The following is a 60,948-nucleotide window of genomic DNA, read 5'->3' as shown; positions in this document are numbered from 1 at the left end:
AATGCCTCATTCCACAAACCTATCTTAGCACGAAGTTCATCGTAACTCCAATTCCTTAAACTGACTAACAACAGTCATAGGTGCTAAGATTGCTTTGTGGGCCTGTTTCACGAAGTGATCTTAGTGCAACGACTGTCAGAAGTCAGAGAGTTACGATCATCTTAGCGCTAAGATTGCTTTGTGGAGCAGGCACAGGGCCCTGTTTCATGAGGTGATCATAGTGCAACGACTGTCAGAAGTCTGTGAGTTACAATCATCTTAGCGCAATGACTGTCAGAAGTCTGCGAGTTACGATCATCTTAGCGCTAAGATCGCTTTTAGAAACAGGGCCCTTGTGTTTAACAACGTTCATTTTGACTTGATGTGTTTGATGTGATGAGGTTAAGTACTGAGGAGATACCTACATCGGAAATGTACAAGGTGTGGGTGCGCCTACCCTACATGCTTGTGTGTTTAAAGCATAGCTGGGAGTTATGTACAAGCAATGTAAGGAAGAGAACTTCCATGATAGCCAGCTGCCTTCACATGTCAAAGTCAGCTGATTCTGGGACGATGCAGCAAAACCCTACCCAGTGCACCAAATTAAGCATGAAAATCAACAGCCCTTGTCACAGCTCGAGGTTAGAAAGAAATATCTAGTGGGTCCTTGGATTCAAATACATCAAAAAGCCCAGTGACCTCCTTAATTTCCAATCACTGCTATCTCAGTAATGCCTTGAGGGTTCCAAATGAACATTATCTTTGTTTAAGTGAAGTTTAAGATTGTCTTGTTTGATTTTTACTTCCGTCAAACCTCGTCATATCAATGAGTTTGATGATCTTAACAGGCTTAGTTCAATTTAATCACAGCATGTCAACTTGATGTGGGAAAATGTCACCGACTTTGATGAAATGAAATGTACCGAGTCTCTTGATTTTAAGAAAAAACAACAACTGAATTCTCAAATTTGTGAGTCAGACCCAACTAAAAAGTAACTGTATGCATATAATCTATCACCTTTATCACAAACTGATCTCAAATTACAAAGACGTCTTTCCATATTAAGAATGTGTGTGTATAAAAATTTATTATCCTTCAATTCTTCTGACAATTTTAAACCTAGTTTCCTGCAGAGAAGGCGGTGGGGTAGCCTTGTGGTTATAGTGTTCACTCAACCAGGATTCTATTCTGCACATGGATTTGTTTAAACACATAATTACTCGACTCTGTCAGGACAATGCTGGAATATTGTCCAAAAGTGATGTCACTATATCCAATCTAATAATGCCTATTATTCTGAATGTTTGCATTTCCAAAACTTAATGATCAGTTTTATCAATATGACGAGGATTGACAGTGCATCCCCATTTGGCACCAAACAAAACCCTATTTCTCAGTTTCTTCTACAACACAGTTCTACCTGATGCTACAATTGGAAGCCCTCATTAAAATGCATTAAGCAACATCATAACATTTTCAAACGAACTTCGAGTTCAACTGAAAGTTACTGAAATTACCTCAGGTTGAATCGGAAATTCAAAGAAAAGTACATGTTTAAATGTTTACGGAAAGTTAAGGAGTTTCCTGTATGTATGACAGGTTACATGAATATATCGACAGGAATCCTCAATACAAAAACAAAGCGAGGTGCATTTAATGATGCAAACCTTCTGCCCGATTGGTCCAGCAACAGCCGACACATCAACTCCTGCTTGTATTGACTGACTACCACGAAATATGACTAAGATTTGAAGAACTAAGAACTTACATGACTGGCACACTGTAAAGATTCAATGTTTATTATAAATCTATAAAATTATTTTACCTTAACATAGTGATAATTTTATCTATCATTTGACAAATGTCTAACATAATTTTCTTCCAACAGACCTGTATTGATAATACCCCGTCCGTTCTGACAGGGTAGGGTTCCACTGCAATCGATAGCCAGCTTACAAGTTTCCTGATACATTAATCAAGGAACTAGATGTGGGGAAAGCCGTACAACGATTATTGGCACTTCATGTTTGGTCCCCCGTGGGGATTCTGGGAAAGCATAGGTCCCGAGTACCCCATGCTTGTCGTAAAGCTAAACAGGGGATTGGGTGGTCACAAAGATTCCTGAATGGGTGATGCCGGGAATGACCAGTTCGTGAGTCGTAACCTAGGCCCTGTTCCACAAAACAGCCGCAGCGCTACGGCAGTCGCAAGTCTGTGTTTCAGTATGGATACTACACTCACTATATTAAAATCAGATCCCAGTTCTCGCTACCGCTAAACAAAGATCTGAAGACATCCCATTAGGGGTCACGTCAGAACGACCTTTCATCCAACCAATCAGTGTTGCTTACCAGATTATGAAAGTGACTGTCGGAATGTGATTTCTAATCATGTAATCTCGAAAACTTTAACATGGGGTATTCCGAACGATAGTTATGGGTTTAACGACTGAATCCTTACTTTCTAGACCATCTATTAGTCATTCCAGAATGTTTTTTTTGTTCAGGTTTCAAATTTGTAATCGAGAATTTGTCAAAACATGTTTCGAAGCGTAGTCGCCAATTTTGATCTTTGCTTAGCAGTAGCGAGAACTAAGGTCTGATTTTAATGAGATTGTTGGAACAACGTCCCTGACAGATCCACAAAGCGATCTCAGCACTACAAACTGTCACAATTCTATGTAAAACCATAGGATTTACGATCGCCTCAGCGCAAAGACTATTTTGTGAAATGACGCCCTGGTTGACTGGTCACTGTAATTGAAGTGTGATTTGTGACGAGCAGGTTGAATGACATAACAGGCCATTGTCGTACTGTTGTAATATTGCTGACTACGGCATAACACCCCATTCACTTATTCAACTAAAATACTTGCTTCATGTTCGTGAAATAAGATTGTGACAGGGAAAAGTTGTTTGTAACACAATGTTATTCTTATTTCTCAACGGAATCTGCCATGAAAGCCACTTATTCTGTCATCTAGGAGACTGGGAAAGTAGTATTGATGGCATCAGAGTAACCCTTAACTAAATGACTACAGCCTACTGAGGTTATTACCTTAGACCAGACCAATTTTCACCTTGCATACAAGTTTATGAACAATATTAAGTAATTTGGCATTGGATCAACATACAGTTCATCTACTTTATTGAGGCAAGTAATAATTTCCATAACTGATCATTCCATTTTCTAAAATTAAAAATTATATTTTTTTAATTTGGCAAAATAAAGGTCTTCATGACACAGTGAAATGAGCTGCTTATATTTGAATCAAATTGATCTGGTCTTAGATTAAATCCAGGCAGATAGACAAAAAAACTATTTTTGCTTTCTAAAAGTCATCGGAGTAGAAACTTTAAGAAACATTTGTGACCATTCAACCCACCAAAATAAGACTCGAATAAACTATGCACAGTTTCCTTACAAGAAACCGTGAAGCAAACACAAGCTTCTTAAATCAGAAGTATCAACAACTGGATGTAGATTGTAACACGTCAACAATACAGCTGTAAGGCAAAATACACCCAGCCTCCCACGATTGGCTCAACCCACAGGGTCAGGGGTCATACTTGGGTCACTTCACAACCATCCCACTCATTGTCCGATTCCGTATCCGAGAGATCGTCGTCACTGAAGCCCCCAAGGGACACACCCTCCGTGCTCCCCGATACGGAGGCAGTATCGCTGCCCCCCTCACCGCCCCCCATCCTGTGATTGTATAAAGCGTTATCTGGCGGCACGAGGAGGACTCGGTTGGGTATAGAGTGTTCGCTGAGGCTCAGCTTGTTTACGGAACTAGACAGCGTGCTGCTGCTGCTGCAATCCATGGCTTGTGGCTGAGGTACCCACAGTTTGTCCGAGGTCTGAGACCGAGGCTGTGTGTACTCGTCTCCTCGCTTGCATGTCTTGCAGATCATATTGTCAGCACTTTTACTGCGTTCCAGGTTAGGATTAGGTTCTGCCTCCTTCATGGGGGAGAAGAAAACTTTAACCTGAAAAAGTAAAGCATAGACACAATGGACCAGGTTGATCATTTCATTTGAAAATGGGAAAAGAGGTGCTTACACTTATACAAAAAAATATTTAAAAATGTCCATACTACCAGAGATTTATCCAGGATTCCAAATTAAGTGTCCTTGGCAGGCAATTTGGGAAAAACCAAATCTCATTTGTTCAAGTTGGTCAGTGAAATACAAGCCTAACATTAGTCATTACTATATATCGACTTTAAGAATATTCACTGACATCTGCTGCTGAGGTTTCCCGCTGACTTTGGGCCAAATATGGGTATTTGAGCAGGCCTTCATAAATCCCTGACACTACACTTTTAGATCTGCTTTGTAGTCTTCTGCTGCAGTCAGCACTATCCAATGTACTAAACTAGGGCGGTTACGATTAACTCGCATATTCCATGAATCGAACCGTATCCATTCATGAATTGAATTCGTTATTCGTGTCCACTAGAATCGAATATTTATGAATATTCAAACATGTGCACTTACATACCCTGTACCTAAAAATATCCATAAGAACATGTTATATGCCTAGATTTCTTCAAAGACAACACTCTTATAATAATTAATTTAACAGTATTGTGGTCACTGGTCATTGTCACATTTGAGCAGATACTAGTACCTGGATAAGTCCAGTGTATAAATGTATACTGTATTAATAATTAACAAACCATGTCAGATTATTAATGTTGTTAATGTTTCACTGAATATAAAAAATAATATATTCACTGCTGACTTTTTATTGTATTCGTGAATTAATATTCGTATTCGTTACCCTATTTTCGTGATACGAATCGTATTCGCCTCATATTGATTTGTTGCAGCCCTATACTACACCCTGTCAATAATCAAGCCTGGACGAGGAAAACCAGTGGCTGAAAGCATCTCCAACATCCCACATTCTCTGGGTACATTGACTCACACTCAGCCACAAAAGAGAGTCAAGAAGTGATTGATAACAACAGCATCGATCCACGCAATTGGGTTACGAAAACATGCATCAACCAAGTCAGCGAGCCTGGCCACCTGATCCCATTAGCCGCCTCTTATGACAAGCATAGTCACTTTTTACGGCAAGCATGGGTTGCTGAAGATCTTCACAGGTCGATTATGAGAACAACCAATGAACTACAAGGAATAATGAAGTATCTGCCCCGAGTGAATGAATGGTGTTTAGACCGAGCCTTTGGCCTCATAGACGTTATTCTATATATTACTCAATGACATTTTAAGAGAGAAAATGAAAAATAACGTATGAAAGAGAAAGACAAACTTCACTGAACGCGGACATTCAGATGACATAATGTAATAAATTTGTGATGTCATGGATGAGATTGTTTCATATTTCCCATAAAATGAAGCACTGTGACATCATTTGGCTTCAACTGACCAATCAGCATTGAGAATCAACAAAATGCACAGTTGCAAATATCGAAAACTTTTTACCACAATAATTCTACCCTTATGGGTGATATTTGAGATTCAGTACTTACTTTAAAATTAGGGCTGAAATTTCTATGTGACTTGTCTTTGTTAGCCCTGTCGAGTTCGTTCTTGGGCAGGGTGAGTGTGAGGTAGCCTTGGTTGTACTCCTCCTGTGTGTGGTCCCCCTCGTCCCCCCTCAACGACCCCCCACTCAGCCTCTGCTTTGCCCCGTTCTGCTGGTCGCAGTCCTCCCACTCCTTGATGAAGAAAGTGTTGAACCAGAAGTGGAACATCTTCTCCTGAAAATATCCGTTTACCACATAGAGTAATCTATGTTCATAACGAACACGCTTATAACAAACTGATGGATGTATAACAAACTGTTTTTTGTCCCGTCTATTTGTTGTATATATGTTGCAGATATGCTTATAACGAACTACGGTTATAATAAACTAAAATTAGTGATTCCTTTAAGTTCGTTATAACTGTAGTTTACTGTATTATGAAACAAAGGGGAATGTCTGCCTCAATCTGATTTGATAATCTTGGGCTTTTTACCGAGTAAGAATAGCTTACCTGATATGGGTAATTTGTCTCTTAGTTCGAAACTTGAAAGCCCCGCCGCTCTCCCCCCCCCCCCCCCCCCAAAAAAACCCCAACAATTTCTGTTCTGATAGAAATACAATCAACGTTTTGAAAGTCAGATTTTCTGAACTCAATAAGAAGGTTTTATGTGAAAACAAGAGTCATCAGGGGATGACATATTGCCCATTTTAGAGGAAATTAAAATCGGAGTTTGGCTACTTATACCCAATTTTGCTTCAATGCCATTGGATACCTTCAGTTCAGAGAAGAAAACACTAAAACTTTTCAATTTTTTTCAATATCCTAACTCATGAGCGGCACCAGTTGACCACTAGGCTGATCTCCATAGCAGGTTCCATCGTGAAGTATTTAAGGGTTTTGGAGTTCTGCTCCGTAAATATGCTCTACCCTCATTTTCAGTATAGGTTTAACTTGTCGTCGTGGAAAAAAATAAACAAATAAAATCCCTAATAATCAATAGGCACCAGTACACATAGCAAGTTTGAAAAAGATGTACTTAATAATTTTGGAGTTCTGCTCCGATAATGAAAAACAAACAAACTAAAACGAAAAAAAGTCTCAAAGCATCAAACGGTACCAGTTGCCCACTAGACTGAACCACACAGATTGTTTCAACAATAAATATTTAACGGTTTTGGAATTCTGCTCAGGAGGGGCATGGTGATCGCTATATCCCAACCTTTTTCAAACAAGGGAGATAAACAAGTAAACAAGGTAAGAAAAATGTAAATCAGAAAAAGAAAGTAAATACAATAAAGATGGAAAACAGTAACAGAATAACACGAGGAGTGCATACCTTCTTCCCATATCTTGTTCTATGAAAGAACTCGATCTTGATGTCCCCGCACAGCGGAACCGGCTGTGTTATCGGCATAAGAAAGTATTCATCTTTCTTCTTGAAGCCATCAAAGTTCTTGGATGAGAATACTTTCACTTTAAGCTGGTAGACTTCAAAGCAAACAGCTGTAGAATGTAAACATAAAAAACAGGTGAACAAGCTTGAAGTACATCACCGACATGTGCTAAGATAGTGAGTGAGTGAGTTGGATTTAACGCCGCTTTTAACATTATTCCAGTTATATCACGGCGTGTCAGCTTAATGTGGGAGGAAAGCCCGAAGTGATGCAGGTCTCAGACGTTTACCACTTTGGTGAAACCCACGAGCACGGGTATGGTGCTGACAAACCTAGAAACATAATCGGGGCGAACCGGGATTTGAACCCACAATCATAAGTTTCTGGCATGTCCAAGGGACGCAACTCTGCACAGGAAATCGTGGCGCCTTAGACGACTGGGCCACCTGTGCCCCCTGTGCTAAGATAGTAGAATGTCAGCAAGGATGATCCTTCACACAAAGCTCGTCTGTTATCAGACTTTTCAGTATTCAAACATTACACTCTTTCCTACTATGCTTCATTAACATGAAGTACCGTTCTCTCCATATTAAGCGCTCTGCTCCAATATGCCCCCGACCACCTTCAAGACAAAGCTGTAAGTAATCTTTATAAGTGCACCTGTATAAGAGATGTCCATATAAGAACATATTTCCTTTGCCACAGAAAAAACACAAGTATATAATTGCCCCAAAGAACCATAATTGAAAATCTTTTCTTTGTTGACTACCGCTTGATCTCTGAAAAGAGTTTAACTTATGTATGATTTTAATAAGTGCCCCTTCTGTCAAGTCTCTACACGATAATTTCGGTGAATACGGAACCACAGATTTAATCCTCTGGGCTCTTATTAGAATATTATTTGGGTGGAAAAAAATTTGAGTTGAAAGATAAATTTCATGGTTTATGCTGATGGCCTGAACTGTTTATATACCACAGATATATTTTTCCAGAATTTAATTGCCCATAATTAAGGGTGCATATAACACACGAGTGCATATTATACACAAATATATAAGTCACGTGTACATTGATCAATCGGAAGGGGTGCTAATTGGGATTGTTCACTTGCCAATATATTAGCAAATATCGCCGTGGGTGCTTATTAGAGTGGGGCGCTTATTACGTCGAATACGGTAAGTGAAACATTTCAATATCGAAAACATATTTCTTGTCACAGAACCTTCGTACTTACAAATTGATCCAACATTGACCATGGGCACTGTTTCAAACATGATCTGTTTGAGGAGCAGACTGACAGGCTTGTAGTCCAGCTCACTCCGCAACAGCTCCCCGTAGTACCGGACATACCTCCGCTGGCTTGGTATTGTCACACCCTGCACACACAGACAGTCACATATCACCCATAAGGGAAGAAACATCTACTTTCCAATATTTGTACATGTGTATTCCAGGAATTACCAATGCTGATTGGATGGCCTGAACTTCAATGTCACATTGCTTCATTGTTGAGAATAAAATGGTATGAACATTCTTGACAAATTGATAAAACTAAGTCGTCTGGGGCAAGGTGAAATGGAGGTTTAACATCGTGGTCAAGACTTTTGCACTTCTAGAGTGACGTGTGTGTGACTGCTTGTACTAGTCCACACTAATCCTGTCTCTCCGAGGCAAGAGAGTTAACCGACTATAAAAGTCCAGTTTCCACCCTTGCCGAACTAGGCTGGTATTATGGAGTTACATTTTGGCTGGACTAACGAGTCTATGCATAGTCCAATCAAAATCGTGCAACGAAATCGAAATACGGTTTGTAAAGTGTGGTGCAGATTTCGGTTGATTGCATGTGCACCGCCAGCTCGTTGTTTTCCAAGTCTTACCCTCATGTTTTTTATGAAGGTGCTCACGTGATTTGATGCACTTCGCGATGTAAGACCCGTTTTATCACAATATAGATCTTGATTATCAATCAGATCGTCATGACTGGGCACTGCCATTTTGTTTAAAACAAATGCAAGTGATACGAGAGGTGGAATCTGATCGGTCCATAGGAGAGGCTTAGAAGGGACAAAACTCAAAATAACCACTGTTGGATCGAGCGCAGGAATTCCAGCCTAGTTCGGCAAGGGTGGAAACTGGACTTTTTGACTTGGATGAGCCTAATATTTTCAGCAGCTTGAAAGGACGCAGTAGGGAGCAGTGAAGTCGGTATATGTTTGCTTTATGTACTCAAACAATAATTTTCACCATAATACTTGATCCACTTCAATGAGACACAAGAAAATCATGAGTGAGTGAGTGAGTGAGTGAGTTGGGTTTAACACCGCTTTTAACAGTATTCCAGTTATATCGCGGCGTGTTAGCTTGATGTGGGAGGAAAGCCTGAAGTGATGCAGGTCTCAGACGGTTACCACTTCGGTGAAACCCACGAGCACGGGTATGGTGCTGACAAACCTAGAAACATAATTGGAGCGAACCGGGATTTGAACCCACAATCATAGGTTTCTGGCGTGCCCAAGGGACGCAACTCTGCACAGCAAATCACGGTGCCTTAGACGACTGGGCCACCCGTGCCCCCTAGAAAATCATGAAGGCAGATATCCTGTATCATTATTCCAACAGAAATAGAAACAAATTTTGAAATCTTTTGTTCTGAGGTTTGTTTGTTTGTTTGTTCTTTGACGCCGCGTTCAGCAATATTCCAGCTATCTGACAGTAGTTTGTAAATAACCGAGTCTGGACCAGACAATCCAGTGCTTGACTTCATGAGCATCAATCCATGCAGTTGGGATACGATGACATGCTTCAACCAAGTCAGCGAGCCTGACCACCCGATCCTGTTAGTCGCCTCTTACAACAAGCATAGTCGCTTTTTACAGCAAGCATGGGTTGCTATGGACTTGTTCTAAGGTACATGACGTCATAATGTTTACAGATGGGAAGTCTAAGCATTGTGATCTGGTAGACATGACGTAACAGTACGCGATAGATTTGTGCAAAAGTCAAGCTGTGATGATATTACTGAAATTTAAAATACACTCTATAGGTATTTGTTCAAGTTTTGTCTTAAAATAAATTTAATCAAGAAACCCTACCCTCACATGAACCTGAGTCAAATGTGTTGTCATGGAAACCAGGAAAACATTAACAATTTTGAAATTCCTAAATAGCATGATGCACCAGTTCATGGCTAGGCTGACATCTGGGCAAAGGCTGATCAAGAATTATTGAACCATTTCAGAGTTATGCTCTGGAAACAAATTTAGATGGGCAGACCACACCAATTCCTTAACCCCCATCCCACTTCATGGCATAATAAGCTATTTTCCCAGTGTGATAAAATATAAGTTTTGTTGTCTCTTACATCAAATACTGACACTTAATTTAGGTCCAAAACAAATAAGCAATCCAAACCTTGTGGACACAAATGGCCTCAAACCATAAAAAGCAGATGGAACTGTTTGTTCCCACTAACACCTAAACATCCACATCATCAACATTTTGACAACTCTGCAATCCCATTATTACATGAAGTACTTTTTTCTTACAAAAACATCAATTTATTTTTAAAGAAATCAATAATAAAAGAGGGTTGCTTCCATTGTCCTTGGCTGTACGAACCTTATAATCTCTGGTCCTTGTTTTCCCATAGTATTTGAGAGCCTCGTCTGCGTCTTGGAACCTCTTCCTGTGCAGCATGTAGGCACAGATCATCACTCCAGTCCGACCCTGGACACCAGAAACAAACATTGCAGATCAGGGCCAAGCAGTCAGCTTTGAACAACATACGACAGGTGATTGACATGAACCTCACATAGAAAGACTTGACCAAAATACATTAGAATGATTCATTTTTCAATTTAATCCCCCTCCCCTTTGGTTTACACTTTTGCCAGCGATGTTGAAAGGATTTTATCCTCGTTTCGTAGAAGTCCTTCTGATGGCTGTCGAAGAAGGTCTCCACTGCTGCTATGATGTCACCCTTCCAGTCGAAATGAGTTCCGGCTGGAGCCTTCTTCATGTATGGGAACAGATGAAAGTCTGACAGAGCCAGATAAGGCTAAAACAAATAATAGTCTTGGTTCTCAAGCACGGCCCGCATCATCATAAAGTCTTCCGCATGTTTCGTTTTTATTTCCATTTAAAAAAAATTCAAAAATTCTAATACTTAAAAACAATGTGGTCCAATATAGCACACAGTTATACTGCTTTATGTGCATCTTGTGTTATGGTCACGGCCGCAATAGGAGTTTGTAGTTTTGTTTATGTAGGGAGGCCCTTTCCCAGGATTCGAACCCACAGTCATAGGTTTCTGGCATGTCCACGGGACGCAACTCTGCACAGCGAATCGCGGTGCCTTAGACGACTGAGCCACCCGTGCCCCCTTGTCATGATGGAAGAGCCCCCCACCTTTTCTCAGCTTTCCATGGCCCACAGTCTTAATTTCACACTGCTATTGCATCAAAATATACTCTATTTAGTGGCCCTTTGGAAGATTGCCCATCATGATGAAACCCTCTGCACCCAGAACATAGGAAGGCCACAACTTTTTCCAACTGATGTGACAGTCTTTGCCTTCTTTGGTGGTGATGTCAAATGCTGCCACTGCTCTAATTGTTGTTTGGACCTGTTGCAAGAACCTTTCTGGATCAGCTTCAAGCATACCTGGTGTGCCTGCTGCAATGTCAGAAGCTTTGAAAACCAACAAGCTGATACTTATTTCATTGCCAAAGTTTCTGTGATAATCAAATGTCATTCTCCGGTCTGTCATCACTGTATCGTGTATTCTCTGGATCATTTCAGGTGTCGCTGACATCGTTCTCCCTGCCACTCTTAAACCCTGCTCCTGACATCTTTATGGTGGCATGGGAAGGAGGCATCTTTGCCTGAGTTGTACTCATATCTTCATGGATGGTGTTTGATGCTAAGCCCTTTTCCCGCAAGTACTTGATCACTGCATGCTTTCAGGTTTGTCCATTTTCCAAAGGTGACAGACCCCTGCTTGTTTTGTTGCCTTGTCATAGTGAAACACGTCTCTCCACTGACTCAAGATTTTGTGGGAATACCTCAATGACATCATCACACTCCGTCGCAGTGGTGACTCAGCATAACACCACTGCCACAGGCTAATTTGCATATCACGTGACCGGACTTTTCTCTTGTTTGTAAACAAACGCGCTTTTTCAGAAATCAGTATAGAACGGACTAATGTAAGTATTTGGGGGCGCTTTACATATTGTTTTGCATAACTATATAGATATGCTACTACAACTGCGACAGTGAGTTGCATGACAATATATATTTATGCATCAAAGTGACCGTGTCGCTAGCTCTCCATTGCGCTTCGATGACAGCACGTGGAGCCGTACAACCAATGTAAACATAGGATAACTACGCAAAAACAAGTAGATTTTTACGTATTTGCATACTTTCTCAATGAAAGTTAACCATTCTTTGACATTTGTTTATGAAAATGTGTAGACTTGTCAAACATGAAACGGATGAAAAGCATATGCAATTTCTTGAATGGACTGTGAAAGATGTGACGAATCGTCACATGGCGCTGGCCTGTGGCAGAGGTACTATGCTGGCTGGCTGCCGGCCGCATGGAACTCTGGGTAGGAGAGTGTGACATCATGTGATGTCCACAACAAAAGATTTTACTATTAGACAATACCTTCTAGGTGAGGATGAGAATGTATCAGACAACCCTTGTTCTTCATTAAATGTGGAATAGTGTTTCTATTTGCATTAGGAGATGAATCCTGGCCTTGAAATCTTGAAATATCTCCCCAAGGCAGTCAGGAAACTTAAAACTACTATATTCACCTACATCGCCCGCTTCATAGAAGAACAGCTACCATATTTACCTGTAGTTGCAGCAATTAAGTAGATACAACAGCTATATTCCCTACCTTGCCAGCTTTACAGTGAATAGCTGCTATATTCTCCGTGTCCTGCAACAGCCATTGGTCCAGATCAATACAGAATGGCTTAATCAGCTCCAGACGGGGCGGATTGTGATCATCAAATGGGAACCTGGCGACACGCTGGTGGAACTTGGAGGTATCATAGTCTCTCTCACAGCACCTGCAAATATTGGAGAGGCTTTACAAGAGTGGCAGCAATGGTCTACCTCCTGAGTGAGTGAGTGAGTGAGTGAGTGAATGTTGCTTTACATCATCATCTTGATTTATGTTAAACAAAAGTCATAACTTGACTGAATAGTCTGCACTGAAACAGGTTATAGAAAACTAAAGCAACCACACTCCCAAGTTACTAAATCATCACCATCACCATCATCATCATCATCATCATCATCATGTCCTGATCATCATCATCATCATGTCCTGATTATATGTTATACAAAAGTTATAGCTTGACTGCATAGTGAGGTGAAATGGGCAGACGCTCTACCACTAGACAACGGAGGCGGTCTTGACTGAATAGTCTGCACTGAAACGGGTTATAGAAATCTAAAGCAACCACACTCCCAAGTTCATGAAACTCCCCACTATACACTATCTAGACTGACATATAGGCCCCAAAATAAAGTTATGTATATTGTTAAGTAAATAAAATTATTCCATAATGGAAGCCTGGATTATTAAGGAACTCTAAAATGAGTTGGTGATGAGAACAGGCTGGCTGCGAGAGTTGAGAAAGGAATTGTTTTATTAAATATATGTTCTGGTTGTTATGACAAACTTTCCAACTTCCTACTGTACAGTTTCCACAGTGGCAACACAAGTAACACCTTACGGCACGGTGACTTTGTAAAATCATGTCAATGTTTCTTGAAGGTATGGATCATTGTTAATAATATCAATCACTGGTTTGTCTGGTTCAGACTTAATTAATTACATCATATAGCTGGAATATTGTTGAGTCTGGCATTAAACAACAAGCAAACCCTAAAAGCCTCTCACAAGATCCCAAGAAAAATGCTTTATGGGTAGGTCAACATATGACCAACTTACAGTCTGGTGTTTCAGGGCTGCAAGCACCTGCTCCAACAAGCCATTCAGAGGCTGAAACACTACCTGCTTCAGATACTCAGTCACACTGAGATTAACTCATGGAAACAGTTCCTATAAATGAGTGTGTGAGTGAGTGAGTTGGGTTTAACACCGCTTTTAACAGAATTCCAGTTATATCGTGGCGTGTCAGCTTAACGTGGGAGAAAAGCCCGAAGTGATGCAGGTCTCAGACATTTACCACTTCTTGGATGAGAATACTTTCACTTTAAGCCGGTAGACTTCAAAGCAAACAGCTGTAGAATGTAAACATAGAAAACAGGTGAACAAGCTTGAAGTACATCACCGACATGTGCTAAGATAGTGAGTGAGTGAGTTGTGTTTAACGCCGCTTTTAACAGTATTCCAGTTATATCACGGCGTGTCAGCTTAATGTGGGAGGAAAGCCCGAAGTGATGCAGGTCTCAGATGTTTACCACTTCGGTGAAACCCACGAGCACAGGTATGGTGCTGACAAACCTAGAAACATAATCGGGGCGAACCGGGATTCGAACCCACAATCATAGGTTTCTTGCGTGCCCAAGGGACGTAACTCTGCACAGCGAATCGCGGCGCCTTAGACGACTGGGCCACCTGTGCCCCCTGCTATAAATGAAGTATCTTTCTTTACCGTATACAGGTATAGCTAGAAATATATGGCTCTGTTGTGACATGACAGATCAAGTACAGTAATATGAAAGAAATGGACGGTCCACTTTCATTGAGTAGTACATGTGCCCAACTAGAGTTGCCCAATTAGAATGAGGCTGTTCCTGCATCACTAACTGCAAACAATAAACACACATATATATATACAAATATCTGCAAAAATATCACTGCATCTCTCTTCTACACACAGCCCACAACAGGTACAATACTTATAATTGAAAGGGACCCGTGAAGATCAGGGGTAGAATAGGTCTTCCGCAACCCATGCTTGCCGTAGAAGGCAACTTGACCCGTGTAGATCCGCGGTAGAATAGGTCTTCTGCAACCCATGCTTGCCGTAAAAGGCGCCAGACCCGTGAAGATCCGCGGTAGAATAGGTCTTCCGCAACCCATGCTTGCCGTAAAAGGCGACTAGACCCGTGAAGATCAGGGGTAGAATAGGTCTTCCGCAACCCATGCTTGCCGTAGAAGGCAACTTGACCCGTGAAGATCCGGGGTAGAATAGGTCTTCAGCAACCCATGGTTGCCGTAAAAGGTGACTATGCTTGTTTGTATAATCACTGACTTGGTTGATGCATGTCATCATATCCAAATGGCGTGGATCGATGCTCATGGTGTCAATCACTGGACTGTCTGGTCCAGACACGATTATTTACAAACCGCTGTCATACTATATAACTGGAATGCATTTTCAGTCTGACTTTGGATGTCACTATGCACTCATGCATTTGACTTTTAAACAGAAAGCACCATTAAGATATATTTGCTGAGACAACCATGTTGTGTCTCAAAGGAGAAATAGGAGATAGGTGGGTAGTATGAAAGTGATTTTAATGTGAGTTTTAAGCTAAAAAAGCTCATTTTCCATCTAAAACACAGTAACAAAATATTTTTCTAGTTTTTCAAGAATGAAAGCTATTTTCATATTTTCCATAAAATAAGTAAGAAATGTGTCTGGCCTAATATTGAGTTTGCATTTGTAAGAGAAATATGTGGATGAAACCACCAAATATTGAAATCAGCAATAGAAAGTAACATTTTTAGTCCACTAGTCCTCATTATAACATGAAGCAAGACCCTAATAAAAGGCAAAGTTCTACTAGTCCTTATGATACCTTTACTATCGAGCAGATTGGCACAGACTATAGGTGTAGTGTCAATTTCTATTGCTGGAAATAATACTACAGAAAAAAGGAGCATGTGTATTTGCGTAAAATACGCAAATCACTATTACCCAATTTTGAATTGCCTGCCTACAAAAATGTGAGATGAATTTCCAAAACCCAAGAGTATTAAAACACTGTAATTACCCAGTGTATCCTGTATAATGTACATGGATTTCCTTACCATCTTTATTTAAGAAATAAATGACGTGTGGGAATTATCTAACGCAGCCCCGAGTGGTCTATTCTCCCTGCAGTGTTTTATTGTATGATAAACCTAACCTCAAGTCGTTTATTACGTATACAAGATATCAACATTTTGTACAGCCTTCTTAGGATGTCAATAAACTGTACAAGCTTTAAAAACATTTACTCGTATTTAAATAATGATGACTCCACGAATATAATCCAACCTCGGCAATGTCGGACGACTCCATTTATGTACAAGGGGGATAATTTTGGTCTTCTCACATCGATTATCTGTATCTTTTCTCCCAATACTGATTGTCATATCTCTCCCGCTTCTGGATGGGATCGTTCGGCCATCACATTTATCTGCGTTACCTAGCTACATTTATGAGGAACAACTCACTAGACACTTCCCTCTCAAAATTTATGAAGTCATCAAGTTACGAGCGTATGTTAGAATTCAAGAAATGATGTCATGATAGAACATTGTTTTATCGAAAAAAAAAATATGCTTTGTTCTTCATTGTTCTTAGCGATTTATCATATAGCTATCTTATATTCACTCATCAAGTGCAGATAGCACACACATATGAACTCTAATGCAACAAAAAATACACAAGAAAGGTGTTGCGACTTGCTTACTGATAACTAGACGTGGGCGTCACCGCTCTTCAGAGATATCTCTTGAGATATGTAAGACACTTGGGGCAGCACACAAACAGAAAGAAATATATGTCTATTCATTGGGGTAAAAATACCCACAAGACTCAACCGAAGGGAGAAAAGAAATATTGAATACTAGGGCTGGGACGGGTAACTAGGTACTCGGGTCGGGTGGGTACTGAGTAAGACAGGGTTACCAATAGACCTACCCGGACATGTGGGCACTCCATCTTTACCTACAAGTCGCTAATGTAACTCAGGTACTTGGGTCGGGTGGGTACTGAGTAGGACATGGTTACCAATAGACCTACCCGGACACGTGGGCACTCCATCTTTACCTACAAGTCGCTAATGTAACTCAGGTACTCGGGTCGGGTGGGTACTGAGTAGGACATGGTTACCAATAGACCTACCCGGACACGTGGGTACTCCATCTTTACCTACAAGTCGCTAATGTAACTCAGGTACTCGGGTCGGGTGGGTACTGAGTAGGACATGGTTACCAATAGACCTACCCGGACACGTGGGTACTCCATCTTTACCTACAAGTCGCTAATGTAACTCAGGTACTCGGGTCGGGTGGGTACTGAGTAGGACATGGTTACCAATAGACCTACCCGGACACGAGGGGCACTCCATCTTTACCTACAAGTCGCTAATGTAACTCAGGTACTCGGGTCAGGTGGGTACTGAGTAGGACATGGTTACCAATAGACCTACCCGGACACGTGGGTACTCCATCTTTACCTACAAGTCGCTAATGTAACTCAGGTACTTGGGTCGGGTGGGTACTGAGTAGGACATGGTTACCAATAGACCTACCCGGACACGTGGGTACTCCATCTTTACCTACAAGTCGCTAATGTAACTCAGGTACTTGGGTCGGGTGGGTACTGAGTAGGACATGGTTACCAATAGACCTACCCGGACAGGTGGGTACTCCATCTTTACCTACAAGTCGCTAATGTAACTCAGGTACTTGGATCGGGTGGGTACTGAGTAGGACATGGTTACCAATAGACCTACCCGGACACGTGGGTACTCCATCTTTACCTACAAGTCGCTAATGTAACTCAGGTACTCGGGTCGGGTGGGTACTGAGTCGGACATGGTTACCAATAGACCTACCCGGACACGTGGGTACTCCATCTTTACCTACAAGTCGCTAATGTAACTCAGGTACTCGGGTCGGGTGGGTACTGAGTAAGACATGGTTACCAATAGACCTACACGGACACGTGGGTACTCCATCTTTACCTACAAGTCGCTAATGTAACTCAGGTACTCGGGTCGGGTGGGTACTGAGTAGGACAGGGTTACCAATAGACCTACCCGGACACGTGGGTACTCCATCTTTACCTACAAGTCGCTAATGTAACTCAGGTACTCGGGTCAAGTGGGTACTGAGTCGGACATGGTTACCAATAGACCTACCCGGACACGTGGGTACTCCATCTTTACCTACAAGTCGCTAATGTAACTCAGGTACTCGGGTCGGGTGGGTACTGAGTAAGACATGGTTACCAATAGACCTACCCGGACACGTGGGTACTCCATCTTTACCTACAAGTCGCTAATGTAACTCAGGTACTCGGGTCGGGTGGGTACTGAGTAGGACAGGGTTACCAATAGACCAACCGGACACGTGGGTACTCCATCTTTACCTACAAGTCGCTAATGTAACTCAGGTACTCGGGTCGGGTGGGTACTGAGTAAGACATGGTTACCAATAGACCTACCCGGACACGTGGGTACTCCATCTTTACCTACAAGTCGCTAATGTAACTCAGGTACTCGGGTCGGGTGGGTACTGAGTAAGACATGGTTACCAATAGACCTACCCGGACACGTGGGTACTCCATCTTTACCTACAAGTCGCTAATGTAACTCAGGTACTCGGGTCGGGTGGGTACTGAGTAGGACATGGTTACCAATAGACCTACCCGGACACGTGGGTACTCCATCTTTACCTACAAGTCGCTAATGTAACTCAGGTACTTGGGTCGGATGGGTACTGAGTAGGACATGGTTACCAATAGACCTACGTGGGTACTCCATCTTTACCTACAAGTCGCTAATGTAACTCAGGTACTTGGGTCGGGTGGGTACTGAGTAGGACATGGTTACCAATAGACCTACCCGGACACGTGGGTACTCCATCTTTACCTACAAGTCGCTAATGTAACTCAGGTACTCGGGTTGGATGGGTACTGAGTAAGACATGGTTACCAATAGACCTACCCGGACACGTGGGTACTCCATCTTTACCTACAAGTCACTAATGTAACTCAGGTACTTGGGTCGGGTGGGTACTGAGTAGGACATGGTTACCAATAGACCTACCCGGACACGTGGGCACTCCATCTTTACCTACAAGTCGCTAATGTTTGCACATCTTTCTGACTTTTGTATGTTACAGCTACAGTCAACTTCAGTGTATGCATGACCCGATCATTTTATATCATTATTATTAATACTTTATGCCAGGGGTCTGGTAACACAATTCCTAATAGGACATTTTGTACCCAATTCATGAGACCTACAGCGGGTATTTGGGTAGGGTTAGATAATAGCGGGTCGGGTAGCTGGGTAGTAAGCTTGGAGTTGTACCAGCCCTATTGAATACCCAAACTAAACTATCAATACCCAACGTGAAGGATTACATGTGTGTAAACACTCAATGGCTAAAACAGTAATTTGGAGCACGCCACTTGATGTACGACAGTCTTCACTTCCTTCAGGTTTACACATGACAAAAAGGACTATTTATGGATCTGCTTCTTATTCAGATTTATTTCCATGTAGGCAGGACAAAGATTATTTCCTGTTTGAGATATTTTGACATATTACATATTGTGTGTCCTAGTTACAAGTGCCTGGTTGTTGTCTACTTCCTGCATTCAGCCACCTGGCCACACTACTTTCACTACAGTTCAAAGTAAGGAAAAGTGTCACGGAAATATCAATACATAAGGAACATTGTTACTACCTCCTGGTTTAAACAAAGACAAGGGTGACTGGGAGTGTGAGTGAGTGAGTGACTGGGAGTGTGAGTGCGTGAGTGACTGGGAGAGTGAGTGAGTGAGTGACTGGGAGTGTGAGTGAGTGACTGGGAGTTTGAGTGAGTGACTGGGAGTGTGAGTGCGTGAGTGACTGGGAGCGTGAGTGAGTGAGTGACTGGGAGTGTGAGTGAGTGAGTGACTGGGAGTGTGAGTGACTGGGAGTGTGAGTGAGTGAGTGACTGGGAGTGTGAGTGAGTGAGTGACTGGGAGTGTGAGTGAGTGACTGGGAGTGTGAGTGAGTGAGTGACTGGGAGTGTGAGTGAGTGAGTGACTGGGAGTGTGAGTGAGTGAATGGGAGTGTGAGTGAGTGAGTGAGTGGGAGTGTGAGTGAGTGAGTGAGTGGGAGTGTGAGTGAGTGAGTGACTGGGAGTTTGAGTGAGTGAGTGGAAGTGTGAGTTAGTGAGTGACTGGGAGTGTGAGTGAGTGACTGGGAGTGTGAGTGAGTGAGTGACTGGGAGTGTGAGTGAACGAGTGACTTGGAGCGTGAGTGAGTGACTGGGAGTGTGAGTGAGTGAGTGAGTGGGAGTGTGAGTGAGTGAGTGACTGGGAGTTTGAGTGAGTGACTGGGAGCGTGAGTGAGTGAGTGACTGGGAGTGTGAGTGAGTGAGTGACTGGGAGTGTGAGTGAGTGAGTGACTGGGAGTGAGTGACTGGGAGTGTGAGTAAGTGAGTGAATGAGTGAGTGTGAGTGAGTGACTGAGATTGAGTGGACAGGCTAAAACAAAGACAAGAGTGAATGAGTGGGTGAGTGGGAGGGTGAGTGAGTGACTGGGAGAGTGAGTGAGTGAGTGAGTGGACAGGCTAAAACAAGGACCAGAGTGAGCGAACGGGAGAGTGATTGAGCGGTTTGGAGAGTGATTGAGCGGTTGGGTGAGTGATTGAGTGGGAGAGTGAGTGAGTGAGTGACTGGCAGAGTAAGTGAGTGAGTGAGTGGATCGGAAAGTGAATTGGTTAGTTGGTTAGTTTGTTATATAACGCCGCACTCAGCAATATTCCAGCCATATGACGGCTGTCTCTAAATAACAAAGTCTGGAACAGACAATCCAGTGATTAACATCATGAAAATCGATCCACGCAATTGGGATTGATGACATGCATCAACCAAGTCAGCGAGCCAGAATTGGTTAGTGGGTGGTTGGATGAGTGATTGGGTTGGTTAATGAGTGAGTGGGTGGGTGGGTGACTCAGTGAGTGGATGAGTTGGTGGATGGTTGACTGGGTGAGTGAGTGGGTTTGTTAATGATGATTGAGTTGGTGACTAAATGAATGAGTGAGTGAATGGAGGATAATCTTGGTCTAACTATAAAATGGGGGATAATCTTGGTCTAACTATGAATGGGGAGATAAACTTGGTCAAACTATGAATGGACGGATAAACTTGGTCTAACAATGAACTGGGAGATAAACTTGGTCTAAATGTGAATGGATGGATAAACTTGGTCTGAGTATGAACAGGGGGACAAACTTGGTCTAACTATGACTGGGGGGATAAACTTGGTTTCACTATGAATGGGTGAATAACTAAATGGCTGGTCTACCTATAATGGGAATATGATTAATGTTTCAGTCAAAACATTGTTGAGATGTGTGTGAGATTCGCACAGATGCACTTACAGAAAACAGGCCTCTCAGTGAACTTTAAGTGTTTCTACTTGAAACATTTCAAGAGACATTTGTTTATTTTGTTACACTGAGGAGCTACGAGAAGATGTAGAGATGGAGAAATATTTCTCCAATATACACTGCAGGTAGGGTGCAACTTGTAATATTAAATGTAAATATGACAAACTTGGTTGCAGCACAAACCAATACAGACAAACATGATCTAATCACCCTCTTGTTAGGCCTGGAGTGGGTAGGCACGGTCTCCCAGACCATAGAGAATAAATTATCCAATTAATCCAACTCAAGTACAGAATGATTTAGCAAGTCTATATTGTGTCAGTTCTCAGCAAACATTCTGGGCTTCTTTGGATTTTACCTTTTATTTTGCAGACATGTACCGTATTCGACGTAATAAGCGCCCAGGGCGCTCTCAAAATTAGAAATAGGGGGCTCTTATTAGGATAGTATTTTGTGCACAAAAAAAAACAGAGTTGAAAGATAAATTCTGTGGTTTATGCTGACAGCCTGAAATGTTTATATAGACAGATATATTTTTCAAGAATTTAGTTGCCCATAATTATGGGTACATATAACACATGAGCGCATATTGTATGGGAATAAGTAAGTCATTTGTACATTGATCAATCGGAAAGGGTGCTAACTGGGATTGTTCACTAGCCAATATATTAGCAAATATCGCCATGGGCGCTTATTAGAGTGGGGCGCTTATTACGTCGAATACAGTATTTTAAATTTGTCATAAATCTGGGACAAAATGTTAGTCTAGGGGTGGGGAGCGAACAGTGGAATAAAGGCAAGCCAGTGGTTGACTGTCAACACTATTGGGGTACGATGACACACAATATGCCAGGAAAAACACTGGAACCTCATACTCATTTTAGGGCGGTGGGGTAGCCTAGTGGTTAAAGCGTTGGCTTGTCACGCCGAGGATCCAGGTTCGACCCATTTTCCTGAGTCCCCCACTGTAATATTGCTGAAATATTGTTAAAAGCGGCGTAAAACCATACTCACTCACTCATACTCATTTTAGGCAGACAAGAAGGCAGTTTTTCTATATTAAGGGTACACTTAGGTTGTTCACGTTTGTTCCTGCATTATTTGAATCTGGGGATACTTTAATTTTCATCTTCTGAAAATGATACACAAAACTACCCTTTCTTTTATCGATCATTAGCATATTAACACTTAAATAATCATGCAGCTTCGCACCTGAACGTCTAACATGGATTCTCCACTCATTCTCCACTCAGACACAGCATACCGACTCTGAGCCGACCAGTCCTTGATTTATCCCCTTAATGCCAAGCACCAGGCAGGGTAACAACAAGTACCATTTTTAAAAATCATCTTTGGGTATGATGTGGCCAGGGGCTTGAACCACCACCGTCCCATTTGTCGCCTCTTACGACAAGCATAGGTTGCTGGAGACGAATTCTAACGCGGATCTTCACGGATTGCCTAAAAATGGTACCAACCATTAGGGCTGTTACGATTCACTTGCGTATTCGGTGAATCGAACCATTTTGTTTGTTTGTTTGTTGTTTAACGCCACACTCAGCAATATTCCAGCTATATGACGGCGGTCTGTAAAATAATCGAGTCTGGACCAGACAATCCAGTGATTGACATCATGAGCATTGATCCATGCAATTCGGATCGATGACATGTATCAACCAAGTTAGCGAGCCTGACCACCCGATCCTGTTGCAGAAAGACCTATTCTACCCCGGAATCTCACATGAATCGAACCGTATCCATTCATGAATTGAATTCGTTATTCGTGACCACTAGAATCGAATATTTATGAATATGCAAGCATATGCATTTACCTAAAAAAATACCCATAAGAACATATTTTATGCATAGATTTCTTCAAAAGACAACACTCTTATACTATTTAATTTGACAGTATTGTGGTCACTGGTCATTGTTGCATTTGAGCAGATACTAGTACCTGGATAAATGCGGTATATAAATGAATAATATATTTAATAATATATTAAAAATTAACAAACCATGTCAAATAATTTATGTTGTTGTTGCCTCACTGAACATGCTGAATATGACAAATGATACATCAACTGCTGACTTGTTATTGTATTCATGAATTATTATTCGTATTCATTACCCTATATTCATGATACAAATCCTATTCGCCTCATAGTGTATTCGTTGCAGCCCTACTAATCATGTTCCTGATTTTATGATTTCAATATTTCAAAAACATGAACCCAAAATTACACAATCAATGTCAGCCTGTCCCTCTCTCACAGCAGTAACCAAACACATGGGAGTGAAAAGTAGTTTTTTCTCGTCTTGCCTCAATCTGTCAACTTCAACAAATAAAGAAATAAAGAAAGAAAGAAATATTCCAAGAGAGTTTACTGGGAGTAAATGTCATAAGGACATTTTCATGATGTCAGCGACCGCCTCCGTGGTCTAGTGGTAGAGCGTCCGCCCGGAGAGCGGAAGGTCCGGGGTTCGATCCCGGGCCGCGTTATACCAAAAGACGTTAAAAGATGGTACTTGTTGTTACCCTGTCTTGGCGCTCGGCATTAAGAGGCTAAAACAAGGACTGGTCAGCTCGGAGTCAGTATACTGTGTCTGAGTGGGGTATTCATGTTAAACTGCGGCATGCTATCTCAGTGAGCTAGCACTATAAATCGGCATCAGTCCGGACTAGTACAAGCAGCCACACAACCACACACACGTACATGCACGTCGCTATATAAGTGCAATAATCTTGGACGCGACGTTAAACCCCATTTCACCTCACCTCATGATGTCAGCAGCTGTTTATAGGATATTCTGTATCACTACCAAATAGGAAATTGTTCAGGAAACCTGTGCAACTTTCACCCCCTTATCCCTACAATAATTACAATAATAAACAAATTTAAATCCACAAGTCATGGACAGATTAGGCTTAGATTAATCAAAAATAGCTTAAGAGATCTAAGAACTTTTACTGGAGGCAAATATCATAGGACAATTTCATGATTTTTGCAACCTTTCATAGAACATTATGCATCATTAACCAATTTGAAACTCTTCAGGACAATTGGATGACGATGAGAATGAAAAAATAAGAAACCCTGATTCCATTTAATAAAGAATAACAAACACTCCTTAAAATAGTTGGTTCCTCAATCACTAGTCAATCCAAGTCAAATTAATATGAAGTCTCTATAACAGCAAGTACATGTACCGTATTCGACGTAATAAGCGCCCTGCTCTAATAAGCGCCCACGGCAATATTTGCTAATATATTGGCTAGTGAACAATCTCAATTAGCACCTCTTCCAATTGATTAATATACACAAGACTTATTCATTTGTGTATAATACGCACTCGTATGTTATATGCACCCACCCTTAATTATGGGCAATTGAATCCTGGAAAAATATATCTGTCGTATATAAACATTTCAGGCTGTCAGCATAAACCATGAAATTTATGATCTTTCAACTCAAAATAATATTCTAATAAGAGACCCCTATTTCTAATTTTGAGAACGCCCTTGGCGCTTATTACCTAAAATGCGGTATATGTAAATCGATGAGACTCTGTCGGACACAGATACAAACGACACATAGGCAGGTTAATCAAATATCGGATAACAAACTTAACGAGTATATAATTCCAATGAAGGTTTCACATGTGTATTCTAGCTGAGTAACATGACCCCTGGCTGTTTCTGTGCAAAGTACAGAGGGTCAACAATGATACGATGAGTATCATCCCTTTTCATGTATATTTCGTGTCATGTCAATCTCGTTTGTGAACATGCTAATAGTAACGACAGTCTGGCTGGAGGACACAACAAGAGTGCACACTGACACGAGAAAATGATGTTGGTTACACCCATAATAATGTCGCTTGTGTCACGCTCAGATAGGATCAGATATCCCACATCTTGAGCATGTAGAGAGTAGGGTTTCTTTTTCTCTGCCTCTCTATTCAATTCTGCATGACCTGTCTAATTTATCTACTGCCATCACAAAAACTGAACTGTGAAAATCGTGGGAATATGCATCATAATCATATATCATGAATATACTATGAGCATATCACATACTCTATGTGATAGGCATTGGGGCTAAAACCACACACTTCGTCACACAGCAATAGATGCATCAATAGCAAGCTGGCAAACATCTTCCCGAAGCAAGAGAGTTAACTGACTATAAAAGTCCAGTTTCCACCCTTGCCGAACTAGGCTGGGATTATGGAGTTAGATTTTGGCTGGAATAACGAGTCTATGCATAGTCCTATCAAAATCACGCACCAAAATCGAAATCCGGTTCGTAAACTGTCATGCAAGAGTTTGGTCGATTGCAGGATTTGCAAAGCATGTGCATCGCAAACTCGTTGTCAACAGATATTTTCCAAATCTTTCCATGTTTTTAATCAAGGTGCTCACGTGATTTGATGTACTTCACAAAGTAAGAACCTTTTTATCAAAAAATAGACCTTGATCGTCTTGACTGGGCGCCACCATTTTGTTTGAGGTAAATGCATGTGATACGAGAGGTGGAATCTGATTGGTCCATATGGGAGAGGCATAGAATAAACCTAACTCATAACAGTAAAAAACCCACTGGTGGCGCTATGATCGAGCCCAGAAATTCCAGCCTAGTTCGGCAAAGGGTGGAAACTGGACTTGTAAAGTCAGTTAACATTCTTGCCTCGGGAAAATGTGTGGCAAAATGCATGAAAACTTGCCACTTGACATATTAAGCGAGTGAGTGAGTTGGGCTTTGAACTGCTTAACTATTTCAAAGGTATCACAGTGTGTCAGCTTGATGTGAGAGGAAAGCCGGTTTGCTGCTGATAGATCTAGCAATAAAATCAGTGTGAATCGGAGATTCGAAGCGACAATCACAGGTGTCTAACACGCCTAAGGGAGGAATGCAACTCTGCACAGCGAATTGTGGTGCCTTATACGACTGGGTCACACGTGCCTCGTCATATGAAGAAGTCAACAAAACAACAAATTACTTGTCCTTCTGTATCAAGCACAATGGTACTGCCTTGTGTCTATACTTATAAACCTCTTTTCAAGAGGTTCTCTTCCAAACCAAGGTTTTGAAATCTGTCCCTTCTAAACCTGCATTGAGGTTTTACATTTCAACTGAAATACCTAGGTTTTACAATAAACGTTTTATAAACTTGCCCCTTGATATGAACACAATTGTCTTTGATGATTGGTTAATAAAAGCCACAATTTATTTTTACATGAAAATTCCATGATGTGAATCGAACCTGCAACCTCCCATATCGTGTTAAGTTTCTTGTAACGAAATGTTTTCCTACTGAGCTACTGGGGCAGGTGATCAGAAGTTGGTCAATTTTGCGTGTCATGACTCGGGCTGGTCCATGCTGCATGTGTTTTTTCTCTCTCACTCTTTGATTGAAATTACTTTTATACCACGACACACTGTATTGTTTCACTATAAGATATCTTGATATTTTTTCATTATTTTCTGTCATTGCTTGCATTAAGATGGTTTATAAGTGAGAGGGCAAGAGGGCATCGGCTCCTCGGTCTTACATTGCAGATACCCTCTTGCCCCGGTCTTACTGCCTCGACAATAACCTCGGAGTCGTGCCTTATCCTTCACATAACATCATGCTACTATACTCGTATCGTGGCACAAAGTACCGCAATATCGGAGGATTAGTTACAGCTGTGCTAGACATTTCATCAATAAGGAGGAAGCAATTGATATGTACTAAAATATAAGGGTCACATTATCAAATAACATTCTTGCCCCCAAATTCAGATAATAGCAAATTTCGCCTCCACAATGATTACTAATTAATATAATTCACAAATCATTGATAATCTTGTCAAAATAAAAAGCTCAGATTAATGCAAAAATGAATAAGAGATTGCAGAACTTTGCAAAGAATTGATGAAATTTAATTTATCAATGGAATATTAAATGTTTGGCTGTGGAATTCAGCAGGACAGATGATTTAATATTGAACAGTCTTCAAAATTCACAGTAGTCACTCGCCCGCAGAGCATGCTGACAAGTAAAAATCCAATGATGTAGTCCTCAGTGACTAGTAGCTTGAAGGCTTTCATTCTGAACAAGTTCGCAATGCTTCAGTTTGGCTACAAATTGAACTGACATGCTGAATAAAACTGACAGAAAATGAAAACATGGCAAACATTTTTGTCTTGTTCAAGCATGACTAGCTACATACTGAGGACTAGTGAAATAAGACTCTGGACTCCTCCTAAGACTGATTTCTAAGGCTGTTGAACATATTAAACTTCATCAATCAAGTATGATAAGCCTCAGCTATGTTGGCACTAAAAGCACTGTGTTTTGGACTGCCTGAGGAAATCCCTCTACTTAGACCTTATAGTTGGTTAATTTTCATCTTTGCCTGACATTTCTAAATAAACTAAGTCTGAGATTTCATTCGTAAGCTCTGCACTCTCTCACATAACCCATGGGACATAGTTATTCTACCCTGGTGATAAGACACTGTGTTTCCCTAGAAATTGAGGGGATCAATGGCAAGTCTGACAGTAGCAGTTGCATGCTTGGTATAAACATGGGATCGGATGCTTTATTTAAAATACTGAAACTATGTGCCTCTTATAGATTGGGGTAGGGTGATAGTATTCTCTAGTATTCTCTAGTATTCTCTAGTATTCTGGCATTGCATCTTGTGTATTTATATATCAGGAGGGCTGTTTGATAGAAATGGGCATACGGATTCATTATTTTAATCAGAAATTCAGCATTAGCTGTTGGGGCTCTCAAAATCTCTGTCAAATTTGGACTATGACACGGTCCCTTTCAACCATAATTTCTAACAATAATGCTCAAAGGTCAAAATAAGATTAAGAGCATAAAGAGTTTTAGTAAGTATGATTTTATGCTGCTTTTAGCAACATTCCAGCGCAAAAATGAGAGGGGAAACTAGAAATTAGCTTCACACATTGTACCGGCATAACGAGCTGACATTTTAAGCACTTGGCTACCCCACCAACCTTAAAGAGTTTAAAAACAAAATACCTACTCCATCCATTGCGACTTTATTTCTCGGCTGCAAGTAGTACCTAGTCCTGACTTTGAAACATTTCCTATCTGATGATGTCTAACCAACAGAATATCTGATGATGTCTAACCAACAGAATATCTGATGATGTCTAACCAACAGAATATCTGATGATGTTTAACCAACAGAATATCTGATGATGTCTAACCAACAGAATATCTGATGATGTCTAACCAACAGAATATCTGATGATGTCTAACCAACAGAATATCTGATGATGTCTAACCAACAGAAAACCAGAACAATGGATGCAGTGTGTGGGCCCTTAACCACTAACCTGAAGCCCATTCAGGCAAATCAAGCCATTAGATCTGGCCCATATGTAAGTGTAACAACTATTAACAATTATAATAATAAAAATAAAAATAATAATAATGATGATGATGATAATAGTAGCAGTAGTAGTAGTAATAATAATAATAATAATAATAATGATGATAATAGTAATAATAGTAGCAGTAGTAGTAGTAGTAGTAGTAGTAATAATAATAATAATAATAATAATATCCAGAACCAAAAGAGTTTAATTTGAAAGTTGAAGCACATATTTGAAGCTTGACTGTAGATCTGAGGCCCCTTTAAGATGAAGAAGGTGTTCTATAACAGCAGTGATAAGCCATACACGATCTTAAAGTCAAATCTACCCTCTGCTGAATCAATCACAAAGAAAAATATAAATCCTGAGCATAGAATAGAACAGTTTAAGCAAGCAGCAAAACCTCCTGAAACCCATCCCGGCACAAGGCCCATTATCTCTATCTGCCGCCACCAATTTAGACAACATTACAAAGTAGTCCTATTTGGCCTCCAGTGAGGCTTAATCATAATTACAACTCTGCTATTATTAATTTGCAGTTTTATCAACACAAGAAGTTCAAGGTTATCAGCACCAGGGAGATATATGACATTGGATATCTCCGATCTTTGTGTCAAGATGAAAGCTAGACAGCTTCTCGCATGTAAATCATAGTACGAAATCTGAACTTTAGATGCATGATGTATGTAATTATGCTAATTTGAAGTCGACAGCATTAAGGAGACTATAATTAGATCCCATGTCGGTCAGTATGTGCAATCTTCAACATCTCCCACAAAGCCGGATTACTTACAAGTTGTACACCTTGTACTTGTCTTTATGCTTCTCTTCCAGAAATCTGAAACAGAAAATACAATTTGTAATTGAAATTGGATTTAGGGAGAGAGACCAGTAGACCTGGGCCCCGTTCCCCAAAGCTATCTTAGCGCTAAGTCGGTCGTAACTCCCACTCTTTAACACTGACTTACGACAGTCGTAGCACTAAGATCGCTTCGTGGAACGGGTCCCTGGTTGGTATGGTAGGTATGGGAGCAAGACAACTCTGGTGCTGAAGACCTCCAGTTTTGATAAAAGCGACCTTAGCGCTAAGATGATCATAACTCCCATACCATGGACTAACAGTAGTCGTAGTGCTAAGGTGACTTAGTGGAACGGGACCCTGCTTGTTTCTAAGAGTGAGTATTGTTTTGCGCCCCTTTTAGCAATATTCCAGCAATATCATGGCGGGGGACACCGGCAATGGGCTTCACACATATTAACATTAAACCATGTGGGGAATTGAACATGGGTCTTGGGCATGACGAGCGAACGCTTTAACCACTAGGCTACCCAGCTCCCTTGTTTGTAAGAGGTTCCTTTCCACTGTTAACCACATCTATAACCCTGTAACTGGAAACACAAGCAGTCTGTATTAAGGTGGGGCTTAGTTTCATTTCAATCACCCAAAGAAAACAAGCAGAAAGATGAGAAAAACAATTCCTGAAAATGCCTTAAGAATTATTCCTTATTTCCAAAGAATGTTTCATCCCACTCTAAATCCTTGCTAATGATAATGCCTCAATGTTCATAAAAACGTAAACCACCAAATGTATGTTTCTATCAAAGCCTTTTCAAAATATTTCAAGGCCATGATAACTCATTTCATTGGTAAGCAAAACCCAAGTGTATTTTCATACTTTGTGTCCCTGGCTGGATATACATCCCATTACACTATAAAATTATGTGTTTCAGTATTATTTATTGATTAAATTATTGAGTGTGAGGGCTGGTCAAAAGCCTAACAAAACAAAAAAACAATTGTGAAAGTGTTGTTAATTTTATTTTTCAAATTAATTTTCCTGCTTTTCAATACACTTCTTATATCGATAGTGAAGCTTTTCAATTCCAATCAGGAAGAAGTTTTCTGAAACCACCTTGAAATACACATTCATGGCAGCTTTGAGGTCATCGTTGTCATAATAGTGCTTTCAACGAAGGTGTTCTTTCAGTTCAGGAAACAGGTGGAAATCACTTGGTGCCAGGTCTGGCGAGTATGGAGGGTGAGAAAGCTCTTTGAACAAACATTGTCGCACAGCAGCCTTTGCAAGTCGAGAGGTGTAAGAAGAGGCATTGTCATGAAGTAGTAGAACTCCAGCGGTCAGCATTCCTAGACGCTTTTCTTTGAAAGAATCTCTCAAGCAAATAAGCATAGTAGGCACCAGTAATTGTCTTTTGACTTTCAAAGTAATCAACAAGGATCACACCCTTTACATCACAGAATACAGTGGCCATAACTTTCTTCACTGATCTTGAAGACTTGAATTTCATTGGCGCTGGAGAAGTGGAATGGTGCCAGCCATAAACATAGCTGCCCAATGTTTAACAGTGGAATAGCTTGTGGAATAGTGGAATACTCTTGTCACATGTGGTCATGAATGTCTTGGGGGAGCACTTTTCTCTAAAGTAAAAAACTTGATGACTGCTTGGTACTCATACTTTTCCATGTCTGTATCCATTTGGACCCCTATCACGTTCAACTGGCTGTTACTAATATACAAATGTCCTCAGCAGACCAAATACACTTTCAATGAACTACTCAAACAATGTACTACATTGACTAGTTCACTTTGTAATAGCCCATAGTTGAAAGTTAGCCAGGCTTAGAACTTTTTGACCAGCCCTTGTACATTGCTTCATGATCATAATGATGTCATAACTCATTATTTGAGAACAAATAATATTTTTATTTATGTAATAGCAGAGTCAACAATGTGTGCCAAATTTCATTATTTTCATAAAATTGAAGGCTTTTTAAAGGGTAGTTCAAATTCAATATGGGACTGTCAAGTTTAAGGCCTTTTATAAAACCTAAGGCCTTTTCAGGGGTGAGTTTGAGAAAGTTCAGCAAGGGTGGAAACTGGACTTTTACAGTCAGTTAACTCCCTTGCCTTTGGAAGATGGCCGAGGCCATGTGGAGGCAAGTCCCAGTTATCAACATTCATCACATCAACTTTATCATATTAGTCATGCAAATTTGTGACATGACGTAGATAATATCACTGGTATCAATGGTTTGATGTAGTGCATATTATGTAAGCAGCTTGAAGTGGTGTAGGACAAACAACTCCAGCAGTTATAACCACTGATAGGCACAACCACAAAGTGAAGAACAGAACATCATTAAAACATATTACCGCATTTGCCGTAATAAGAGGTTGTTGACGCTTAGAAAATTGACAAACGGGGGCGCACATTAAAAACATACACAAGTTAAATTTGTTTTAAGAGCTCTAGTGATAGTGAATAAACTTAGCTCAAACATAGATGAAACTAAACCTTTTTCGATCATAGTCACTGGGCAAATGCCGCAATTATGTACCCTGTATACACTGCTGTTTTTCTGTAAACAATGTGTAATATACAAAAGAAAATATTGGTGGTCATGTTAAGTTTCGATGTTAGTAGGGGGCTGTCAGAAAGATTAGTTAGCATTTGGTCTACATGTTGGTCCTGGGGGCTCTTATTGGAGCAGAGCGCTTAATACGGTGAATACGGTAATTCTAAGCCAAACATGCCAAATCCACACAAATAATTAAAACATGGTACGTACAAAACAACTAATTTTTGATTGGCTTGTGTTTAACTATTTAATTTCATATTCTATTAGTCATATAATTAAAGAAAATTAATTGTTATTTTTTGTGAGGGAACTACTAGGAACTGGATTAGAAGATATTGTAAAAAATGTTTGAATCGTCATAAACATTATCTATCATGTTTTTTAATGATAAAATAAGCCCTTATCATGCTGCTTGTTGTCCAGGTAAAAATAAAACAATTTATGAAATGATTTGTATCGATACAGAATGAAATGTACAAGATTAATATTGCCTTGCATCTGTGATTTTCCAAGACAGCCAGTCCTGATCTGACGTTAGGTTCGTGGGTGGGCTCTATTTCCAACACTGGTTATCTATACAGCCAGTGCCAAACACTGTCTACCAGTCCCAACTTGACTCTTAGCATCATTTTAGAGTTATTTTATATACTGAGCTGAGCCTACTACACATAACGATATATATTACACCCAGACTAATGGCTAGAGTCTCCTTAGACTGTCTTTATGTCTACATATCAATATCTAAAAGTAAAAGCAATACAGAACAATGTTGTTTGTTTGTTTGTTTGTTGTTGATCGCCTCACACAGCAATATTCCAGCTATATGACGGCGGTCTGTAAATAATCAAGTCTGGACCAGACAATCCAGTGTTTGACATCATGAGCATTGATCCATGCAATTGGGATCGATGACATGTATCAACCAAGTCAGCGAGCCTGACCACCCGATCCCGTTAGTCATCTCTTATGACAAGCATAGTCGCCGAGAACAATGTTCATGACCCAAATCATAAGCAATATATAAACTTTTAATTAAAATATATTTAAATGTCAAAGCAAATGATTCACAAACCATGCAAACTGTGATTACAGCATGTTCAAATAAGTGAGTGAGTATGGTTTTACGCCACTTTTAGCAATATTCCAGCAATATCATGGTGGGGGACACCAGAAATTGGCTTCACACGTTGTACCCATGTCGGCATGTTTAAATAAGGTGTGCATGATGTGATAAACAGTCTGGCGCAGGCTGCAAACATGGGCAGTACTAGGGTTGTGGCAATTCACAGGTACATCGCATATTTGAAGATTGGATACACTACACACCTAATGATGTACTGACTCTTGTTATTATTCTGCAAAGACTTTAAAAAATGTATTGATACAGAACAACATGATTAGGACATAGAAACTTCAACATAAGTAATATATTAATTTGTAAATAACATGATGATACACGTAACATGATTGTGACATAGTGATAATGTAATCAACTTGCTTTTAAACAGACGACTGTCACAATAGCCACTACTCAGAAGCCAGAGTCTAGTAAAAGTCTGTCCAGTCCAGTAAGCTCAGCTAGTCATTCCACATAACACTAAATTCTACTGAAAATGATGCAAAGAGCCATGTTCGGGGAAAGTATTCTCAAAAGTTTTAGGCACATACTGAGTGAGTGAGTTGGGTTTAACACAGCTTTTAACAGTATTCCAGTTATATCACGGCGTGTCAGCTTAATGTGGGAGGAAAGCCCGAAGTGATGCAGGTCTCAGACGTTTACCACTTCGATGAAACCCAGGAGCACAGGTATGGTGCTGACAAACCTAGAAACATAATCGGGGCAAACCGGGATTCGAACCCACAATCATAGGTTACTGGCGTGCCCAAGGGACGCAACTCTGCACAGCGAATCATGACGCCTTAGACGACTGGGCCACCCGTGCCCTCTAGGCACATACTGAAAAGTAATAACTTGATGTGCATGTCATCTCAGGAAACAGGGCTCTGAATCCCCCTTTAGAAAATCAGGATCTGCTTCGGTTGGGTTTTTTGTAAAGTTTTTACAGAAGTTAGATCAAATTCAGAAGATTTTATAGACAAATAACCAGCAGAGCAAAGGTGAAGTGAAGTTAGTTTGGGTTTAACATCACATTCAAGATTGTTGAACTTACATAATGGCGTGCATGTGTTTGTGTGTGCGTTCATGCGTGAGCGAGTTTGCACTTGATTGGACTAATGACTACGAGCAGACCAGTCCTTGTCAAGCAGGTTAGTTGGGTCAGTGAGTATGGTCTTACGCCGCTTTTAGCAATATTCCAGCAATATCACGGCGTGTCACACCAGAAATGGGCTTCATGAGCGAATGCTTTAACCACTAGTCTACCCGACCGCCCATCAAGCAGGGTAGCAACAAGTAACATCTCTTAGTAGGAAGTAGCCCAGAATAATCAAACTTCCACTATGCGGTCAGACGTTCTATCCACTAGAACACAGAGGTGGTCAAGCAGAACAAAAACAAATACCGTATTCGACGTAATAAGCGCCCCGCTCTAATAAGCGCCCACGGCGATATTTGCTGATATATTGGCTAGTGAACAAACCCAATTAGCACCCCTTCCGATTGATCAATGTACACAAGACTTATTTATTCGCGTATAATACGCACTTGTGTGTTATATGCACCCTTTATGGGCAAATAAATTCTGGAAAAATATATCTATGGTATATAAACATTTCAGGCTGGCAGCATACACCACGAACTTTATCTTTTAACTGTTTTTTTTCCACCAAAATAATATTCTAATAAGAGCCCCCTATTTCTAATTTTGAGAGCGCCCTGGGCGCTTATTACGTCGAATACGGTAGTCTTCAAACCCTGGCAAATTAGATCTTCACAGTTTATTAGTCAAGGTACAAATGAACGCTTTTCACCTCAGCATACTCTCACAGCATTGTACAACAACTTAATTTCATATCCAAAAGTGCAAGAAGACCATGAGGACTTACTTGACTACATCATCGATGTTGTTGCGATAGACACCTTCCAAGTTGTCAGCAGGGAAGCCCATTGCTATGATGTTGGGAATAATATCTGGCAAAGTTAAGGCAAATGCAAGACATTGTTTCTATGGTTACAAGACAATTTTGACTTTCTTTGGCTTACAAGTTACATATATCATCATATCATGCATACAGGGAAAAAAATCACATTTCACAACTGTATATCTGACATTAAATACAATTTTCATGTATTCAGTGAGTATTTGAATGTAGTTTGCAACCTATACTTGTTGTAAGAGGTGGCTAACAAAAGGAATGGGCGACAAGCTTACTGACTTGGTTGATTGCTTGTCATTGTATCCCAGTTGCTTGGACCGATGCTCATGATATCAATCACTGGATTGTCTGGTTCAGACCATGTTTACAGATCATATAACAACAAACAAACAAACTTAAGATAAGCATGGGTAACTGGAGACCTACTCTGTCTTGAAATCACAAATGAGGCTGTGATTTTGATTGTTGTGTGACACAGCACTCAACAATATTCCAGCTATATGATGGCTTTCTGTATATAATTGAGTCTGGCCCAGACAATCCAGCGATTGATATCATGAGCATCGATCCACGCAACTGGGATACAATGACATGCCATCAACCAAGTCACCAGACCTGACCACCAGATCCATATGGACCAGCTCTGGTCATAGACGAGTACCTTGTCTTTAAAAACATTGCTTCAAAAAAAGTTGTAGCTATATTTTTTTTCAAAAGAACCTTTCTCATCCGCTGTTTTCATATGTGGAAGCAAGGAAACTTAATTTAGTTTTATCTAGTCTTCCCTAGCCTTTTAGTAAAAAAAATAATTAAAAATATATATGAACAATTTTAATTAATTTTAATATATAATATTCTAGTCATGGTCCATGACTACTGGGACCAATCCTAGCCCACAATCCCCACAGGGCAATATGAACACGAGCAATTAGTTCTAAGAGGACACATTTTCCCACCATTATTCAAGGAAGCCAAACCAACACAGCTTCCCCGTGGGTCTGCCTGAAGCATCCCACCACCACCAGCCCACCTTCAGGGAGGGAGGGCGCGAGGTCCAGCTGGTGTATGTGTTGGCTGTTGTAGATGCTGCAGCTCCTCAGCCATACTGACAAATGTTCCACGACTCCAGGTAATTGACTCAGTGAGTGAGTGGGGTGTAAGCACACTGGCACTGATTTCAACACTACTTATCCCAACCCAACTGTAGTATGGCAGTATCCCATGTGATGCTGAAATTTGCCCATCTTCTAAAATCACCAGCTGCTATGCTGATGGATCAAGTTGTAGTTTCATAGAGTTTCGTAAAGTTTCATCAGTCAAAATTATCTACCTGAAACATGTTAAATGATTTTCCTGATTAACAAAACTTAAGACTTATTTCCAACAGTTACCATGGCAACTACCTGAAAATGAGGTTTCCAGATTAACCATGTTAACAAGGGCCAGAATGGCTACAATAAAATAATTTTAGAGATTTCAATAATTTTAGAGACAGACAGACAGACAGACAGACAGACAGACAAACAGTTCTATTCAGTTGAAGGCCTCCAGCCCAAAATACATACCACAATCTGATCATGCATTTCAGACTTCATTCAAATGAACATTTAAAACATTAGGTGGGAAGATGTTTATCATAAACAAACTAATCAAGGCATCGGTGTACATTAACTGTCAATAGATGTGATTCACATGAAGCAGGAGTGTTTGGCTGGACTGTATATCAAGGTACGAAATTCATCAAGTAAAGAAACGAGGAAACACAGTTTCTTCATCTTCCCGAGGCAAGAGAGTAAGCTGACAATAAAAGTCAAGTTTCCACCAGTATACTTTTTTTTAATGAGTCATCATTGTTCAACTTCCTGATCAACATGCTTACAAAACAATGCAGGTAACAGCCCATACGCCATCATGTGTGTCAAACATTGATAATTCAAAACAGAGAGATGAGGATGGGCGAGTTGGGTAAAACTTGTTTCAATAGGATTTCAGTAATCATTGTGTGTCAGCTTGATGTGGGAGAAAGCCCAAAGTGGTCTTCAGCAGTGAACACTTTGGTGACATCAACAGGGTAATGGTGCTGACTAACCATAGATTTGGTTGGTTGGTTGGTTTGTTGTTTAACGCCGCACTCAGCATTATTCCAGCTACATGACAGTGGTCTGTCAATAATCGAGTCTGGACCAGACAATCCAGTGATTAATATCATGAGCATCGATCCACGCAATTGGGATTGATGACATGCATCAACCAAGTCAGCGAGCCTGACCACCCGATCCCGTTAGTCGCCTTTTACGACAAGCATAGTCACCTTTTACAGCAAGCATGGGTTGCTGAAGACGTATTCTATCCAGGAATCTTCACGGGTCGACTAACCATAATAGAGAGTCTATCTGATATTTGAACATGTGATCAGCGGATCATGACACAAGAAAAAACTGAATCACGGCAATGATTGTACATTTGTATTATTATCATATTGATGCCCGAAAAACTGCCCAGCCATAACAAGCGCCAAAGGAGGTTAGAAAACTGACAGGGGAACAAGAAACTTACTTCAAATGTTGATGAAACCAAAACCTTTTAACTTGAGGTTTTTGCATTTATTTGCAAAAAACCAGAAGCAGTCCTGATACCGCCATTTCCACAAAGCTCAACATGCTCAAAGTCTTACTGTGAGTGAGTATGGTTTTACGCCGCTTTTAGCAATATTCCAGCAATATCACGGCGGGGGACACCAAAAATGGGCTTCACACATTGTACCCATGTCGGGAATTGAACCCGGGTCTTCGGCGTGACGAGCGAACGCTTTAACCACTAGGCTACCCGACCGCCCCTCAAAGTCTTACTGTACTTCCAGTCCAAAAAACATTACTTTCAGACCTTGATTTAAACCAAGATAACATTTGAAGATCCAACAATTACCAACTACAGCTATGTTTCACAATAACCTCAGAGATGACCTTGACCTTTGATTGACATAGCACCAGCATTAGATTTGTAGGTTGGTTGGTTTGTTGTTTAACGCTGCACTCTATATCACGGCAGTCTGTAAATAATCGAGTCTGGACCAGACAATCCAGTGATTGATGTCATGAGCATTGATCCACGCAATTGGGATCGATGACATGTATCAACCAAGTCAGCGAGTCTGACCACCCGATCCTGTTAGTCGCCTCTTACGACAAGCATAGTCGCCTTTTCCGACAAGCATGGGTTGCTGAAGACCTATTCTGCCCTGGATCTTCATGGGTACATTAGATTTGCTTAGATTTGTAAAGATACACGCAACATATAATTTCATGCCTGTAGAGATGTAACCATGCCTCAGAAACTGACAATGATATTTCCATGGTTCACAACAAGCCTTTTCAAAGCAGGGCCCCATCCTTGAGAAAGCATATATATATATATACCAAATATAATGTGGGGATAGAAATTAACCAAGATTTCGATGCACGATTTTGATTGGACTATGCATAAATGCCAAAATGTTACTCCATAATACCAGCCTAGTTCGGCAAGGGTGGAAACTGGACTTTTATAGTCAGTTAACTCCCTTGCCTTCGGAAGATGACCACGATCGTCAAGCTTGCAAATTCCATAAGTACATGGTAGAAATAATATGTCCCAATCAATAGACAACGCTCATCTGACAAAGTCATAGTCCACTGTCAACAGTGTTAAGTGCTTCCTCAAGCAGTCAGTAGGACCAATCAATGCCACTGGTCTCTCTCTCTCTCCCTTGGTCACAGAAAACTAATACCACCATGCCAATACCTAATACCTATCCGAACATCAACTATCAGCATGATCAGAAGGCAGAGTAGCCTTGCTCCAAGGCTGTACTGAATGATAAGTCTGGGGGTGTATAGTAATTCTATCCTCATAATAGGCAAGTCTAGATAAGTGGACAGTACAGCCAGTCTCTTATAGGAATAACTTGTTCTTGTTATTTATATAATCTAGAAACTATGCTTTCAACAAATAATTTTGGCTGAAGTTATAAAGTTTGTGAAGTCCTTTCAGATTTTAATCCATCTGTGACACCTATGCTATCCCACTAGCCGGAAGCAAGTCAAAATCCACAAGGGCTTGTAAAATGCTGGTGAATACTATCATGGTTGTCTTAAAGAAATTTCATTATCACTGACTTCATCTTTTTTATTTACCTTTCCCCCAAAAAATTGATTCTTTTCATCAAGCATGTATTATTGCATGGTTAATTTCATGCTTTTTGCTATTTAAAAAACAAGAAGTTTAAAGACATTAGAGTAATTGACTGCAAAGGTCTAATACGTTTTTTGTATGTAAAGGGGTAGTGTCAGTGGCCAGTACAAGAGTACCCAGCAGTCTTCCACTACCAATTGCCCTCAAATCAGTTATCACTTTCTTCTCTGGGGCTCAAATTACAAGTGCAAGTTAGTTAACAAAATACTGGAAAAATTCCACATTACCTAAGTGAGTAAGCATGGTAGGTGTGTTGGGTTTTCTGCCACTCTTAGGGGACACCAGAAATCAGCTTTATACAATGTGCCTATGTGGGGAGTCGAACCAAGGTCTCAGGTGTAACGAGCCAATGCATTAACCAGGAAGCTACCCAACAGTCAGTCCCACATGAAATTATGTTATTCCTAAAACTTACTTCCAGGCCAATGCTGAGATGGCGGAGAAATGGGGTGTTACGACAAGTTCAATATTGTTGTACTTATATAGCCAAGTACATGCATGCGTGAGGATGTGTGGCTGCTTGTTGGGGCTTACGCCGATGTCATAGTGCAAGTTCACTAAGAAACTATGCTGCAGTCTAACATAGATACCCCGCTCAGACAGAGTATACGGACTCCGAGCCGAACCAGTCCTTGTTTTATCCCCTGAAAGTTGTGGCCAAACAGGGCAACCAATAGTACCATTTGGAAACTTTTGGTATGACACGGCCAGGGGCTTGAACCACGAACCTTTTGCTATCTGGGCAGATGTGCTACATCCATTATCACTACCACTGTTGAACATGTTGAAGAGTTTATTAGCATTAATTAAAAAAACAAACCTATCAAGGCATCGGTGTACATTAACTGTCAATAAATGTGATTCACATGAAGCAGGAGTGTTTGGCTGGGAGTGAGTGAGTGAGTGAGAATGGTTTTACGCCGCTTTTAGCAATATTCCAGCAATATCACAGCGGGGGACACCAGAAATGGGCTTCACACATTGTACCCATGTCGGGAATCGAACCCGGGTCTTCGGCGTGACGAGCGAACGCTTTAACCACTAGACTACCCGACCGCCCCAGTGTTTGACTGGACTGTATATCAAGGTACATAATTCATCAAGTAAAGAAACTAGGAAACATAGTTTCTTCATCTTCTCGAGACAAGAGAGTTTACTGACTAAAAAAGTCCAGTTTCCACCCATGCCGAACTAGGCTGGTATTATGGAGTTACATTTTGGCTGGACTAACGAGTCTATGCATAGCCTAATCAAAATCACACAACAAAATTGAAATCCGGTTCGTAAACTGTCATGCAGATTTTGGTCAATTGCAGGATTTGCAAAGCATGTGCACCGCCAACTTGTTGTCAACAGATATTTTCCAAATCTTTTAATATTTTTAATCAAGGTGCTCACGTGATTTGATGCATTTCTCCATGTAAGACCTGTTTTATCAAAATATGGACCTTGATTATTGATCAGATCGTCCTGACTGGGAGCCACTGTTTTGTTTGAAGCAAATGTAAGTGATACGAAAGGTGGAATCTGACTGGTCCATGGGAGAGGCTTCGAAGGGACATAACTCTAAAAAGCCACTGGTGGCACTATGATCAAGCCCAGGAATTCCAGCCTAGTTTGGCAAGGGTGGAAACTGGACCTTTAAAGTCAGTTCACGCTCTTGCCTCGGGAAGATGAGTTTCTTTGTCTATAGGCATAATAGGTAATTTGGGACAAAAAATGATGTGAGGAGGGGTGTTTGGAAGTGAGACGGGTGGGATAAAAACTCAACAATTTATTATGGCTTAGAGAAAGTCACCTATAAAATTCAGGAAGTGGTGACATTCCTTGAGGTCCAGCACTTTTACCATTGGATAGATGGCAACTTTGTAGCAGGCCAGTTTTACTGACTAGTGAAAATAAAAAAAGATTCTAACCGTGCCTAAAGAGTATCTCGGAAGGCATATGCACCGCCCTTTGTTCTGGTCAACACATTCCTCATGTAGCCAATGTTGAGCACATTGAGTGATGCAAGTGCATGTGCATGTGGTCACATGACACAGTCATGTTATATTCAGGAAGTTCCCACATGATCTGTCAAAGGCCACGGCTGAGATAACTTCCTGGAGCTAGGGACTGGCTTTTTGTCAAGCCCATGACGTGGCACAGGAATTTATACAGTCCCACGTCATCCCAGAATGCATGTGGCCTAGTTGACAGCTAAGCCACATTGGGTACTACTGACAGCTCATGTCATGTGTTTCCCAGAATGCACGTGGCCTAGTTGACAGCTAACCCACATTAGGTAGTACTGACAGCTCACGTCATGGACATTCAGGTATGGATGAGGCCACGTAGAAACATCTTGTTCCTCATCACCAACCCACCCAACAAACCATAACTTGTCAATTTGGAAATCTTTCACTTGCATCTGGTTCCTGTTCTGGATTTTTCATAATAATATGACACTGCTAAAAAACATGACAACAGCATTCAAAATTCAAGCTAGTCTGCTAGTCTGCGACTACAAAATTGTGCTGAGGTCAAGTAAAATTCCAATAATGGTAGCTTTCATTGACTAGTGGCATTTGAAGGCTATAACTCTGAACGAGTTCTCAATGCTTCAATTTTGCTACAAATAGGAATGACTAAAACCGAAGAAAATGCACACAAGTAAACAAATTTGTCACGTTAAAGCTACGAACACTTAGGATTAGTGAAATAATTAGTGAACTTGTCTTAAAGTACCAAATGAATTGAAAAAAATCCACATATTTTCTAGGTGACAACAAATACATATACCATGTATACTGCTGGTCGCAAATCTAAATATTCTGACCAAAAGAATTTCCAAAAAATTTTGCTCCATGTTTGGACGAAACAAACAGTCAGACATATCAGACAAAGGCAGGAAATGATAATGTGTTGTTGACAAGTGGGATCTTCCATTTCAGTTGTCCTAGGATAAAATAATTTGAATATTATGCGCAGAAAAAAATGGTCAATGAATGGGTGATAAGATACTTGGTCAGTACAAATTTGAAATTTAAGATAAAAAAAATCACCAGACATGTTGATTTACCGTTTTAATTGTATTTTTTGTTCTGCTAGGCTTTGTTTTACATCCAGGGATTAAGATTACCTAGTGTATTTTCTTGTAAACTAAGCTGGAAACAGCAATCATCATACACAATTTCACAGAAATTAATTAAAACAATATTAAAAGGAATTTTGAATAAAATTAATGAAATAAGTTACAAACATTAGTCCAGATATACAATAAACACTTTTTATAGCCAGACAGTGTAATAACATGATTAATTTGTGTACTTAAGTATGGATTTGTTGACATGGTATTTCCAGTGTTACGTGCTCACTGTAATGTCTTTGCGTTAGGGGAAAAAACCATCAAAACTCATTATGGCGTGTACACACTTTCTACACAGCTGTGTTTTTTGGAAAAAAGTGTGCACTATACTCAAGAAAATATGGTATTCCTACACATCGCATATGCTCATTTAGTGCAGTTTTAGCCTTGTATAATAATTTCTATTCAAGTAATTGTGCAGTAAACTTCATCATGGATTGTACATGTCATTATCATTGATATTCCAAGTGTGCACATCATGCAAATTGTTGAAACATTAACCGACTTACTTATTTGTTAAAACAACTGGTAACAGAAGTCCAAATCCGGGTTTAACCAGGATACAATACACAAGTCAAACGATATCATGCCTATTGTGCCCATAAATAATCAGATTTCAGTAACAAAAGTCTTCAACTCCCAACAAAAAGGCCTACCTGCCTGAAGGATGAGCGGACATTTTAGATAGGTTTATTCATCTTAAACATGCTCGTCAGACGTAAACATACTAGTGGTGGGGCGATACACCCGTGCATCGGTAGATCGCGATTGTCTACTTCTCGATACAAGTATCGATCAAAGTCGCACACTAAATAAAAAAATACTGATTCTGACCTTAAATGTTTGCTTTAATAACTGTTCCACTAAACACTAATCAGTAGTGAACGTGAATAGTGAAAATATACATATTTTCATTTGCTGTGCCATACTTGACACTGCCAACTGTAAATCGTCAGTGTGCCAGGTATTTGGCCATCCTGTCTATGAAAAAGATGGCTTACGCTACACAGATAAGAGCACATGCAAGTATTGTGGTACATATCGGAGGGGGCGGTCGGGTAGCCTAGTGGTTAAAGCGTTCGCTCGCCACGCCGAAGACCCAGGTTCGATTCCCGACATGGGTACAATGTGTGATGCCCATTTCTGGTGTCCCCTGCCGTGATATTGCTGGAATATTGCTAAAAGCGGCGTAGAACCATTCTCACTCACTCACTCACTCCCAGCCAAACACTCCTGCTTCATGTGAATCACATCTATTGACAGTTAATGTACACCGATGCCTTGATAAAAGCGGCGTAAAATCAAACTCACTCACTCACTCACATATCGGATCGTGAGCAAGGTATCGTGATACATATCAGATCTCACAGTTGGTGTATCATCCCAGCCCTAAAAACATACCATATAGATATTGACAAAAGATTATGTTTGGTAACCAAGGCAACCATCACTGATCAGGGTGACCAGAGCTCTGCCACTTTGTAATAATTCTTCATGAAAGTCCAAAGCTGAACACAAATAACCAAACAATTCTAAACACGAAACTCATTGAAACACCACACACAAAAAGGATGGGAAAGTTTTCAGCTATCTATCAAAACTGGTTCTTCTATTACTTGTCATCTGGGTGCTTTCGGTTTCCAATCTAACCAGCTAATCCATGTTAAGCAAGCTTCTGAATACGCCAGTGTTAAGAGTGACCGAGCCAGGCGGAGCAAGCTGGTATTATCATTACACAATCAGCTCACTACAGCCTAGTTCCTCCTTGCGCACACATTTGTGTTACTGTGTCACCGTACCACGCTTATTTATAGATATGCATATAAACACCCTGCATGTGTTTATTCAAAATCCATCTTTTCAATACCACCTGCCCATAATGGCAGGACTGTGGATCAGGGATCTATAAAAAGCTTTCGGTACCAATGAGCCTACAGCCAGGCAATAAATGCCGTATCAATTACCAACCTTATGGCATCCACAGAGCCCGAGATCTATGGAGACTAGCTCCCCAAAAGAGTCAATTGGGGCTCCACCATTCTCCAAAGCTGATAGCAGGAAGGCGGACCATGACAAAGAACTACTTGTTGCTGGGGAAAATACACAGTGGTGAAAAAGTATAGCTGCAGAAGTATAGATGGAAGATTGGGTATGCTTTGAAGGCCTCTAGGGCTTGTGTGAGTGGCTGATGTGTGGTTATATCTAATACTTTGCTTCCAGGACCGGTGGCAGAGGAAAGATGGCTGATGATAGGCATAGGAAACTGAAAATAAAATCTAGCAACATTTTATCAAGTATTTTTCAATGTTTTCTTTTTGAAAGTCTGTCCCAGTGTTTCAGCACTGACGGGCATATTGCCAAGGCTGGATATCTTTTGGCAAGCTTCAGCCTTGTAGCAGTTAATACCGTTGAGGATGGAGAACTTTCTTCTACAGGTCTTAAAGCATTTCTGATTCAAACAGAGATTGTGAGTTAAATATGAGTTGTAATGATACAGGTGTCCACAATGAATCCCAGGGTAAAGAATATTGAAATTATTTAGCACTCATACAATATCAACTTGAAGCATACTCAGACAAACAGACTGATCCAAGCTGAAATAAACTACAGTCAACAGTAAGAGTAAACAACGCACTGGAGTGAGTGAGTGAGTGAGTATGGTTTTACTCCACTTTTAGCAATATTCAAGCAATATCACGACGGGGGACACAGATTGTACCTATGTCATGAAGATACGGGGAAGAATATGTCTTCAGCAACTTTGTATGCTTGCCGTAAAAGGAGACTATGCTAGTGCATAAAGGCGACTAACGGGATCGGGTGGACAGACTCGCTGACTTGGTTGATGCATGTCATCGATCTCAACTGTGTGGATTGATGCTTATGATGTCAATCACCAGATTGTCTGGCCCAGACTCAATTATTTACAGGCCGCCGTCATACAGCTGGAATAGTGCTGAGTTTGGCTTTAAACCACAAACAAACAACAAGAACACGACGTGAAACTGCTACACATGCTGAAAATTTCAACATGGCAGCCAGGGTGGCCATATTGAAAATCTAGGTCTGTAAACAAGCTGTCATGACACCATTCCAGAGGTCAGCCATCCAAAAGTTTTATCTATCCATAGTCACTGAAACTATGTGGCCATTGAAGATTTGAATGCCAGATAACTGACAATGCACATCAAACTACAAGTTGACTGATGCACATTTTCAAAATGGCTGTCAAATAAAATTCAAATCTGAGTGAGTGAGACGGTATGGTTTTACGCTGCTTTTAGCAATATTCCAGCAATATCATGGCGGGGGACACCAGAAATGAGCTTGACCCATTGTACCCATGTGAGGAATCGAACCTGGTCCGTCGGCGTGATAATCGAACACTTCAACCACAAGGTTACCCCACAACCCCTAAATTTAGTTCCCACAAGCCGATTAGCAACTCATGTCCCTCTTGTGACCATTTTGCGACTGGATTCCGTCAGAGCACAAACGGGCAAAGTTCAAAGAACTGTCAACTCATTGAGTAATGATTCACGTATATTTCCACCACATGCTATTTCCAGATGCTATTTAAAACACATCGGGACTTACAGTATTTATACAGCATGATTGAACACATTTAACTGTATCTAGGGTATATTTTTAGATGCAAGGAATATGTAAAATCAAAAATTATTCCTGAGGGTAGTTTGACCTAGGTACTTGAAGTCATATGCAAACTCTGATTGGTTTGTTGTATTTTCGCACATAACATTCATCGATACGGGACGAATTTTCTTGCAGGTTATGGAAAGGGGAGAATGGTGACCAATGCCACTTTAGTACAGGTACAGGTGGCCTATTCAGCCTTTGAATCCCCTCAAGGTTTCCAAGCCATCTATTTTGAGACATGCATACTGATATCCTCCAATCTGTTGATATTGAAATTTTGACCTCAGTCAATAATATCTATCTTAAATATCATCTAACTGGGTTAATTCCTGATGGCATGCACAAAATTTTCAAACGATTGGGGCTTTTAACGGCACACTGTTAGTTTCATATAGACATTTAATAGTGAGTGAGTGAGTGAGTGAGTGAGTATGGTTTTACGCCGCTTTTAGCAATATCCCATTATTCCAGCAATATCACGGCAGGGGACACCAGAAATTGGCTTCACACATTGTACCCATGTCGGGAATCGAACCCGGGTCTTTGGCGTGACGAGCGAACGCTTCAAACACAAGGCTACCCGACCCCCCCAGACATTTAATAAACTGTATGAAAGGACAACCTGTTTGTTATGATATGATCTTTTTATAAACATGATAAATATGACAGAGCGATGTTGACGTCTATTATCAGATTTGCAACTACTCTAAACACAGAGGAGAGGGAGTCCTAAGTTGGATAACTTGTTCCCTTGTTCCCAATCCATTTCAATCTGAATAAAATATGTTTAAATCAAATCTAAACACAACATTGAAAGGATGAACAGTTTGTTTTTATATATTTCTAACACAAACGTGATAAACATGACAGAGCAAAAATTGATGGCCATTATTAGCTTTAAAACTACTTGCAACATAATTTTTGTTCACTTACCAGAGAATGGAGGTTCTTTTAGTGTAGTTATAGGTTTAACCTTGAAACATTAAAACCCGAACCAGTGTTGGGTTTCTGTCTATTACCTACGGTTTCAAGCTCTGGTACAAAGCATGCTAGCCAAGGCTAACTCGTAAAGGTAATCAGGTAAGCATTTGTGTAAAAAAGGTATTAAAACTCGCACACCCTCGGGACAGTTCAAGCGTGATAGGACAACAATAACAGATTCAGTTACTTCAACAGCGGTACAGCGGTACCTCTATACAATCTCATTAAAATCAGATCTTAGTTCTCGCTACCGCTAAAGCTTTGTTTAGCGGTAGCGAGAACTAAGATCTGATTTTAATGAGATTGTACCTCTATACAACAAAACTGTTGAAATGGATTTCAGCGTGACATAAAAATGATCAAGTGTAAACTGTGAAATTAGCCAGATGTCAAAACTTTACTAACTCTAAAGAAATATCTTACCTTTGATTCCTGTTTTCAATAGTTTTCAGATTTATAAAATTCAGAAATGCTTGGGTACTTTAGGTTTTACGCCAAGTTATTTAACCGACATGATCTACACAATCTAGGGTCTCAGAAATCTTAAACTTTAGAGTTTGAATTAATAATACAAGGATCCACTTTCATTCTTAGTTTTAAACACTGACGTGTTGTTGTTGTTGTTAGAACAGGTCCCCAGGAACCTTTCCCTGCAATAAGACATTAGTACGATAAGACTTTTAAGATGTGATTAAATGGATTGGGAGGTCAGGCGAGGTGACTTGTTAAAGTGTGTGTCATTGTACCCCAAGAGCATGCGATATTGCAACAAAACTCTGCAACAAAATTCCCTGCAGTCTATGGATGGTGACTCCTCGTATTCCAGGAGGGTAATGAGTGAGTGACTTTGGTTTAACATGTTTAATGCTGCTTTGTATAGTATTTTGGATGTATCACTGCAGGTTGTTGGTTGGTTGGTTTGTTGTTTAACGCCGTACTCAGCAATATTCCAGCTATATGACGGCGGTCTGTAAATAATCGAGTCTGGACCAGACAATCCAGTGATTAATATCATGAGCATCGATCCATGCAATTAGGATCGATGACAGTCAGCTCAAGGTGGAAGACAAAAAACATTATCAGGACGAATATGGGATTTGAAGATATGATCGTAGCTTTTGGGCATACTTAAGGGACGCAACTCAGTACAGCAGGAGCAGGGGGAATGACGGAAGTGATGCAGTTCTTACACGTTCAGCACGTTTGTGAAACCCCGGGTTAGAATTGGTCTTCAGCAAATCCATGCTTGTCTCTTCCCTTCAGAACCTATGCTTGTTGTGAGAGGTGACTATACTTGTTGTGAGAGGTGACTATACTTGTTGTGAGAGGTGACTATACTTGTTGTGAGAGGTGACTATACTTGTTGTAAGAGGCGACTAATGGGATCGGGTGGTTAGGCTTGCTGACTTGGTTGATGCATGTCATCATATCCCTATTGTGTGGATCGATTCTCATATTGTCAATCACTGGATTATCTGGTTCAGACTTGATTATTTACAGACCACATTCATAGAGCTGGAATATTGCTGAGTGCGACGTTTAACAACAACAACAACAACAACAACCAATGTTCATAACAGAAAGCATGCAAGGAAGAAATATGATCATAGCAACAGGTTAACATATTATTAGTTCTACTATTCTGATAATTGTTCATATAAGGAGTGTTGAGAATCACTCTAACAATTCTGACTGATCATTACCTTAGTGAGTGAGTGAGTGAGTATGGTTTTACGCCGCTTTTAGCAATATTCCAGCAATATCACGGCGGGGGACACCAGAAGTGGGCTTCACACATTGTGCCCATGTCGGGAATCGAACCCGGGTCTTCGGCATGACGAGCGAATGCTTTAACCACTAGGCTACCCGACTGCCCCGACCATTACCTTAAGACAAATTGCTGATTCACCTTTGTTAATGCATGTAATGTGAAACATTTACTAGCCCGAATTGTGATAACATTTACGAGACCCCTCTAAAAAGCCTGAACTTCAACTGGGCCTTAGGATGCTTTTAGCATTAGATTAAAAATCTAGTGCTAAGTTGCTTCCCTGCCAATGATTGCCTTACAATTGAAAACCTTTTAATGCCCTTGACACTTCATCTTAAACACCCATGGTCTCAAGCAACCTGCTGACTAAACAGATCGGGTAATCAGATACGGTGACTTGGTTGATTGCATGTCATCGTATCCCCACTGCATGGATTGTATTACTGGTGCTCATGATGTCAATCACTGGATTGTCTGGTACTGACGCAATTATCTACAGACCACCTCATTTATCTGAAATATTGTGGCATTAAACTACAAACAAATTATCATCCAGAAAAATCAAAAGTAATATTTGTCAAACATCAATGTGACAAACTTTTGTTTAACTCTTCAAGTCAAAACAAGATCTATCACAGGAATTCCAGACTGACAGTGACACAATATGTCACATCATCTTCCAGATTAAAAGACTAGACAAACATTAAAAGACAAAACTGGAATACTGGTGTCAAAGATCATGAAAGGCGTGAACACACCAGACATGACACCTAGCGTTGCTTCACAAATGGGTGCAGTAACGGAAAAGTGTCAACACTACTGTTAATAGTAAAGGGCATTCACCTGACTTTCATGTTGCAATTCAGCAGTAGAAATAACATTTTTTGTCTACAGTACTTATGCTGACAACATATAGCAAAACCCTTCAAACATGTAAAATGGCAAATTTCTACTAGTCCTTATGATACCACAACTATTGGGCAGTTTGGCAAGCACTACAGGACTAGTGCCAATTTCTAACGCTGCAATTTCTTGCAATGATTCTTGTATTGTGATACACACCACTATAGAGTGCTGCTTTTCTGTCATCTGCAATTTGTTATCTTCACACTTTTTCACAATTTTTTTTATCATTTTTTTACAAGTCTGAAATGGACCTATACATCGGACTTCCCGTCACAATTGGCTTGTGTAATAGACTAAATAATACAAGAAGCTGGACATGAATAGTTTCCCTTTATCGATCACAGTAATCAGTGGCTAATTCCTGATTTTCATAACTTCAGATCGACTTGTCACTTATTTCCAACAAGATGAAAATATGCATGATTTTGAAAAACATAATATACCAGTATCTTTCAAATCTATTGTGATATGTATTCATTAGTATTTCACATTGTGGTATTCCTGTAAGAGTCTGTCTCCCAGACACTAGAGAATAAATATTAAATGAGTCCAAAACAAGTTTCAGCTCTAAAATTAAGATTGTTCTGGGCTCCATTTGGATTTTCTTTTTTAATATTTTGTAGATATATATTTAAATAAGATAACTTATTTCTGGAACTAAATATCAGTCCATATGGTAATACCGCACACCTCTAACTATTCCGACTAATTATTGGCAGATTAAAAATGCCTTGGATTAAATTTTACAAAAAAAGCTGCAATTTGGTCATGTTGGTTACAGATTATATTTCACATAAATAATAGGTTAAACTAAATTTAGTCCAGGGTTTCTGAGAATATGCAAATTGCAATCTAGTTTACTGACCTGGCTTACACCTGTATTAGCGTCAAGGGTAGCCAGGACGTTACAGCTGTATTCACAATACAGAAAGAGAATGCTTAAGCCTCTGATAAAACCTTTCAACAAACCCCAGAAAATATTGTGATTGTGGAGCTCTTATCAACCATTACTTCCCCTAAAACCAGTAAATGATTCAATGACAGTCATGTTCTGAATATCAAAATACCAATACACAAATCCACTAGCGTGCACTCTCAGGCTACTTGCATATAAAGTTGCAGGAAGTTGATTGTATACTTGAATAACGTGACTGAATTAATTGTAAAAAGTCAACATGTGGTAGAAAAAGGGTCTGATATTACAAGCTGACTAAAAAATATGTACATTGTTATTTATTTATTGTGTAAAATCGAATGAAACCTAAAATTAAACGACACCATGTACCCTACACCACAAGATCAGGAGTCTAGGTTTTCGAGAATTACTTCCTGTTAAGATTTTGTGGTGTGGTTATCATTATGAGCCTTGAGTTTATGACACTGACAGCAAGGAGTAGCTGAGCCTGTGGTACAATAATAAGACGCATTCAAATAGTGGAACATATGCATTCATGTCAATTCAACAAATAACACTGGTCAAGCTGAAAAATAAGAAAAATAATTAATTAGACTGTCATTTAACTCGTTGGAGTGTGAAATGTTGTTTGACATTTTGAAATGCTCAACATGTGTTAAAAGGATACAAGTCAGGTCCAGATCGTAGCCATCTTCCTTGTACCGGCGTTTGTTTTTGCTGACCCACTCTTTGATTTTATTCGCCATTCTTGGAAATGTTTCGGAACACTCAAAAGTCAATGTTGGTTGAACTATATAAAATAATCGCGACAGTGCACCGATAGATCTATATTCACATGATATCAACTCTTCGGTTTTGGCAGGTGCTCGCTCTTTGTCCTTTTCGAGCCCTGTAGACACAACATCGCTTCAAATTTAGTCTCAATCCATTCCAATTTTCACACCGGATCCAAAAAATCCATTTTGAATAACAAAATCCCACTGTCAATTCATGTTCAAGCTGAACAGGTCTCAAGCCGACTTGTGTGCGGAAATAACAGTGGCCATGATGGCGGCCGCCTTACCGTTAACTGCGCACCACAAGAAATAGTCCGTATGTACTACATTTAATACGCTTCACTGTTCACATGCTGAAATATGGAGTTTGCAGGTACATTGATTTTATGCATTAATCGATGAATTTATTTTCGTAGACTTGAAAACAGACTTGAATCTACGCCGGTTTAAATTTGACAACAGGTCAGGGGTCAATGTAGTGTAAGTTCTAAGCCCCACTTTGGTGACCTTTTCAGCTCGGTAACTGGGTCAGATTGAACGTAAGTATCGTATTTGACCCAGTGACCGTGAGATGCACCCCGGCAAAATGCATCGATTAGCACGGGACGAACATAATTAGAATTGTAATGTCTCATGCAGCGCAAGAAGGGTCGGCGTTGGGGATGTGATTTGTCGTTGTTTCGCCGTGTTAGTTTGTCAGACGCATTTTATAACAAGTTTGGTTTCTGCATGCACGTTTATTTATAGCCATGATCAATGATACGTTTTATTTTATTCCCTCGATTAATTCAAAGCGCTTTCTTTTCCTCATAATATAGGCTAAACAATTATTTTAAAAATGAATTTCCATTAATGATTTTGAGATGATACGCCCCGAAATCCGTATTTTGGACTGAAAATATATTTCAAAGAAGAATTTTATTATAAGCCGATGGAATTTAAAGTTCCTTATTCTGGATGATATTGTGGGTTTTTAAGGTTAAAAATAATATCTTAATACGACAAAATGGTAAACACACAAAGGCAAACGAAAATGTAATCACGATCCGTACCTCTTTTTCATATTATGAATATTTAGAAGCGCATAACTTCATAACCTTTTATAATTAAGAGGGTTTGAGATTTCTGAAAATTTCTTTTAAATTCAAAACTTCAATTTTCTATTCTGCCACGTAGTCTTTATCGGCATAATTATTGTTGATTTTTAGTTGCAAATGTAGATCTAGATCTACATTCTGATCACTTTTACATTTATTTAAGAGACAAACGACGAGTGGGGGTTGTTTATTGTAAAATAAAACACTGCAGGCGCAGCCCCGAGTGGTTTATTCTCCCTGCAGTGTTTTATTGTACTCTAAACAACGACCACGTGTCGTTATTTTCTTATCTAAGATATCAACATTATGTAAGTCTCTTTAAGGCTTATGACAAAATGTACAAGCTTTAAAAATATTTACACGTACTTTAATAACCTTCCCGCATACTGTCACAATCCTCACGTTGATTACTTGTACCGTTTCTCCCCAAACCGATTGTCATATCTCTCGGCAACCCTGCAGAGTCCTTCGCTTGGTTGAAGTAGGGGCGGTCGGGTAGCCTAGTGGTTAAAGGGTTCGCTCGTCACGCCGAAGACCCGGGTTCGATTCCCGACATGGGTACAATGTGTGAAGCCCATTTCTGGTGTCCCCGGCCGTGATATTGCTGGAATATTGCTAAAAGCGGCGTAAAACCATACTCACTCACTTGGGTGAAGTCGGTTGGCTTGCAAAGTGAAACAGAAGGCTTTCTGTTTGCTGCTTCGTTGAAAATAAAATTTATATGTATAAAAGCCTGATGCTCCAAGGTATACCTAATTCCGTTCTCAATTAATTTCTGAATTCTCAAAAAATGGTGTAAGCTTAAAAAATGATTCGCTTTTCTTTGGTACTGTAAACATTTCGGGAAAATGTAAGGTTGATTTTATCATACGTTTGATTTTCAATTGATAATGTCTTAAATTAGCGATATACCGTATTCGACGTAATAAGCGCCCAGGGCGCTCTCAAAATTAGAAATAGGGGGCTCTTATTAGAATGTTATTTTGGTAAAAAAAACAGAGTTGAAAGATAAATTTCGTGGTTTATGCTGACAGCCTGAAAAGTTTATGTACGACAGATATATTTTTCCAGAATTAAATGCCCATAATTAAGGATGCATATAATTAACACACGAGTGCGTATTATACGCGAATAAATAAGTCTTGTGTACATTGATCAATCGGAAGGGGTGCTAATTGGGATTGTTCACTAGCCAATATCTTAGCAAATGTCGCCGTGGGCGTGTTACGACGTAAATTGTAATAAAAAGGTAAATTGTAATACTTGCAGCAAATTGTAATAATTTTGACGTAAATTGTAATAACAACGTAAATTGTAATACGCAAATTGTAATAAAAATTGACGTAAATTGTAATAATCTCAACTTGCGGTAAAATGTAATAACTTTTTACGTAAATTGTAATAACTTTATAAGTTTAGTGTCAAAGGCGTTAAATGACTAGAACCTATCCTTGTCAGGGTTGGTACAGGGTTTATCGTACAACTGTCATTAAAGAATGGGGGTGGGGGGGGTGGGGGGGGGGGGGGGGGGTGTATCATGTACGTAAATGAAAGTATGTAAGTGGACGATAGTATCTAGATGGCATACTATCATCTACGTAGAAGATACTATCATATACGTAGATGAAAGTATCTTCTACGTAGATGAGAGTATTTTCTACGTAGATGACAGTATCTTCTACGTGGATGATAGCATGCCACAAACATCACATCACTTCCAATAAATGTCTTTCACTATGTTGACACCACCCTTTAATGACGATTGTACGATAAAGCCTATACCAACCATCCCTAACTTAACAGTTTTGTACGTTTGTCATCATACACAGTATTTCTCGAATTGTACATGTGAAACGCAAGCTCAACTGACAAAGATCATTTCTAGTCAATTGGCGTCTTGGACACTACGGTAGTAAGGTTATTACAATTTACGTAAAAAGTTAATACATTTTACCGCAAGTAGAGATTATTACAATTTACGTCAATTTTTATTACAATTTGCGTATTACAATTTACGTCGAATATTATTACAATTTACGTTGTTATTACAATTTACGTCAAAATTATTACAATTTGCTGCAAGTATTACAATTTACCTTTTTATTACAATTTACGTCGTAACAGGGCGCTTATTGCGTCGAATACGGTAATATCCAAACCATAAAGTGTATTGGTGCTTAGTCCGCACTTAGTAAATACTTCTGTATGGTTTTATTTTTTAGAATATACATATTCCTATACTAACTGCCGGGCAAAAGAAAGTATACTTGAAAATTGGATTTGACCAAAAAAACATACAAACGTTAACGAAACGTTACTAGGCTGACCACTCACTCACCCACTCTTCTACGTTAACTTGTGATCGCCTTCGTATGGCCTAGTGGATAGAGCGTCTGCTCGGAGAGCGGAAGGTCGGATTCGATCCCGGCTGCGTCATACATACCAACATACCAAACACTTTAAAAGATGGTACTTGCTGTTACATGTGCATGACTGGCGCTCGGCATTATGGGGATAAAACAAGGACTGGTCGCTCGGAGTCAGTGTGCTATGTCTGGGAGTGGTATCCATGCATGTTTGAACTGCTGCAATATATTTCAGTGGGCTGTTTTCATCCTGCAGTAACGTTTGCATTTTATTCATCGAATCAAAGTTTGAAGTATATACAGTAAACTACGGTTGTAACGGACTCAAAGGGACCACTAATTTTAGTTCGTTGTAGCCGTGGTTCGTTATATGCATGGGTACAATGTGTGAAGCCCATTTCTGATATTGCTGGAATATTGCTAAAAGCGGCGTAAAACCATATTCACTCACTCACTCACTCGTTATATGCATATATAAAGCATAACTACAGCAAATAGTCGGGACAACAAAGTAAGTAAGTTCGTTATATCCGTTTATTTAACGGTTGGTTAGGAGTTAACCTGACGTTAAAATAACCGGGTTCTGAACAACCGGGCCCAGTTCGTTATAAGCGTGTTCGTTATAACCGTAGTTTACTGTACTTGCTTTTGCTCGTAGTTTAAATGAAATCGGCGACAATACGTGATGTAAACTGTATGTATGATATATAACCATGAGAATCCGCAGTTAAGAATACAATAATGAAATTGTATGTCTTACCTCACTGTCTAGTAGAGGAACGTCTATTCCCAACTCATTAGCTGCTGGGATAAGTTACACATAGATTTAAAAATGCTAACTTACCGAATATATTCAAATAATACCCCCTCTTGATTTAGCGCCATGCATGCTACTATATGTATAGCAATGAACGAAATATTATTCTACATTCCCGTTTTTAATGTCATTAAGACAAGCTATTGTTGATATGTACGCCCAACAGTGGACTTCTATTTTTTACTCATCTAGTAAATGTTGTTATTATAAGTTATACACACCATTATTATCAACAGAAAGCTATTTAATAGATGTAAACCGGAGAAAGTTTGCAAAATCATTATCACAAGTTAGATGTACTGCACATACATCCATGACTGAACTAGGGGGGCACAGTGAGAAATAAGGTATTGTGTAAGCAATGTTATTTAAATTCTGTGGGGGATGAAAATGATTTTTTTAGTAACTAATTGTAATAACTTGAGAAAAAACATACCTAAAACCGCACTCTTTCGTTCAGCCATTGTTCGTAACTTATCAATGTATATTATCATACCATGTGAATTAGACAGTAATCTGTGTGTATATCTCAACATATACCGTGTAATACAGTAAACTACGGTTATGACGAACTCAAAGGGACTACTACTTTTAGTTCGTTATAGCCGTAGTTCGTTATAAGCACATATACAACATAACTAAAGCAAATTGTCGGGACCAAAAAAGTAAGTTCGTTTTATCCGTCATTTCGTTATAAGCGTGTTCGTTATAACCGTAGTTTACTGTACATAGAGAATCTCACCCGATTGTCTTTTGATATCAAATATATCAAAACGAGTTGACGAACTGTGTTGATATATTTGATATCAGTAGACACAAGGGTGAGATTTTATTTATCATCCAACATCATTCTTCCAACTTTTTCAGTTTATAGACAGTAATAAGCAGTGTCTTAAGTGTAAAAAGGACTGCTAACAGCTTCAGCAGCAAAGCCTTTAGTGATGTCATTTGATTGTGACGCCATTTTAACCATTGACATCGCAATGGTCTGCACAGCATTGTGTACAGTTAAATCTCCCACCCTACACCCCTTACTCAGCCCCAAGTGACTATATCCTGTTCCGGCAAATGAAATCTGCCCTACGTGGAAGACGCTTCCAGATGACGAGGACACAGAGGCGTGGTTAGAAGGCCAATCTGCGGATTTCTATAAAAGTGGTATTAAAAGCTTGAAGGTGAGGTGAAATGGGGTTTAACGTCGCGTCTAAGATTATTGCACTTATATAGCGACGTGCATGCACGTGTATGTGGCTGCTTGTACTAGTCCGGACTGATGCCGATTTAAAGTGCTAGAAAACTGAGATACCATGCCGCAGTTTAACATGAATACCCCACTCAGACACAGTATACTGACTCCGAGCCGACCAGTCCTTGTTTTAGCCCCTTAATGCCGAGCGCCAGACAGGGTAACAACAAGTACCATCTTTTAACGTCTTTTGGTATGACGCAGCTGGGGATCGAACCCCGGACCTACCATTAGACCACGGAGGCGGTCTTATAAGCTTGAAGGACAAATGGAATAAGTGTATTGAGGTGAATGGAGATTATATTGAAAAATAAAAGTGCCAAAGATATTCTGCGACTTGGTCTTATATTGAAGTTGCAAAACTCATTGAACGTCCCTCGAAAATGTTATCATGAGCTACAAATGCTACACATATTAGAAAGTATGTACACAAATGTAAGAGCATGTGTGCGGTTTGATGGTCAGTTAACAGACTTTTTCGATTGTCCACTTGGTTTGAAACAAAGCTGCTTATTAAGTCCTATGCTGTTCTCATTATTCATTAACGAGTTAAACGATATTGGCAGACAGGGGAAACACGGTGTTCAGCTGTACCCAGATATTTTAGAGTTATTCATGCTATTGTTTGCTGATGATGTTATACTTGTATCAGATACTGTGGTATGGCTTCAAAACCAGCCGAATATCTTAGAATAGTTTACAGATGAATGGAAATTTACAGTAAACCTAGAAAAAACAAATGTGGTTGTGTTTAGGAGAGGTGGTCAACTCGCGAAGTCCGAAAACAGGTTTTACAAAAAACATCCCAGCTAGTCTTGCAGATGGATATAAATACCTGGGTATTATATTTACTAAGACTTAGAATTTAGGAAAAACTGTTCTTAATTTAGCTGTAAGGGCCAAGAAAGCAAATTTCATGTTACTTACAACCAAATTAGAATCTGTTCCACCTAGAGTTTATTTGAAGCTACAGTAAACTACGGTTATAACGAACTCAAAGGGACTACTAATTTTAGTTCGTTATAACCGTAATTCGTTATAAGCATATATACAGTATAGCTACAGCAAATAGTCGGGACTAAAAAGTTAGTTCGTTATATCCGTTAGTTCGTAATAAGCGTGTTCGTTATAACCGTAGTTCACTGTATTTGAAGCCCAAATACAGTCTATCCTTTCATACGACTCAGAAGTTTGGGGTTTAAAAAATATGAACCAACAGAGAAAATACATTTATATGCATGTAAAATGTTTTTGAAGACAGGTATATACACTCCAAACTGTGTGGTTTATGGCGAATGTGGAAGATATCCGATGTACGTTAATGCATATATTCGTTGTTTAAAATACTAGTTTACAATTTCAGAAATACACGAAGACCACCCACCTCGCAAAGCATACAACATGCTACTTACTCTGGACAGTCATGGGCACACAACATGGGCATCAAATATTCGTTATATGCTGTTTTATCACGGTTTCGGTTATATGTGGTTTTATCAAGGTGTCGGTAATAAACATGATTTTTTAGAGTATTTCATAGAAAGTCACTAGATATGTTTCAGCAGGATTGGAGATCGACACTTGAAAACAGTTCAAGATATGTCATGTATAGATCTTTTAAATCGTTAATTAAACTAGAATTGTATTTAAATGTTATAACATGCAAATCTCTGCGCATAACATATTCAAGATTTCGTCTCAGATTGTCTGAAATAATCGTTAACATTGGACGACATCGTTCTTAATACCGAAGCCAATGAGATTGTGTCCTTTCTGTCAAACTTGTATAGAGGATGAACTTCATATACTGCTTGTTTGTACTGTTTGTACTGATTTAAGGGAAGCATATATACCACAGAAATACCTGCGTTTACCAAATGTGTATTCATGTAAATCTTAAATTCTAAGATGGAAAAAACAATTCTTAGATTAGCACAATTTGTTCATCATGCACTTTCTCGGCGCAAGAATCTTATAGTATCGTGAAGACACTTCGTAAAATAATTGTGTACACCCACTTTGTAACATTGTCTCCACATATGCATTGTATGCAGCACATCTCTATAGCTGTGTTGTACTCACGGATATTATCTCTGTGTACTCTTGTTTTGCAGGCCGGAGGCCTTAAGTACAGTAAAACATCTTGAACTTGAATACATTTACTATATATAGGTCTGTGGTATATTCAGTGTTGAGACTCAAAGTATATACATTCCAGTCACACCCACAGCAATCTCAAAGCATGCATATATATATTTGAGATAACTCAGTTAAATATTTCTTGCTCGTGTGGGTCCCCTTGAGAGGATACTGCCATTGTTTCTTAAACTGAATGCATCATTTTGTCATTGTAAACTATACGATTCTATTGAGTGAAGGTCTACCTGAAAGATGTAACCCTTTATATTTTATTCTGTACATATGTTGTATAACTTGTACCAACATACATGAAATCAATCAATATACGACTGTAACTTCAATGTATCACATCATGCAAAGTAAAGTAAATATTAGCCTTTCTCCAAGGCTGTACTGAATGATAAGTCCAGTATAAGAATGATAAGTATAGTAATCCTATTCTCATAATAGGCAAGTCTACCTAAGCGAACAGTACAGCCAGTCTCTTATGGGTCATTCTCTAAAAAAGTAACATTTGGCCTATGAAAAATCAACAAATCAGAATTCATTTTTGAAACGTTTTCGTTGAGCAGATAATTAACCAATAATTAATTATAGTTCAAATACCAACAGCTATAAAATTTCATTTATTGGCTTTACTAAATTATTAGACTGTAAATTGATGCATACAATGGAATTATTTGCAAAAAGATGTACGATAAACTTGTCTACTGCTTACACTGAAATGGTACTACCATTATTCTATAAGGTAATAATAGTTATTACACTCATTTTATGAATTATATATATTTTTGTCAGCAGAGTCGAACCAATTATAACTTTTGAGATGGCAGAAACCTGGTGACAGGAAAGACATTCATGGTAACAGGACAGACAACACGGTAACAGGAAAGACAAAATATTTTGTAATTGCCAAAACTATAATAACTATTCCTGTGTTCTGTGTTTCAGAAGCAAAGGTAGAAAAATAAAAATAAACTCAATGAATGTGCATATCAAAGTGTTAGGTGTATTTTGTATGAGACATTAATTAGATAAAAATGTGAGGTTTGGTAACAGCACAGACAAGCAAAAATTCATAAACAAATCTTATGTGGAGTTGCTCATCTCAAAAATAGAACTTGATCAGAAACTCTACCAATAACCTTTATGGCACTTTTTGAGGTTATTGTTGCTTATTCCAAGCAAAAAGCTGTAAGGAAATGTGAATAGTCAACTATCAAAACTTCAACAGTAACAGCACAGACAAAGTCTGATAACATATTTGCACTTTTACCAAATGATAGCATTATATGATAACACTTAGTAAATCATTCTTGACCTCATTCATGTGCACATATAAACACAGGTTATTGTTTGCCATAAATTGTTTTCAACATATCTTCTCACAAAGAAGACTCAACACAATAGTCAGAGGACAGTGATATTTTGGAAGGCTCTGGTACAAAGTTAACTATGTCCTCAAATTGGTACCAGCATTTGTCTTTAAGTTTGCGTTGCCAGAAGAAACAATTTGCATTCCCGTGCTTTCCCACTTTATGCATACATTCCACAAAAACTTCACCTAGCTCTATATCTTCAACATAACCAGGATATGATATGTTATACATAACGACAACGAATTTCCCCAGGCATTCATTTGTATCAACTGGCTGGTGTATTTCCTTTTGTCTTTCATCTTATCATCACCTGAACTTTGTACCATTTCCTTACTCGTCTTTTGGTGAATTTCATCATCATTCAGACTCTCCATTCTGTCAGCAAACACCTCCACTTCTCTCATTCCCCCACTCAGACACTCCATTCTGTCAGCACACACCTC

General features: G+C 39.7%; 1 protein-coding gene across 1 annotated transcript; it reads right to left on the bottom strand.

Annotated features, from left to right (window-relative positions):
• Window positions 1-2,488: 2,488 nt before the first annotated feature.
• Window positions 2,489-51,743, bottom strand: LOC124131244 (phosphatidylinositol 3,4,5-trisphosphate 3-phosphatase and dual-specificity protein phosphatase PTEN-like). Its single transcript, XM_046494368.2, has 9 exons — window positions 51,353-51,743; window positions 35,047-35,131; window positions 29,455-29,499; window positions 12,791-12,965; window positions 10,497-10,604; window positions 8,113-8,254; window positions 6,821-6,987; window positions 5,487-5,717; window positions 2,489-3,972 (listed from the first exon to the last, which is right to left on the bottom strand). The coding sequence occupies exons 1-9, from the start codon at window positions 51,429-51,431 to the stop codon at window positions 3,544-3,546; spliced, it is 1,461 nt and encodes a 486-aa protein (XP_046350324.2). The 5' UTR covers window positions 51,432-51,743; the 3' UTR covers window positions 2,489-3,543.
• Between the last annotated feature and the right edge of the window lie 9,205 nt (window positions 51,744-60,948).

Source organism: Haliotis rufescens, unplaced genomic scaffold, assembly GCF_023055435.1.
Source record: "Haliotis rufescens isolate VD_foot unplaced genomic scaffold, xgHalRufe1.0.p SCAF_20, whole genome shotgun sequence".
Taxonomy (NCBI): Eukaryota; Metazoa; Mollusca; class Gastropoda; order Lepetellida; family Haliotidae; genus Haliotis; species Haliotis rufescens.
This window is presented reverse-complemented; position numbering and strand designations above follow the sequence as displayed.

What these genes read in the sequence shown, in the direction of transcription:
- LOC124131244 (XM_046494368.2), bottom strand. Translation starts at nt 51,431, where the DNA reads ATGGCGAATAAAATCAAAGAGTGGGTCAGCAAAAACAAACGCCGGTAC. An exon ending in CAAGGACCAGAGATTATAAG is followed by an intron (nt 8,255 to 10,496) that starts GTTCGTACAGCC and finishes CTGTGTGTGCAG; the next exon opens with GGTGTGACAATACCAAGCCA. An exon ending in GGTCAATGTTGGATCAATTT is followed by an intron (nt 6,988 to 8,112) that starts GTAAGTACGAAG and finishes TACATTCTACAG; the next exon opens with CTGTTTGCTTTGAAGTCTAC.